This window comes from Drosophila bipectinata, chromosome 3L, assembly GCF_030179905.1.
Source record: "Drosophila bipectinata strain 14024-0381.07 chromosome 3L, DbipHiC1v2, whole genome shotgun sequence".
Lineage (NCBI taxonomy): Eukaryota > Metazoa > Arthropoda > Insecta > Diptera > Drosophilidae > Drosophila > Drosophila bipectinata.
Window position 1 is genome coordinate 25,807,826 of NC_091738.1, and position 68,762 is coordinate 25,876,587.

A 68,762-nucleotide genomic window follows, 5' to 3' on the forward strand; every position below is an offset into this window, starting at 1 on the left:
GGACACCAAGTCAATGGGGACAATACCTCCCCATATGAGGACACATATATTTGTATATTTAGATGACTGGCTTGTCGTTAAGGAAGATCATAATAATAATATTTAATTGCTTAACATGGCAGCTACTCATGATTTTCCAATTTCTAGTTGGTTTCCAACTTTCCGGTTGGTATCGATGTTTTGTAAATAATTACGCACTTCTTTTAATAGCACATATATACAAAAATGTTTGAAAAGTTATCGAAAAGTAAAACGATAAGTACAAAGGAACTATTTGGTTAGTGATCTTTAATGCTTATCTGTATTTCAAGAGAAAAATAAATTTTTATGTATACCGATCATCTTTAAAACTTGAACCATTAAAACGTTCGATACTTTACAATAAAGGAACTAAAAACGCGGATACTGATGCACCTTCCGGCAAAATGAAGAAGTCATCAAGGTAATTGGCTTTATTAATCCATTAATTTATTTAAAATTGTTGCATTTTACTTCATCAGAAGCTTGATCGATCACATAGAAGCTAACCAAGCGATACACCCAGATTTCAAAATATTCAAAGTTTTCGTGGAAAAAACTAATGGTTTCAATGATGATAACAATAAAGGCACCGAACGTTCGAACTTTTGGAATAGTTCCAAAAGTTTTAGAGCAAGCACAGGATGCTCTCAGTTCGTCTTATGGTAGAATGGTTAAATTTGTTTTTAAAACAAAATTATTTCGATCATAGAATAATGGTTATTTTGTGATTTTTGTTTTTCGATCATAGAATGATTATTTTCTGATTTTTATTTTTTCGCTCAGAGAATAATAAGTTTATGATTTTTATACCCTTGCGAGGGTATTGTAATTTTGGTCAAAATTGTGCAACGTAGTGAAGGAGACATCTCCGACCCTATAAAGTATATATATTCTTGATCAGGATCACCTCCTGAGTAGACAGGAGTAGCACCTCCTGTCCGTTTCTACGCGAACTAGTCTTTCAGTTTTAAAGCTATCGTCTTGAAACTTTGCACACACCCTTCTTTCCTTTGCATGCAGTATATAAGTCGGAACGGCCGGGATCGGCCGACTATATCCTATAGCTGCCATATAACTGTATGATCGGAAATGGTATAATTTCGGTGTTTTTAGAGTTAGAGAGTTCAAATTTTACATGAGAGCTACGTTTGGCAAAGTAATACGACATGCTAAGGATCGGCCGACTATATCCTATAGCCGCCAAATAACTGAATGATCGGAAATAACTTAACTGTCGTGTTTTTGAAGATAGAAAGCTAGAACTTAGTACAGATTTTATTTTTTTAACCCGACCTACTAAATTCCATAACGATCGGCCGACTATATCTTATAGCTGCCATATAACTGAACGATCGGAAATGGTTTTTGGTAGAAATACCAACTTTCGTATTTTTGAAGATAGAAGATTGGGACTTTTTTTTTAAATTTTTTATTGTAATTAATTGGATTTATTATGATGTAATCATAAGGATTGGCCAACTATATCCGATGTTTGCGATATATATCCGGTTTTAACTGCAAGGGTATATCAACTTGGGCTCCGCCCGAAGTTAGCTTTCCTATCTGGTTAATTGGTTAATTGGGTTACCATTCGCAATCATGTTTTTTATTTTATCATGTTAATTATTTTAATTCAACTTTCCAAAAACGTTTTTTTGGCCAGAAAAAGTGTGAAAATGTCGATGCAATACAGCGGGGAAAACATCGAAAAATTGTTTGAATTGAGTGAAAATAATAAGGAGTAACTCCATATAAAAATGTATATCCGACCAGTATTTAAAATTTCGTTTCCCAGTTTTAAGTTGGTTTTAAGCAGTCGTATGCTTCAAATTCTTTATTAAATATCAAATAAAATATGGTATATTGCCATTTAGGAAATCAACCATAGAAGGCACTAAATTTTTTTCTACTGTTCATTTTAATTTTCAGTCTTAAATGATTAAAAATGGTTGTATTTCATTGTATTTTGTTATTAACAATATATTAAAAAATAATAAACATTAAAATTCAAATTAAAGTTCCATCATGTTCACTTAATTTAGCAAGGCTGACATAAATTAAAACTAAAAAAATGGTAAAACAATTTGTTTTTATTCGATTATTTCAATAACAAAATAATGTTCAAATTTTTCAATTTTCCCGCTCAATATCTGTTGATTCAAATTTTAAAAATTTAACGGTTTTGTTCGACATGGACATTTTTGTTCCACTTGAAACATTTTCAAACTAGATTTTGTTCCACTTGGAACACTTTCAAATTAGATTTTGTTCGAAACGGAACTTGTTCAAAACTTTCAAGCTATTTTCAATTTTTTCTCGTTTTCAAACTTTGCGCTGCAAAAGCACTTTTTTTCCTTTAGAAAGTTGGAAACGGGAAAATTGGAGTTTAAAAAAGTGTTGAAAAAAAGACATTTTTGGTCACAATTCAAATTTGACCGCTTAAGTTCTGTTTAAAATGAACAGAAATTTAATTAAAATTACCTTTAACTTTCCTCTGTTGAAGTTTTAAAATCACAGCAACAAAGCTTTTTTTTCCCAGGGAACAACAATTCAAATTTGCCCGCCCCCACTGAAATTCTGTTTAATTTTTTTTAACATTAAGATCCCGGAAATTATTCAACACTTTAGGATCAAAAAGAAAAACTGCTATTTTTATGAGCAGCCAAAAACTTATTTGCCCAGAAAACGCAAATAAAAAGCAAATCTTACGAAATTGTTGTACTTTTTCCTATCTCTATATCCCATTTTACAGAAATAATGAATACTTAATAAATAATAATAATGAATAAAAATAAATACAATAAAATCAAAAACTCAAAAAATACTCCAAAACACTACACAACACAATAGAACAATTTAAAAATCTTAATATTATATTACAACTACCAAAGAAAACACAACAACCCAATCTACCAGCTAAAATTCAATGAATTAAAAAACAGACTACCGAATAGACAATTTAAAACAACTAAAACCAATACAATACTCAATAAAACTCCACCGCCACATAACTGAAATTACCTGATATAAAAATATACAAAATGCAATACAATTCATAAAAAACACCAATACACCGTATATTTAATTAAAATTATTATTTGAATTAAATATATTAATTATATTTAATCAAATTTAATCAAATTAACCCCATCATCATCCCCAAAATTTTCAACATTTTCCCAAGAACAATTTGGTGCCAATATGAAATATTAAAATAAAAAGTTATTAAGTTATTAAAGTTTTTTAATTTATATGGATGGAAGTTGATGGAACTTTCGCGGATTGAGCTGCATTTAGTTTGCCGAGTTTTTCATCCGTGCCACGGGGCTGGAATCCAAAATTAGCAAATTTTATTGAATCTTATTGGAATCTTATTTGGTTTTTTTTTCTTTGGAATAAGAATATTCCGAATTGTGGATAATATATCGAAATATCAATATATCGATATTTTTTATAATGAACAAAATAAACGATAATAATTTTTTTTTTCGATGATGTCGAAATATCGAGGTTTGTCGATCGAATATATTGATATTTCCCGTAATTTTCCCTGATTTGTAAAAATTTTGAAAAAAAAAATGGCGACGGTTTTAACAAAAAAATTTACTGTTTCAAGGAATAAAATTTTTTTTTTTTTTTTAATTATATAAAATAAACAAAACAAGATTCTGAGATAATCGCGGCTTAAAGTTTCAAATTTGTTCGGCTGATGTCATAAAATTTCTATTGTTTTTAAAGTAAATTTTTATATTTTACTTTAAAAAAATGTATATTTTCAAAAGAAATCTAAAAATAGATTTTACTTAAAAAAATTGAGAACCGGAAATGAAAAAAAAAAAATTTTTTAGAAAATAAATGTTATTTCGGGCACCGAAAAAAATTGAAACTGTTATTAAAAAACGCTGCAAAAAAACGCACCTCGTGATTTTTACAGCGTGATCGCTAGATGGCGCTTAAGTTAGTTACTTGAAAATTTAAACAAATTTACAGCGCCTTCTGTCTAAAAAATGTTGAAACTTCTTCCTGGGAACAAACTTTTGAGGCGCCATCTGCGGTGCAATATTTATTTACGTCAAATTCTACTTTTTGACGTTTTTCAACACACGAGGTTTTTCAAAAATGTAAAAAAATGGAAATTTCTCAGCACTGGACTCCAACAGGTTAACAAAAAAATACTGTATAAAAATACAGTATTTTACTGTAAAATAAAAACTGTATTTTTTACTGTATTTTATTTTTTATCGCGCGATTTTTCTCTCATTTTTTTCCTACTCTTATTTTTGCAGCGCAAAGTTGAAAAAATTGAAATGCTTCAAAGTGTTGAAAAATTTCTTTAAATATTAATATAAATATTTATTTAATCTATTAGCAAATAATATGCGGAGGCAAAAAATAAATAAGTCTACTTGTGTTTTTCTTTCTTTCTCCCGTTCTATTTAATTGGTGCAAATATTACCTTCAAAACCCAGTTAAGGGGAGGGTAAGGTATTAAATTTTTTTTTTTTCATTTTTTTTTTTTATTTTTTAAATTGAATGCATAATATCTGAAGAATATTGTGTCAAAATTTCAAGTCAATTAAAGCAAAATTGACGAAGTTATTAGTTATTGACGAAGTTGCTTGCAAACGTTTTACACTGGATTTTGTTTTGTTTAAAACTTTAAAGCGTTATTCCCACAACTCACGTTTTCAAAGTCGGTGCCCCTCATAACTTCAAAACTACTGCACCGATCCTTTTGAAATTTTAAACACTATTTCTGTACATATTTTACGAGGTAACGCTGTCGAGTTTTTTTTTTTTTTTTTTCATAGTTTTGATTTTGCAATGACAAATTAACCGATTTTTTCCAAAAAACTCAAAAAATTGAGTTTTTCACTTCAAAGTCTTCGAAAAAATTAAAAAATTGCAATTTTCAAAAAACCTTTACAGCGTTACCTGGGGCGAACTATTATCTAACGAATGAATTTTCATTTTTTGATTACAAACGATCCAGCACCGAGTTATGAGGGGCACCGCAATTCAAGTTTTTTTGGCGACACGTCCGGACAACTGCTACCATTGCCATATTTTTAAATATTTTTTTGTAAAAATTTTATTAAACATTCTTCTAATGTCATACTTTAATATACCGTTGGTTGAATACATAAATTTTAACTGTGTCGTCAGGAAAAAAATCACAAAAACATGGCTTTTTTCGCATGATTTGACCTTACCCTCCCCTTAAAGGAATGATTTCAGCTAAACGTGATAAATCATTTTTCTGGAAGAAATTTAAAATTTATCATTGAGAAAAAAAACAAAATAAATGTGAATACTTTTGATTATATGCAGCTGAAGAATTAAACATTGTTCTGTACGAAAATTGAAGGTTTTGATACAAATTCTTTTCTTTCGAAGAAACTTTGGGTGGTTCAGAATTATATTTTTGAATGTCCATTGACAATTTTATCCATCCCGTTCCAACAAAAAAAACTCTAAATTGAAAAACTTATAACTTTTGATCCAATGAAGCTAAATCTGCAATCTATTCGAGCTAAATCTATTCGTTGGAGAGGGTTTTCAACTTCAGATTTTCCATATTTTTTGATTTTACATTTATCTCGAGATACCGAAATTTTGTGTATACCGCTTATATCTGGGATAATCCGCTAACTCAAAATGTATGTACCTATGCTATTTTCCGGCTCTTTTACGGTCTCCGAGGAATGGAATCATGTATATGATTCCATGTTACATTGGCGAATTATCCCAGATATAAGCAATATACACTGCGCCTTGGTTTACACAAATTTACTTTAAATTGTAATTTTGTTTTAAAAAACATACTTGTTTTATAACGTTTTTTTGACAGACCAGTGCTTTAAGCTTATTCATTACAATTATTCAGTCTAGTCTATAAAACCTAAAAAAAACATAAAATTCCAATGTACTGACGTATCCTCAAAACTCCAAGTGCCTAACTGGTCATCCACTATTAAAATAAAACAAATATTTAGAGTCGATTATAAAAAAAAAAAAATTGATTGTTGAATAAAACAATCTCTTTAAGAGTTTTATATTTCCTTACTATTTAGATGTATGGTCTTAGAAAGTGGAATGAATGTTTAAAAATAAATGAAGTATAAATATTAATATAAAATAAAAATGTTTGAATAGCTTCATTGGTTTATTGGCTTTTTTTATTTAGAATGTTTTATTAAAATTGTAAAACAAAAATGTCTTACACTCTTGCTTCTTTGTTATAAAATGTTTCGTAATTTTTACAATTTTGATTTTATAGCTGCTAATTGTTTTTTTTACAAATATATATTATATATTTTTTTTAATTTGGCTCTAGGTTAGGTTATGTTTGTTTTTAAACCATTCTTATTCGACACGTGCAAGAAAAAAGTGTAAGAATTGTTTTTGATGTTAGTTTTATATTCTTATATTGCTTTTTTTCGTCACAAAAATGGATATCATATGTATATTTATTGCATTATCTATTATTTATTGTATTTATTGTATTATCTCGTCAAGAGGTTGCTTACCTAAACCCATATAAACTGTATTGGTTCGGACCCTTTCACTGTTAAATAAATTCGCAGGGATAAAATTTACTATATAATAATATAAAAATATAATAATATAATAATATAATAATATAATAATATAATAATATAATAATATAATAATATAATAATATAATAATATAATAATATAATAATATAATAATATAATAATAAAAATAAAATATGGTTCAAATCAATACAATAAAATTCCCACAGTCAAAATCAAAAATTTTAATTTGTGATCTCAGCTGGACTTACATTTTCAGTTGAACGATTGCATAAGTATCAGCATACTATTTTTATAAGTTAAATAATAAAAGACGGTTGCAAGTTTAAGTGGTTAGAATGAGCAATCCAAATTCATCCCTTTGAATTGCGGCAACAAAACTGCAAAATTTTTTATGATGGTTTTCAATAATAGGGGTATATTATTGAAACTCAAACTTGCTCAAATTAAATCATTATGAAGGCAATAAATTGTTTCACATACCTTGTAATTTTATAGTTATTTTAGCGAAAAGAGTTTTATAAAATAACTTTAGCATACAAGAAAGTTTTAAGTGAAGACTTTCTTTAAGGATAATTTTCTTGACATCGCCCCATATTGAAAATTTGTCTCTGAAGTAGTTTTTATATTGTATTATTCCGTTGAAATTATTTATTATTTATTTTTATTCCGTTGAAAATACCTCTCTATTTATCAATATTCTGCTTAGTCCGTAAAAAAATTTTCTGAACTATCAATGTGACTTAAAGTTTGTGTTTAAAGTTTCCACTGATAGATTTCCTGCAGATTGAGTCACCAGTAAGAATTGGAACTTGCTGGTTACTTGCCCGTTAGTAGGCACCTCGCCGTCGCTTGGTTCCTGACTCAATCGCTCAGGCGTCGTGAGTTCAGGACAGACTCGAATCCAACGATGACGGTCTGCAGTTCCTCCGTGGTCAGCTCTACATTGGCTACCGATAGTAGGAGTAGGTGCTTAACAACTGCTTCCCACAATCCGGCCATGTGCGGAGCCCGCGGCGGTATGAATGCAAATACGCATCCTCTTTTAATACGTATCGTGTTACCGCGTCGACCTTGTCCTCTATTCTCCGACGGAGCTTCGCGAAGTGGCGACTGAACGGTTTGCATCCTCGGGGCCCAACGAACCGCCAAAGCCAATAAAAAGAAATCAGTTGAAAGGTCGGAAACTACTTCTAAATGAACTGCCTTGGACGCAAAACAAACAAATAAGGGAATGTAGGACTTATAGGGTGCCCAACCACGAATTTTAAATTTCGTATCAATAGGGCCACAAAAATCCACCACCACATATGGAGAATGGGCGGAGAGCACGAATTCTATCTAGTATCGGACCATTAGCTAGTCGCCCCCAACCCGCAACAACTAAAAAGGTAAGCCCAGCCTCAGAGGATTCATGTAAAAACTTACTTAACTTTTTTAGACTTGGTCAAACAATTAAACTTTTTCGGATCTTTTTTATTTCACCTTGATACTCGTGCTCTTAGACTACCACGAAAATTTTCTTAAGGTCTTCATTATATTCGAGAGGTGAGGGAACAATAACAGAATTCACTATTAATCTCTTTGATTTTCTTATAAAGCGGAACATATAAACGAACAATCGCAGTTTTAGGTGAGAGCTATCCAATAAATATGAGGTAGAGACAATTTCGGCTAATCCAACCGCATTCTTTTTTGCTTCCATGTAATTGCCTTGTCGCATTTAGAAGATATCTCAATCTGTATTTTGTTCCAGTAGAATTGGAGAATCTACAAGTGCAGTAGAATTGACTCACCCCAATGTAGCTTATTTACCCGAAGCTCCTGCAATAGGATCTTTCTTTTTATAAGTTTGGGGCTCAATAAGCCGAAGGGGGTCAAGCAGTTTCGATGTCACCGAAAGAATGTTCCGCTTAGTCGCCGTTTGACCCATGACTCCTAATGCTTTAGTCAGTTGTAAGTCCGAAAGTGTTATTGGCTTAACCGTGCTCTCGGATGCAGTAACTCCAGGCGAGTTTGAAAACAACTTTCTCAATTCAAACCCAGCGTTTTGAATAACCTGAGTTACTTCAGACTCAATGCAACTAGTACCCGTTAACATGTCGTCGACGGAAAAGCCAGGCCCAATAAATTCGGCAGCACGAGGGAATGTATTTTTCACGGATTCACAAAACCTCTTCAAGCACTTTATGTCCAGGAATGGGGCTTGCATAGTTTCAAGAACTCTGTTGGGTCTAATATTCTTTCGAGCGACAAAAAGCGGAGTTTGGCTACCTTAAACAAGTTTCCCAAAAAGCTTGGATCCGATTTAAATGGAAATCTGACTTCAAAGGGACCTGAAGGCAGTACAACAGTATTCTTCTTATAATGTTCCTCACATAACTCTTGGTCAGGTGAAAAATGCTTTTAGAAGTTGGTGCTTCTTCCAGCGACCAGAAGAAAAATTTTTAAATTGTTATCTATCGAATCGAGTAATTGTTCTTGCCAATTCTGGCTAGAGACAGGCTGTCAAGAAGTTGAGGAATTAGCCATATATTTTTCCTCTACAAGCGATTATTTTGCAGATTTTTTTTGGCCAACGGGCAAAAGTTTGAAAGTTGAGTTCAACTAACATGTTGAGTATCCAGTGTGTTCACTGACTGGTCAGGGTGATAACCTGAAATTGTTCTAAAAATCGAAAGGAAACTCACCACAATTTATTTTTGACGATATCACAGTGTGTATCATTTTCTTATCTTGTGAATTAGCTTGACTAGAATGGTCATGTTGATACAAGATTCCTTCCTAAGCGTTGAGCAAGATCTTCAGAAATAAAATTAATTTGTACTCCAGAGTCAAGTAACGCTCGGGCTAATATGTGCTTGCCATTCTTAATTCGAACTTACGATCGACGTCGGTAACAAAACCCTTTCTAGGGATGACGCATGCAAAGCATTGCTAGCTGAACACAGTTTTTTCTTGTTTTGACTTGCCAGTCTCTCCAGCGGACCGGTGCTGGTACCTACAATTTAATATTTTTTCGAAATCAGAACTTAGCGGCAATTCCTCATAATACTTTTCTTTCCAGTTTTGTCTAGTCACTGGATCCACTCTAATCGAAATTAAATAAATAATCATAGAGTTTTGCAATTTTAGTGCTATCTTCTATGGATATTAAGGATCCGTAAATCAATGACACTGTGTTGATGAGATCTTTCAACAACGACGCAGAAGGCTGTGTCGCCGATGCAGTTTCCACTGAATTTAGGCAATGACAAACTGGGGTGTCGAGCGCGAGTTGGGGCTGCAGACGTTGCAGTAGCTGAAGAGGAATCTTCAGCTACAGTGCTGGCATTTAATAATGACATTAAACCTGCCTTGGTCGATATCTCTATAATTAGAGATTATCTTCTAACTCGGCTCCAAATTTAACTTCCCCATCTAATTTCTTAATCTGGTCTTGCAACTCATTTGCCTTAAAGATTGTCTTATTTAAAACCTGAAGCCTGAACTCTGACTCGGTTTTAGCTAGAGGAACTGACCCAGCTTCTAAGCTTTCCTCTAACCTGCGAATGATTGTTACTCTGACATTAAATCTTCTTCTTAAGTCATTAAGGGTCGTGGATTTAAGTTACAGTTTATTATCCATTTTTTTAATATTGTATTATATATGTTTTTAATAAACAAACAACCACCATAAAATATTTATACAATATTTTTTATTTTTATTAATATAAATATATTGTTTGGTATTGACATATATAAAAATATGTTTTTAATAAACAAATAACCACCATAAAATATTTATACAATATTTTTTATTTTTATTAATATAAATATATTGTTTGGTCATTGCGGGTTTTCAATGACGTTAATCCGCTCCAAAACAAAAAGGTCAAATTTAAGAATAGCACGTTGTAAGTTATTTATTCTGCGGCAGTTGAAACTGGATGATCAACAATTGCGATAGACCAGTTTATAGTGTTAAGTGATATGAACAGAGAGTGCGGCCCGACTAGACGTAGCGAAGCTAAAGCTCCCTAAAGAGGAGAGGGTGGCCCGACATTGACATTGCGGGGCGGAAACTCTCTTAAAGCATCTCTCACACCAGAGCGAATAATAATTCGCAGCGGAAGCGTTGCGAATAAATCGTGATGCTTACCGCGTCAAAATTCCAAGTGCGTTCACACCGCGGCGAATTTATTCTCGGTTTTTTATTCGCAAAAAAAGTTAATTATAAATTTAAAACGACTTATCGTATTATATTATTATAATTATATTTTATCAAAAGCCAAAATATAGTAATTTAACATGTAAACATTGAACACATGGGACGTCATCAGCGCAGAACATGAGCAAATTTCAGATTGGGTTTAGGACTGAATTGTAGAGTAGTAACTTGTAGTCCAGGCACAGTGGCGACCGTGAGTTTATGATCCAGTGGAGGCCGCTGGCTTTCAATTTAGGTGCATCTTCTTGCATTCGATGTGCTTACGGCAGGTTAGTTGTCTATCAAGGTGGACGCCAAAGTACGTTACTTAGTTAGCTTGAGGGATCTGCAGATGACTATTAGATGATTAGCCAGTTGGGTTGTTGCTTGCGTTGGGCATCTGGAGCGACTAAGGATAGCGGTATCGTCGGCGAACGTTGACGTTGTAAGTTGTGCGTTCGTAGGAATATCCGCAGTATACAAAACATATAGACACGGGCCGAGTGCGCTTCCTTCTCGAACTCCAGCTTTGATGATGTTGTCGCCCGAATTAGCTGCGTTGCATCTCATTTAAAACATCCTATTGTAGAGGTATGATTCCAGTAGCTTGTGAGTGTATGTTGACAAATATGGAATATACTTCGGCATATAGCGCAATTTGGAAGTTTGATCAGCATCTTTGGCCGGGAGCCTTTTTGGTTTTAGTCCTCTTATGACTTTTTCGATTTCGTTCGGCCGGAATGAAGGTGCAGTTTGCTGAGGGGTAGGCTCTGGCTGAATTACTGGTAGGAGGAATGAATTTGAGGCAGGGTTTTCTTTTTTAGATTTGTAGGGAATGTTTCAGCTCGGTCGCGGTGCATTTTCTTCCTGTTGGTGAAGGCGTTGCTTCGAAGCTGGTGATCTGCTGTTTTGCCAATCACGACGCGTGCGCCATTTTTCTCTCAAGAGCTGTTGGATTTGCTAATTGGATTTGTAGTATTTGTTTCAGTCTACTTCCTTTAAGGAGTAGAGATTTTATCTGCCGCAACGAGTACTTCTTCAAGGGCGGTCGTGTGTAGTCGATGTGCAATTGCAATACTTCAGCACAAGATTTGGATTTAATTTGTCTTATCTCGAATTTTTTGCACAAATACCTGTGGTTCTGCCTTAGGATCCTTCAATCCAGTGTTTGATTTGGGCTTGCGATGGAGGTGATGGGATGATCATGGATCTTGGCTTTTCTTGAATTTCACGACGCGGTGAATTTATTAAAATGTGTTTTTTATTTTTAGTAAAAAGTCCACCCGGGGGCGCCACAATGTGTATCGAGATTATTCTATCTCTCAAAAATAAATTAACAAATAAGGAAAGCTAACTTCGGGCGGAGCCGAAGTTGATATACCCTTGCAGTTAAAACCGGATATAAATCGCAAGCATCGGATATAGTTATAATATTTATATATATATAGAATATTATAATAAAACTAATTGATTACAATGCAAAATCTGTAAAATGTCCCAAGCTTCTATCTTCAATAATACCAAAGTTGGTATTTTTACCAAATATCATTTCCAATCGTTCAGTTATATAGCAGCTATAAGATATAGTCGGCCAATCGTTATGAAATTTGGATCAACTGACCAAAAATATAATCTGTACGACTTTGTACAACTTCGTGCATAGTGCAATAACAAATAGCTTAATAAATATTAATAAATCTGAGCTTCTAAGCTTGATGATAATTGCAGGAATGCTAGCTAAATTTCCAAAATTCTGAAAGACCGCAACAAAAAAAAAAAAAAAAAAAGTTGAATAAGATAATAGTCGGTCTATCCCGTTCCGACTTATATACTGCGTGCAAAAGAAAGAAGGGTGTGTGCTAAGAATCATGTGCAAAGTCGATAGCATTAAAATTGAGAGACTAGTTCGCGTAGAAACAGACAGACGGACAGAAGGATATGCCCATATCAACTAAGGAGGCGATCCTGATCAAGAATATATATACTTTATAGGGTCGGAGATATCCTGTTGACTGCTCGCTTTTGGACAAAATTATAATACCCTCTGCAAGGGTATAAAAACTAGTTGGTGGCTGCTAAATGTGCTAAACACAAAAATTTACGACAGACGCTACGATAATTGGCTATATTTTTTCATCTTTTGCCTACCTTATCTATTGCGGACAAGTGGGGCGAATTCGCACAAGAGGGAATATAAGCTTTCGCGCCCGCACCGCCTTAAGCTATCATATACTAGATGAGAGATAACTATCTAGATATAACTAACCAATTCAAAATTCAACTTCAATATAACATCCAATACAATTAAAATTAAAATTCAATTGTTAAAAATGAATCAGTGTTTGAATGTGTGGGAATATCTGCTGTATAAAGTAGGTGAAGGGTTAGTCAAGCATGAGTCCCTTATACAGACATAAAGTCATGGGATCCTGCTTGATAAAATCTTTTAATTTTATATGACTTAAGTAACTTGATCGTGGTTTCTGGCACTTTCTGCATGATTTTGAGATGAAGTTCCAGACAAATTCGACTAGAAATATGGACAAATAGTATTCTCGGATTTTGAATGATGTGCCGATGTTATTCCATTTACTTGGTCTATGGTACATTGTTTATCGTAAAAGCCAAATCGGTGGAATCGGATAATGTAAATGCTTGTGAGATGGGAAGCATAAGAGAACGCTAATTGGCCTATGTCTTTTCTAGGCTTCGGTAATATAATTATTGCAGATTTTTTACGCCGTTTTGCTTAGCGCTTGATTATATTTAAATTTCCCTTATCATGTCGGGTCAGTCTTAAGTATGGGCTTAAGTAAGTATAAAGTATTTATTAAGCTAAAGGATGGACATATCGCCTTAGTTGGTCGCAAGACGACTCTTTCTCGGCCGCTTCACTTCAACGGGCCTGTTTTAAGCTAAAATACCGATAAAAGCATTAGGTTCGCAATGTCTATGTCGGGCCGCCCTCTCCGCTATCGAGAGCTTTAGCTTCCCAGTTTCATCTGCCTGCAGAATAAATAAATTATAACGTCAAATACTTAAATTCGGCCTTTTACTTTGGAGCAGATTTACGGCATTGAAAAGCCTAAATGACCAAACAATTTTGGTTTCATTTGTAATAAAGCAAAAAAAACACCGCATCAGTGTTTGAAAGAAGTGTCAAGTTTTTACTCGAGTATAAAAATTAGTTTGTGCGTGTGAGGTGGACTAGATGTTGCGGTGTATAGCTGCAGATCTCTGATGCATACACCCATACAGTCGCCTTAGATGAATTACTAATATCCAACCCCCCTACAACTGAGGATCCATTTTCGTGTTAAAATATTTTATATCTGAGCTTTGCACCCATAGCCTCCGTGGTGCCAAGCCTTTTTTGGTTATATACACAGACATTACCCAAAAATGTAAACGACTAAGGTGAGATTAAAATGAGCGTAAGTCGCTCTTTATTTTCAGCGTGTGCACTTCAAAAATCGCGATGACACAAAATGATTGAAATGAACGACATTTTTCCGACAATATTTCTTTCGCTTCCGCCACCTATAAAGCTTATTAAGGTTCTAAGTAGTTCCATACACAGCGCAGTTTGATTCTCTCACTCTGGATTTTCTTGCTCACTCCTGTTTTAGATTAGGCTTTCTAAATTGGGATTTGAAAGCCCTTCTCAGCCCTTCGCTCTCATAGCCATGGTCTACGCCGATTCTTAGAGCTCGAAGCTTGTTAATCTGTTAATTTACTAACAGCAAGAATTGCTGAGTTTCAAACTTATGAAATCGCCAAAATATTGTAAAACCAAACCAAATTTTTAAATTATTTATTTTCCATTTTTAATTTGTCAATTTTCTCCATTAATTTACCACCTAACCGATATCCATGTATTAACTCAGCTATAAATCATGCAAATTTATATCAATAAGATCCATCTTAGACAAATGGAGAGGAGCTCAGAAGCGATCTGCGCGTTAACTTCAACAATACGGCGTGAGAGCTACGCTTTATTCTGAAGAGTGTTATTCGGCGCTCCAGTTTGTAGCCTGAGTCAGTCAGCCTTGGAGACTGTGCGTTTGTTGGAGCTGACAGAAACAAATTATGATACCTCTTTGAAGGTGCTTAACAAAAGGTTTGGTAGTCCCCGGTAGTCAACTTACTCAAACTCACGGCATTATTATACAAGTGCTGTTGCAGAAGGTTGATCGAAATGCTGACTCTAAGTCTTTAGATTCCATCTCATCGTGGGAGTCCAACCCAGCCTTCCTGAGGCAGAGATGCAGACCTTGAAAAGGATTTGCCAACCAGTTCATACTCTTCAAACTCTATGATAGGACGATGTAGACCTATTAATCGAGGTAGCTCTGCATTTTCAATGCCTTTCCTCGACTGCTGCATATATGGTCTGTGATGGCCATTCGCACGTTAGACGGTAGCGCTTGGATTATTCCCTCCAACTAAAAGACTGCGAATACTCAATTTCCCCATTTTTAGCGATTTAATTTGCTTATTGTATCTGGAATAATTTAAGACCAGCTTTCCGCAGGACAAATTCATGTATCTACTAAGCTGCCATCAAACTCAAAAAATGTACATTCCCGCTTGGTCCGTGCTACATCTGGGGTCCCTCAAGTAAGTCATCTTGGCCCGTTACTGTTTACTCTGTTAAACTCTCTAGTACTCATGTATGCAGACTATGTTAAGCTTTGTCTTCAATACTAATCTGCTTCTGCCCAATGCAAACATCAGTCCGATCTTGAAAATTTTCAAAAATGTTTAGTGAATGATTTCATACTTAATGATATACTCTCCATGCTTCGTATTTTCTCTTCTAACGTATTCGTATAATTACTCAGGGAAATGATCTTGGTGTTCTATTAGACATAAAACTCAAATTAGATGACTATATTTCCACCATGGTTAAAAAGGCTAAATATGTCCTTGGTTTTATTAAAAGGAGAATAGCACAAGAATATTCTCTTGGTCAAGAGAATATTTTTGTGCTATATATTACCTCTTTTGAGCCTTTGTTTCCCTATATTAATAAAAGTTTATTTATTTATTTGGTGCGTCCGATACAGGAATACGTGTTATTAGTCGGGAATCCTCAATATGGAATCCCCAAAGTACATCAAGACCTTTAAAAATCCGTACAAAATAATTTCTTAACATTTGAACTTAAAGGTCTTAGATGGGATGTAAATCTTCATCTTTCCTCTTACAGTAGCACACTCTCACGTATAAACTTACCAACCTTAAGTATTCGTAGGACCATGCTGGTTGTAGTTTTTCTACATAACCTCAAAAATGGTGATGAAAGAATTTTCTAACCCGCTTATATTTCAATATTTGTAATAAAGGGACTAGAAACTTTAGTCCTCTAATCCTTAGCCATCAAGACCTACAAGGCGGGCACTTAACAAATTGCCCCTTCAAAAAGCGGTTAGAAGATTATCTCTTTTGCTATCGGGCTTCGCTTGACCGATACCGAACATTCTTATGTCTCGATCGTTCACCTGCATCTTCCGTCATGCGGTAGCATCGTCTTGCTTTCTCGCATTTTTTCTCGGTCGCTTCGCATCTTCAAGCGTTGAGCTACGCCGTCGTTTTAATTCACCGTTTGATCGTAAACTCTAACTCATCATAATTTCTGCTTACAATTTTACAACCTCAATCTTTAATGAGAACAGAACTTGTCTTTTTATTGAAAGGGAATTCTGAACATTAATTCTGAGCAGTTACCGTGTTTTTTTGCCACGCTCTTTTCCGCTTCCACAATTGCGTATTTTTACAGCGCCAGTATAGTTTGCAAATTATTTCTATGATTAATTTCAATCTGGAACAAAATTCGGCCAACAAAATTGGCATCTCGGTTGTATTATACCAATTTCATATGCGTGCAAAATAAAGAGTATTATACGTTTTAATTATTATATCTAATTCAGTTTTTATACCCTTGCAGAGGGTATTATAATTTTTTCCAAAAGTGTGCAACGCAGTGAAGGAGACATCTCCGACCCTATAAAGTATATATATTCTTGATCAGGATCACCTCCTGAGTTGATATGAGCATGTCCGTCTGTCCGTCTGTCCCGATGCATGCCCCCGATTTCTGTTAATGCCCCCTGAGAGCCGCGTTGGTGATGTTAGGTGACTCGGTCTTTACCGTGTCCTCAAACTGGACATCACCTGCGTAAGTGCCTTGATCTTAATTGTCGCAGCAGGGAAAAAAGGCGTCACAGCTTTCTTAACTTTTTAGAATTGCAGTCTTCTAGAGGCCTGCATTAGGTTTTTTCGCCCACGTTAGCAACAGCCGAGCGCACCGAGCCAATAACCTCTTCGCTGTCCATGGCTTATGCAGTCAATTCATGGTCGCAGCGGTGCCTTGCTTGCTGCAGCAAACATGCCGAGTTTTTTTTGGATTTGGGGGCGCTTCATCTGTGGAAAGAGGGTCATTCGTTGCTAGTGTCCAAAAGGATGTTGCGAAGAGCCCAAGCCAGTTAGATGACACCGCCAGTTTTGGGAAATCAAAGTCTGCTCTGAGCTTATTATTAAATGCACAAAAGTGAAGTTGGATTGCGAGGCGCATTTCGTGACTCGCTTCTCGGCTCGAGTCCATCGCTTACTCTGTGAGGCTTCCGTTAAAATGCAGTTGAAATTTGCTGGAAGAATCTTAATCTTACGAAGAATTCCAAGCCGTGCGACAATTTCTTTTTGGAGGAAGGAATTCCTTTCTTTTCTCGAATAGAATCTCTGCCGGCATTCTCAATTAAAGGAAAAATATGCTGCGTTTATAAAGGAGTATTGGGCCAGGAGGAGAGTATGGGGCCTATGTCACTAGTCCCGGCTGATGCGAGCGTAACTAGCCCGTACTTCGTACAAAATGTACTGATGCGTCAGGATTGAAGAGGTTTTTAAACTGAAAGTAACAGTATCACTTTCATCTAAACAAAGCAGGTTTAATTTTTATATGCTCGGGGAATGCTGCCTTCGCTTACGTGTTCAAGTTTTCGAAGTGAATTCGCCATAAAGGTGTCACCGCTAGCGACATTAAATGTGGAACCCAGCTATTAATTGTAATTATTAATTAAAGCGACATTAAATGTGGAACCCAGCTATTAATTGTAATTATTAATTAAAATCTATTTTTAATATTCTTTAAATTTAACAGATACTTTGGGTAACAAGGCTAAAATCGGAAACTGATCAAAAAGCGGATCAGTGATGTCGGTATGTGGGCGATTCGGACGAAGGTGGTGTATATGAATATGTGGTTATATGATGTTGGAATATACGGATTATTCTGCAAAGTAGCAACTGGTAACTCTAAGGAACGTATAACGGAAAATCCCTTGCTATTGCTTTGTTTCTTCCTTCTTGATCGGGCTCTCAAGAAGCCCTCTCGTTTGGGGCGGATTTCACAAAAGTCCATATTATTCCCATATAATTTACAAATGACCGGACAAAATGATTTTATTGCAAATCAATTTTAGATCACCAAATTCTTGTGATTTTACCTCTTGAGAATTATGAGACAGGTTTAGCTAAATCTTACCTTAACCTTCCCGCCCTTTGCATAGGAAGATCACGTCTAAATGTACTTGCTTGGAAAAACTTCGAAGCTAAATATCATTGGCTTTAACCAGAATTCTGTAAAGGCTACAATGTGGGTTGCAAAGAGTGTACTTTCAGAATATAGTTGAGGGAGTTTGCGAAAGTTAAAAGAGGGAGTTTTACTCCCACTGACTTCTGAACTTTTTTCTTTACTGTACTAGGTTGAAGTTCTTGGAAAAAATAGTTCTGTGGCTAAAAACTGGGTGAAAAAACGTTACCTAACATTACCACGAGAACACGTATCATAAAAGAAGACGTATATTTACATTAATGTTTGCTAATGTCTGTTAGGTTTTTTCTTTGATGTAAACCGATATATCAAATTACGATGTGTCAGGGGGAAGGAAATATGGGCGTTTTCCAAATTTTTTCATGACCGAAATATTTTGATTTTGCCAAATTATCTCAGCTGTTTTTATAAAAAATGTAAACTCGTTTTCTTTGGTGACTTATTTAGCATCTGAGCAGAAGCAGAGCAGAAATCAGGTAGACTTTCGTAGTTTCACTCTTGCATGCTTTGTATTTCCTGTAAAGATACGCTGGGAATAAACCGATACCAAAATGGTTAATAAGGCAACATTTCTAAAGCCCCAGATTCGTGAAAATGGAAAAAATAATCGCATTGATGAAGGTTTTGACTCTTTTTACCTCTTTCGTTTTAATATATATTCTATTGACATTATTAAATTTATTGGCCTATTTATATACAATTAAAAAATAAACGGACTTATGCATGTATTTAGAATAAACGAGTTTTTTTTTTTTTTTTTAAATTAGTTGATGTAATTTGTGATACATATATTTCATTTAATGAAACTACAATATTATGCTTAAAACCCTAAGTCCTTCAGTTTCAATTACTTACATACTCTCATATTCAATGAACTTTTTATTATACTGAATTTTCTTAATTGGAAATATTTTTGATCTAATTATATTCACGAACACTACTCTGATATACATTTTTGTATCTTTATTAAGTCAAACCGAAGAGAGTACATAATTTTTACTTTAAACAATTTACTCTAAAAATTTTTTTTACCATGCTCTGCCTTGCAAAGGCAAGTAGCCACCACATTGTTGCTGATGTCCATTGGAAATAAAATTATTTTGGTTTCGGTATGCCATTGCTAAGCTATTAGTCATAATAGTATTATTGCAGGGTTGCTGTAACATAGCAACATTGGAACCTCCAACAGTCCCATAACTAGCTATTAAGGAAGAAGATGTATCTGGTGAGTGTGAGTTGGGAGCTTCTCCTGTTATTAGATTAAGTCCACTGCTGACATTTGCAGTTACCGATACCCCTCCACTGTTTGGATTTCCACTACTGGTACCACTGTTATTACCTGACGCTGTCGTGTTGTTTCCATGTGGTTGTGTTTGATTGGTATTGTTATTTCCGGCGCATGGTTTTCCATCCTTAACCAGGACTGGTACAGCAACACGTCTTGGAGAACTTGCCGACTTCAATTAAAATACAAATTTAATAAAAAACATATTATTTGTTACATTAAAATATTTTGATATGCATAGTAAAACAAAACTTAAATTTCCCTAAAAATTTTTTCAAATTTAACTTAACCTATTTAATTCCGGGGTATGTATTAAGGAGTACGTTAATTTTATTCAGATGTTCAAATGAAACTTTGTGTACGTTTTTTGGCGAACTAGTTTCCCAGTTTTAAAAATAACGACCTGAAACTTTTCGCACGTCCTTCTTTCTTTACACGCAGTATGTAAGGTGGATTCAAGGATGGTCGGCCTACTATACCCGATATTCTTTATCTGCCATAAAGGTGATTAATCGAAAATGAAATAACTTTGGTATTTATAAAGTTAGAAGATTTAGACTTTATATGGATGCCATTTGGTCATCTCTTTCATGATGCAGATAAAAACATTAGAAAAATTTGTCTGATATAAAAATTTTTTGTAAGGATCGGTCAACTATATCCGCTATTTGCGAAATATGAATTTGTATCATATCCTGTATACATATATCGTACACATATGGTATATCGTATCAACTTCGGCTTCGCCTTTCTCTCGAGTTCTTTTCTTTTACTCTAGGATTCAAAAGATAAATAATCCTGTAGGAAGAATAAGATAGACAGGATATAAATGTCTAGAAATATAACTACCATAAATTGGTGTATTTGGCTTTATTTTCGTTAGTCATCGGAATTTACTTGCAAAATCGTATAGTTCTATCTCGAATAGCATTTAAGATATCGACGGACGGAAAAACCTCGATTTAAATTTCGGCTGTTAATTATTTTGTGAAGTGATTCTCTCTGCCGCACGAATACCACATAACCTTTTAATCTACAATTACTTGGTATTAATATAAAATACATAGCTTCTATTGCAAAGACCAATTGCTTGCTACACCATACAACAACGCCACACAACACCATACAATATATTAAAAGCAACAATATCAGTTTGGCTGATATTTTCATGGCTCGTTTTTATGTCTTAGGTTTTTTCTATAGACAAGAAAAACCATTAACTTGGGTCGTCTATCTACAACCTTGTCGGGCGAGCACGCGTTAACCCTCCTACAATTTGGGTAATACATATATTATATTTAAAATTACCTGATTATGTTGATTTTGCTCTGCCATTGCCTTTTCTTTAGCTTGCCTTTTGCATTTATATCTGTGATTCTGAAACCATATTTTTACCTACAAAAAAATTAAAATGTGTGTATAAAAATTAACTAAAAAATACATTTTATTATCTATAAGGTGAGCTGAAACCTAAACTTTATCCAAAATTACAATATAAGATATGTATGTATACACTTCGGCTCTAGTCGAGTTTATATGATTTACTCATATGACCCGTTATTCATTTGAGTTTGAATATTTTTTGATTTAGTTTTTGATTAAATCAAAAACTATTTTAAAAACTTTAAAAGATTATTCATATCTACAAACTCAATAAAATAGTGTTATTTTTATAATTTATAATTTAATCTTTTTTAAAGAGTTATAAACCTTTTTTTTGTCTTCTGCCTTCAGAAAAGCCTTAGGGGCTTGTTCATAAAGAGATCGTGGAGTAGAAGAAAAAAGTATCGGGTATCGTATAGTCGGGAAATTTTACTTGGTTGTAAGTCGTCCTTACTTGTTTTTAATTTCAGAAAACAATTTCTAAACATAATTTAAGTACATTTGATATCATATATGAACAAGAAAGGCGTTCTCTGGGGGTGCAGCTTACACAAATTTAAAAAAATGTCACGTCTCTAGATTAAAAACACCAAAATTATGGCATTTTCGATCAGCTACAGGATATAGTCATTAAAAGCCGATCTTGGACGTTTCGACTTACTGTGTGCAAAGGAAAGACTAGTTTGGGTAGAATCAGACAGAAGCACATGTGTATGTCGACTCAGGAGGGAATTCTGATCAAGAATATATACTAATATATACATATATATTATAAATATCCAAACATATATATATATATATATATATGTATATATTCGAAAATGTCTCCACTTTGTTGCACACTTTTCACCATTTTTGGATATATAGGATATATTGGATATATTTTGGATATATAGATAAAAGCGTTGCAGTTTCGCTAAAATTAAGAATTTAACTCTATTTTTACCAAATGTATAAACTTATATCCAGAAACACTTCTACGTTAAGGTTTGATTTTTTGACAGTCAATACTTTTGCGGCAAATATTTTTAAACATAAATCATAATTCTTTATAAAAATAGACATGTATTTTGGATATTTATATTCACGTGGTTTCTATTGGTACTTGAATATAAACCAAAACTCTAAAAATCAACTTAATCTCTATATCTTGAATTATTTCCAAGCAAAAAAATACATAGGTAAACCAAATTAATTTGGACCGCCCATTCCATTAAATACATGTGAATAAACTTCTATAGTTTTATAATTTCTGGTGTTCACCTTTATATTTACACAATGCTCATGCCTATTATTTATAAAGAGCATGATCAAACAATGACCACTTTTCTATCTACTTTAGGGGTGAGTTTAAAATGTATTATTTTTTCATTGTCCCCTAATGCACTTCTATCTTTCAAAAACAGGCACTGAGCTGAATACTTTTTTATTTGCTTTATTAAGGGAGAAGTAGCATCCACGTTTATGTGGGTAGGAAAAGAATTTTGACATAATACAATTTCAGGGTGACAATACAGTTCAAATGTTTTTATTGTTGTAACACGTCGCTTCTTGAACAATTTGTGCGCACCGCAAAAGTAATTTCTTAACCTAATGACAATTATGTGTTAAGTGGTATTTATTGTTTTTGTGTGCTCTTATATTTGATTACTGAAGTGAATTCTATAAAAACTGATATTGAAGGAACAATCTCATATTGTAAATAAACTAAAAATGGATAATTTTAATTAAAATTTAAACAGATTTAAATACAGACTGATACTATTTATGTTTTGAAATATTTATAAAGTGCATAGGATTCAATGTAACGTAGAGAAGAATACATATCCGACCACATAAAGCATGTATGTCTGTACATATTTTCTGACCGCCTGTCTGTTTCTACGCAAGCTTGTCTCTCAGTTTTACTAAAATCCAATAGCTGCAATTTGACTTATTGATGGGAAATGCCATAACTTCGGCGTTTTAAGAGATTTACTTTAAATCTGCTGATTTTGTCGACAAAGAAAATTTCATAAGGGTTGGCCGACTTTATACTATAGCTGACATATAAATGGATTTTTATTCCATTCCCATATTTACGAGATATATCCGATGTTTACTTCGGATGGGAGTTAGCTTTCATTTCTTGCTCTACACTTTTTTTTTTAATTTATTTAAAATGCATATATATTTTTATATATCTTCAAAACTATAACATAAACATACCTGTGTTGGCGTTAGATGAATAAGACTGGCCAAATGTTCTCGTTCAGGCGCAGAGAGATATCTCTGCTGTTTAAATCTTCTTTCCAGTTCATAGACCTGAAAACAGTTTAAATAAAAACAAACATATTATTATACATACTTATAATTGAGGGTCCTCATATTGGCTATTATTTTCTTATGCATTCACATTTAAACACATTTTAAGAAAAATACCATTTTATCTTGCATTTAAGCGAAACCATAAATTTTTTTATACTTTTGCAAGGGATATTAACTTTTTTATCAAAATTCTGCTATGCCAATATTTTTATTGTCTACAGATTTATACAAAATGTTATAAAGATCGGCCGACTGTATCCCTTCCCTTTAAATTAATGATCGAAAAACGCATTAATTTTTTAATTGTGCTATACAAAATAGAATAAATATTTATTCAAGAAATGATTGCTTTGAAAATAACAACTGAAGAAATCTATAAAAGAAGAAGAATTAAAATTCTATAATTGTTCTAAAAATTTTCCGATTTTAATAATGTTGTTTTGATTTGCAGGAATGTGGCTAAATTCTTTACTAATATTCTGTACTAATAATTTTCTGGCGCTTTCTGGGTATTAAAGCAGGCTTTATGTCAAATCCTGTAGCTCTATCTCCTGTAGTTTCTCCTGTAGAATTCCATATACAGGGCTACTTTACGAGTACCGGGTATACAAATTTTAAAAATTATTTAATATTAAGGCATATTTAATATGATTTTTGCCAGTTAAAAAAACTTAAATTTATTTTTAATTGCAAAGATTATTTTAGCTTATTCTAGCCAATCTTGAATAGCATTCAAACAGAATATTGCATTTTTATACCCTATCAGAGGGTATTATAATTTTGTCCAAAAGTGTGCAACGCAGTGAAGGGAGATATCTCCGACCCTATAAAGTATATAGGGTCTGTCTTTTTCTACGCAAACTAGTCTCTCAGTAAACTATCGACTTGAAACTTTGCACACACCCTTCTTTCCTTTGCACGCAGTATAAAAGTCGAAACGGTCGGGATCTGCCCACTATATCTTATAGCTGCAATATAACTAAACTATCGGAAATGGTATTTGTTAATAGGAACTTTGGTATTTTTTAAGATAGAAGCTTGGGACTTTTTTTTAGACATTTTATTGTAATTAATAGGGTTTATTATGATATTTTCATAAGGATCGGCCAACTATATCCGATGTTTGCGATATATATCCGGTTTTAACTGCAAGGGTACATCAACTTCGGCTCCGCCCGAAGTTAGCTTTCCTTCCTTGTAATATACATATTTTAGGGTATCATTTATACATACATATATACACTTTTATTTATTCGTCGCTAAAATACAGTAAAGGACGAAGAAATTTCAATTTATGAAAAATTTAATATTGACTCTGCACTTGAAGGCAGAAACAAATATAATGCTTTGAGCTCATGCTTACTTTGGGCGCAAATGCCCAATGCCCATACCGTAACTTTCCCACTACCATTCGGGCATTTATGTATGTACGCAAAATAAACATGCATGTATTCGTAAAATATATACATATAGTTATACATACTAAATAAAGATATTCATTTGTTTGAGAAAAATTTCTTAAAAAATACTACAACTTATATATTATTATTGATAAAACTAAAAATAAAAAATTGATTGATGATAAAAAAATTAGAAAAGAATGAAAACTTTACGCGGAGCAGAAGCTTATGTATATACATACATATATACCATATAGCATGCCGGTTTTTGCTATGAAGTCGGGTCGGGCCCATGTCGGGCAAAATATACTAATAACGTACAAAATGAAAATAAAGAAACTAAAGTCGGCCGCAGCCAACACAAATTTTTCTTTTGCACTTTTTCTTAAATTTCTGTTAAAGGTATTAAGCATAAATTGTAAAACTTCAACTCCTAGCGAAAACAAAAACAAACTTATGAGGTTCAAATCCTATGTTCACAAAAACATTTTTGTATGAAATAAATATTTTTCACGCATATATGTAAGTTGGAAACGCCGGGATCGGCAGTCTATATTCTATAGCTGCCATTGGACGGCCTAACAAGAAAGTGTTTTTTTATAAAAATAAAGTAATTTGAATTTAATTTAATTTAATTTAATGCAAAACGTTGGTGTTTTTAGAGTTGATACTTTCTATAGATTCTATAATTTGGTAAAACAATAAGACCCACAAAATTTCATAAGGATCGGACGACTATATCCTATAGCTTTCATATAACTGAAAGATCGAAAATGACGCAAATGCAAATTATATTTATGACGGCGGCTGGGCCTTAGAACTTATTTTAGCAGTTTCGAATCCGAAGAAGATGTAAAATACACATAAAAAACTATTTAGACGGCACGTGTTTGTATTTTTTTTAGAATTTTTGAATGTGAATATGAATAGTTTTAGGTTTTTAGAGTGGTGTTTTATTTAATAATTTAGGTGTTTTTTGGGGAAAACATAGATTGTTGATCTTCAAATTCCATTTAATTGATTATGATACAAATTCTGTTTGGTAAAAGATTAATGTAAAAGCAAGGCTTACGGTTTTATTTTTTGGTTGATTTAGTAATTTTATTTAAAACAAGAAAGAAAAGCTAACTTGGGGCGGAGAAGAAGTTGATATAGTACCCTTGCAGTTAAAAACCAATTAATTACAATAAAATATCTAAAAAACGTCCAAAACTTCTATCTTCAAGAACACCAAAGTTATACCATTTCCGATCAATCAGTTATATGGCACCTATAGGATATCCTATCTATATAGCCGATCCCGGCCGTTCCGACTTATATAATGCGTGTAAAGGAAAGAAGGGTGTGTGCCAGGTTTCAAGTCGATAGCTTTAAAACTGATAGACTAGTTCGCGTAGAAACAGACACACAGCCGGAAGGACATGCTCATATAAACTCAGGAGGTGATCCTGGTATGTATATATGTATACCTATGGTATGTATGTATATGTATACTTTATAGGGTCGGAGATGTTTCCTTCACTGCGTTGCACACTTTTGACCAAAATTATAACACCCTCAGCAAGGGTATAACAAGAAAGGAAAATGTTACTTCGTTCGGATCCGAAGTTAATATACCCTTGCAGATAAGATCGTGTATAGCAAATGTGGACATGTGTAGCAAATGTTGAATATGCTTGTGTATTTCCAAATGTCGCAAGCTTACATATTTCTGCAAAAATACAAAAGTTGGGTAATTTTGGATTGTTATCTGACAGCTATAAGACATAGACAGACCAGTTGTGAAAACAGTAGAAACTGTTCGAGAAGAATAAATTAATTGGCCAACAATAAAATCCATAGAAAATCCCAACTCCTTAACTCCTTAACAAGGAACGACGATAGTCAGGTTTCCCAACTATATTATACCCCTCTAACTAGAGTTTAAAGGTGTGGACTCTTAGCAAAAAATGTTTTATCCTATGCTGTATATCTTATAGTCTCTTAGATTCACGCGTTTTATACGGACATGGCTATTTCGCCTCGGCTGTTGATTCAAGAATATATGGGGTCGGAGATTATTCCTTCTCTATGTTACAATATACAATATTCCGTAGAACTTTCCGAGTACCGGGTATAAGAACACTTCAAGTATAAGCCCAAACTCGAAAATACAATATTTTGAATCGTACGTGTACATACAGGTTATACGCATGTATGTGTTCACAGCAGTACACAGGCGGCTGCACAAAATGGTAGCTCCACTTATAGGACTATATCTGGCGTTCTATTCCCCAGATATAAGATGTCATATCAACGATGTATCAAAAGTTACGGAATCTCAAGGGGTATCGCTAAACGAAACGTAATTTTAATCGTTAGACAAATGAAAATTTTGTTTTCTAAAATAAAAAAATTATTGTTTTTTTTAAGTTTTTATTTTACTATTAGACGTAAGGTCTTCAAGAAAGTGTTATAGATATTAAAAACCCGTTTACAACGAAAACATGTTTTATTATCTTTCTGGTCATAAAGTACTGCATCTTTTAATTGAACAATTTTTAAAATTTTTTGTACACCATGTACACTGCCGTGAGTTAGAGTTATCCCACAGTGATAAAGAAAATAGTTTTTAGGGCGACCTCTTCTGATGGGTTATATGAACTCTTTTGACAAAACTATAAGACAATTAAAATATTATATAAAAATTAAAAATATTTAAAAAAAACAAGAAAGGAAAGCTAACTTCGGGCGGAGCCGAAGTTTATATACCCTTGCAGTTAAAACCGGATATATATCGCAAACATCGGATATAGTTGGCCGATCCATATGGGAATAGGAATATATAATCCAATTTATTACAATACAAAATCTAAAAAAAGTCCCAAACTTCTATCTTCAAAAATACGAAAGTTGATATTTCTACCAAATACCATTTCCGATCGCTCAGTTATATGGCAGCTATGGGATATAGTCGGCCGATCCTAATGAAATTTGGTAGGTTGGATTTAAATCTGTACTAAGTACTAAGTACAAGAATTAAATCTGTACTAAGTTCCAGCTTTCTATCTTCAAAAACACGAAAGTTGGGTCATTTCCGATCGTTCAGTTATATGGCAGCTATAGGATATAGTCGGCCGATCCTTATGAAATTTGGCATGTCGTATTATTTTGCCAAAAATAGCTCTCATGTCAAATTTGAACTCTCTAACTCTAAAAACACCAAAGTTATACCATTTCCGATCAATCAGTTATATGGCAGCTATAGGATATAGTCGGCCGATCCGGGCCGTTCCGACTTATATACTGCGTGCAAAGGAAAGAAGGGTGTGTGCAAAGTTTCAAGTCGATAGCTTTAAAACTGAGAGACTAGTTCGCGTAGAAACAGACAGACAGACGGACAGACGGACATGCTCATATCAACTCAGGAGGTGATCCTGATCAAGAATATATATACTTTATAGGGTCGGAGATGTCTCCTTCACTGCGTTGCACACTTTTGACCAAAATTATAATACCCTCTGCAAGGGTATAAAAAGTGAAACAAAACGGGTTGTCTCGAGCCCGATTTGAGCACTTCTTACTTCTTTCTTACTTACTTCGTTATCGGCCGAATAAATAGTTTCAAAACAAAGACTTTGTCAGGTAGAAGCGGATAGGCGGACATGCGTATATCCAATCAGGATATGATCTTAATAAAGAATAATGACGGAGATGTCTCCTACACTGCATTGATAATACTCTCTGCAAGGCTATAAAAAGCGTTAAAAATAATTGGATCGAAAACAGAAAATACGGACCAACGTTCACACCGCCCACCTAATTAAATTCAGAGTTTATTCAGAAAACTAAAGTTAAGACTATGGAACCTAACCCAAAAATTAAAGCACATCATCGTGCAACATGTTATTTTTATTTCAGTAAGCTTTTCTCCTAAAAGACTGTAATCCAACACCAATCATTAAAATTGGCGATGGCAAGATCGCAGTTCATTTTGGCACCATACATAAAATTTACGTCAATACTAGGTGGTTTTTTACAGAACCCAATAATGTAGATACATAATTGTTTTTTTTAAGTTGATAACTTTTTTTTTTACTAACCTGGGCTTGGGTAAATAAGACCCTTCGTTTTCGTCTTTGGGCCAAGGGAAACTGTAGCGGTTTTGTGTCGCTCACGCTGCAAGCTGCTAGTCCACTCATATTTCCCATATGGCTCATTGTTCCACTGGCTGATGAACTCATAAGACGCGATACTGAAAGTATTTTCCCAATTTTTGTCTTTAAAATATATTTTATACTCTTAAAACGATACAATATTCAAAATAAAAAATCTGTATGTACACAGGAGATATTGTACATTTGTGGAAAAATTATACGTATGTCTTTTTATTTTCTGCGATTTAAAGCTTTCGATATATGCGGGCTTTATTCGATGCAAAATCAATGCTAGTATTTTGTAACAAATATCAATGGCATATTAATATTTAATTTCTATTGAACACATTTTTTAAGAATCATAATATAAATAACCATTTGCACTACATGACTAGAATTTTTTTTTATAATAATAATAAAGATTAAAATGAAACATTTTCTCTGCGACTAAAAGCTACGAAGCACATCAAGTTTGAATTTTTTTCCTTTGCTGCCATAGAAACGACGTCTGGAAAAAAACTATGTATATAGGTATACAAAATTAAATATTTATATTAAAAGTTACAAGTTATATTGCAGCTCTAGGATAAACATATGTATATATTCGGCCTATGCCGGTAATGACCAAAATATGAATATATATTGTCAAAAATAAATTTGTTTTCAGTATTTTTTTTTGAATTAGTAAATAATTTAAGTAAAATTTTTGGAAAATAAAAATAAACATGCTTCATTTATTTCAAAATTTGTTTTTTCAATTTTTCCATTTTGCCTCATTTGACAGCCCAAGCTTACAAAAAAAATTTTCCACTGAGAATAATTTTCTCAGAAACTAAGTTGGAACAAGTTTTCTCCAGAAGAAAATATAGATAGGAAAGCTTTTCATTTCATTTTTTTTTTCATTTGTTTGAGAACTGTTGCTATAAAAGCTTTCTTTAAAATAAAATACACCCGATAGTACAGATCCAATTCGGACCTCTAATCCTGCACGCGGCTTTGGGATTTTCACACCTTTTATTTCCGCTGCTACTGTTCTCTACAGTGCTCCACCCACAGTTTTCTTCTTATCTGAGGGGGAATATACTTTCAAAGTACATATAACTATTTCCTCAAAAAAATGTTGGTGCATAATGTATGTGTTTAGGAAAAAACAACTGAAACAATCCTAGGAAAAAAAAAACCATTCTAAAAATGACCTGATACATTTTTTTTACAGATACAAATTAGCCATCGGAAAAGCTTGACATTAAAACTATGTCAAAATAGCTCTTTGTACTGGCGCCACAGAACTATTCATTTGTGGGTGCGGGAGGAGCATGGTAAAAATTTGAAACGAACTTAAACTGCGTTTGGTTTCTAGGAATCTTGATGCTAAAATATCTTAATGCTAAATATCTGGACTATAAGATTTCACGAGATCCGTGAGCGTAAGATCCACGCGTTCATATGGACGTATGCACTCGGCTCTATCGATCACTGATGATGCAGATAAAGATGATTCCACATCCATGTATGTAACATACATTCGCACGAATACAAAGTACCCTTGTAATTTACGAGTTCCACGTATAAAAATAATATCAATAAAAAATGTTTAAATTATGTAACGCTCAGCGCATTCACTCATATTATTCTTAAATATCTTGAATCGACTTGACATTTTTAATTATTGTTTGATTTCATATATTCATGATTGCTTAGTCATGCAATCAATGTTTTTATTATTATTTCAATGTTGGTTTAATATTAGGAAAGATTCAATGCTGTTTCTCGATATTACACTATCACTTAATTTTATAAAATATTTTAAATAAATGATTTAATTTAATTTAAATTTAAAATTAAACTAAATATTAAATAATAAAATTAAAAAATAAAATAAAATCCAAAAAACTTGTATTTGTATTTTTCTTTTGACAAGAAAGAACATACCCTTATGCTTCCCTATAATTTCCCTATAATAAAATTAAAACTATGTCAAAATAGCTCTTTGTACTGGCGCCACAGAACTATTCATTTGTGGGTGCGGGAGGAGCATGGTAAAAATTTGAAACGAACTTAAACTGCGTTTGGTTTCTAGGAATCTTGATGCTAAAATATCTTAATGCTAAATATCTGGACTATAAGATTTCACGAGATCCGTGAGCGTAAGATCCACGCGTTCATATGGACGTATGCACTCGGCTCTATCGATCACTGATGATGCAGATAAAGATGATTCCACATCCATGTAACATACATTCGCACGAATACAAAGTACCCTTGTAATTTACGAGTTCCACGTATAAAAATAATATCAATAAAAAATGTTTAAATTATGTAACGCTCAGCGCATTCACTCATATTATTCTTAAATATCTTGAATCGACTTGACATTTTTAATTATTGTTTGATTTCATATATTCATGATTGCTTAGTCATGCAATCAATGTTTTTATTATTATTTCAATGTTGGTTTAATATTAGGAAAGATTCAATGCTGTTTCTCGATATTACACTATCACTTAATTTTATAAAATATTTTAAATAAATGATTTAATTTAATTTAAATTTAAAATTAAACTAAATATTAAATAATAAAATTAAAAAATAAAATAAAATCCAAAAAACTTGTATTTGTATTTTTCTTTTGACAAGAAAGAACATACCCTTATGCTTCCCTATAATTTCAGGTAAAAACGGCTTACAAAAATAATTGATTTTGAATTTATCTGACTGTCATTGTTTATTTTAGAAATGGAAAGATGATTGTTCGGTGCTTTGTTTATATTCCTTTCTATTCCCATAACTCTGAGTCTACACTACAGCACGCTGGCACACATACATACATACATATGTGTATACTGAGTGTTGGTAAGAGAAACCCAAACTTGGAATGGGCAAAGGAAAATAGTTTAAAATACTTTTTAAGTGGAATATTTTGTGAACTATTTGATGAAATACATTTTTATAATAATACCGTTGTATTTTACATTAAATTATTTGTATAAGATAACAATATATATTTTTAAGAAGCAAAGTTTGATTTTTGAGCACAAATTTATTAAATATGTACATACAATCAAACTAAACAAGATTTAAACTATGCGGCATCTTGAACAGGCTATAAACATAGAGGTTTTATTTAATAATTTATAAAGTTAAAATTATATTTCTTTTTAATTAGTTAATTTATATTTCTTTGTATACCCTTACAACGGTTATTATACAATAATTTTGGTCAACAGTGTGCAACGCATTGAACGAGACAGCTTTGACCCTATAAAGTAAACATTACATATATGTACATACATATATTCCTGAGGGGTTATATACAGTTGTGATAGATGAAAAAATTGATTTTTTTATTGCATATTCTTTAAGTATATACTGTGGATAATACTCTCAAAAAAATTCATAACGATCGGAGCATCAGAACCGAAGTTGTAGCTATTTATAGCGCACTACCTGCATATAAAACTTGAACAAACATGAAACTTTAAACGCGACTATTTCAAAATTTTGTTTTTTCAAAATTACCTTTGCTGTGGACACGATTACTAAAAAACTATTAATCTGATCAACACCAAATTTTGACCACTCATTTATTATGATAACAGCTAGTCCGTGAACGAAGGATTCAATTTTTTTGAGCATTAAAATCGAAAATCTTTTACCTTGAAAAAGTACATTTTTTGTGAAAACCGTCGCCATTTTTTTTTAAATCAAAATTTTTACAAATCCATCGTTCACGGACTAGGCAATACTAACGAAATTTTTTTGAATTTTTTATTTCGGATGAGCCGTTCTCGGGATATCATGTCCACCGCAAGTCACCATCGAAAAAAGACGATCTCGGAATTCGGCCATAACATTTTTAATATTTAATATTTTTTTATGAAAAATTTTTAATAAGTACCCAGAAACATGTATTAAACAGCGTCGGCAAAACATTTTTAAAAAATACTTTTATGGCATCAAAAAAAAATCGATAAAATTTCATTTTTTTGCGCGGTACAACTGTATATTTATAACCCCTTAATCAAGATCCCCTCCTTAGTTGATATAAGCATGTCCGTACGTCTGTCTAGTGCGAACTATCTTTCCTTTGCACCTAGTTTCCAATAAGTCGGAACGGCCGACTATATTCTATAGCTGCCATATTACTGATTGATCGGAAATGCCTTATCTTTGGTGTTTTTTAAAGTAAGAGATTTGGGTGCGTTCCACCAAATTTCATAAAGATCGTTTGAATATAAATTTCGTATTTTTCAAGATAAAAGGTTTCAACTTTCTACAGATTTTATTTTTGGCCAATTGATTCGACTTACCCCATTTCATAAGGATCAGCCTTATATATCACATAGCTGTCTTATAGCTGAACGATTAGCAATGGTATTTGGTGAAAATACCAACTTTGATGTTTTTAATATGGAAACTTGGGATTTTTTTAAATTATGCATTTTAATAAATTGGTTTTATAATAAAATTGTGATAAATTGTACAGTATAGCTTTGTATAGCTTTCTATTCTTGATTGTACATTATAATGAACTAATTTTTTTAAACTTTTTAAAACGGTTTCCGTAATGACCTTGCTCTTAGCCCTTCGTATTATATACGGGCCTGTATATTTTTTCAAAGTGGACTGAACATGAATTTGTAAACTCAAACTTGTTTAATTTTATTTGACAGAGACCATATTTGTAGCCAACGAGTGTACAGTCTGCTTCAGCATCGTTATGTGCCTCTGAAAGGCGAGTCATGTCTAAGACCACTCCAAAGATCACTGGGCACATGTGGTAGGGTTTTGGCATTTCTGCTCCAAAAAATCAACGGTTAAAAGGTATATCTTAAAAAAATGTCATGTGTTTCGAAAAAAAGCCAAAGTAGAATTGAAAGTTATAGTAGACCTATCATTTCAGTTTTCAATCTTTCAATCCAATTCTAAGCGAATTTCGGTATCAGACCAATTTTTTACTCTTATAAAGTCCGAAACTTTGAATTAGTACAAAGGTAAGCCCATATTCAAAGTTGGCACATCTCGTGCAAAGGTAAGAAGGATATGTGCAAGATTAAACTGAGTGACTACCAGACAGGAGACGGGAACTGGTATATTCTTGATGCTTAGCACACCCACATATACTCATTTATTTATTTTCTCTAAGCGATGTTTTTGGCTTGCCTGCTTTTCACTGAGCTTCACCCGCGGGCGCGGGACTCGTTCAGAGCGGGTCGAAGATGATTCCTTCCTTATAAATCTCGTGTTAATTCTTTTCGTGTTATCGCGTTAATTTTTATATAGATTAACACTATAGATTATATAGATTAAATCTTTAAGAGATTAACACAAGAACACGATTGAATACTTGTGTTCTACGAGTACCGGGTAAAATTAAGAAAACAAATTTAAAATAAATTAAAAAAATTAAGCATATATTAAACATAAAAGGAAGCTAACTTCCTGTATTGGAAGCCGATGTTTATATACCCTTGCAGTAAAGATAATATATATAGGGGAAAATTTTAATATACGTGAACAACGGCTTTGGGAATTTCATAAAAAAAAAATGTCTTATATAAATTTTTGAAAAATTCCTAACCTTTAAACTTTAAAATCTCCAAAGTTAGCTCATTTTTGATCGTTCAATCGTTCGACCGTAAATATATATATATAGTATATAGATTTTTTCATTTGGGTCAACATAGAATTCATAGAATTCAAACAGTGGTGCCCCGTACAAAATACATTCAAATGATGGACTTGCTCTTGTGTTCATATACGTAGAATTCTCCCGTAAGCACACTAACATTTACAGTCGTTTTGCAGTGTTAACAGTGCCGGTGTGCACTAAATTCATTACAATGTATTGCGTGCCGACCACTGCTTTAAAACCATGAGTTTGGTAGTTTGCATAGAAACATGCTTGTAGCGACTCAGGAGGTGACCTTGATCAAAAGTATACACATACATATACTTTAGAGGGCGGAGATGTCAATGCAATAAAGTCCTTTAATATTGGATCATCATAGATAGACATACCATGTCCACAAAAGAAAGAAACTTGTCCAAGACCTTGGGACTTCTTCGGGACGAAATAGACATACTCACATATTTATATATATCCGGATCAAGAACATACATACATTCAATTTATTTGAATGTATTGACATGCAGACATTTGATGAAAATTGAGTATAATAATATTTGAAAGGGCATACATACATATTTTATTTATATTATTAAAATAATTATAGGGTCTTGGCATGTCTTAATGGAAAAATAAAGAATTTTTAAAAAGTTTGGCATCATTTTTTTAAAAGTTTGGCATCAATTTTTTTTTTAATTTATCTACTACTACTTTATCTCTATGACTACTTTAGCGGTCTTGAAAAGCACGTGGGAAAATATTAAAAAAAATGTTATTTTCTTCGACGTTAAAGTAGCCTAATAAACATCCTAGCTCCTACGGAAAGAATTTTCACATTTCTCGTTAGAGTGGGGTGTAAGTACTATAAGTGGATGGAAAATACTCCATATCCTATTATTTATGGAAATAAATATGCACGTAAAAGATATACCCGTAATAAACAAATTTTATAAATATTACCACTCACTTGCAAATCTTGGATCATTAGCGGTTGATCCATACCATGATGCTGAGCTCCTCATATCAGTGTAGTGTCCGGCAAGAGATAAATTATCCGTCGGTCCGCAATAACTTTGTACTCCAGGGCTATGGTACAAAGAGCCCATAGCGTAAGGATTTGCCATGGCGGATGCACTCAGAGTTCCTGGCGAGTTGATACTGCTTCCACTAGAATTAGATCTGTAAATGAGTTGAAGTAGATATATACATTTAAAATATATTTATTCTTTAAGTGGTAACTTTATTGGTGCCAGAAAGTCATCCAAATAAGAAAGCTAATATAGCTTTGCTACCTCATGTCATAAATTCACATTTATATTAAATCTTGAAATCTAAATCTTAATTCTCTTGCGGCACGAAAAAATTGAGAGCACCATTTTAAAAAAGCTATTTATTATGCAGGCGCTATGCTCCAATAAGCTCGACTTCGAAAGCAAAGATATTTCAATTGTAAGTGAAAAATATTTGATAGAGAGCATAGATCTGCAGCGTTATACCGCAAATACTAGTCCACCGAATATGCACAAACTACTTTTTAAACTCGAGTAACTCGAAATTGACACTTTAAACACTGATGCGGTGTTTTTATGCGGTAATAGAAACTCACAACCCATACTCTTCTTTTAATTTTTTAGTACTATTCGTAGGTACCGTATAGAAAGAGAGCAGGTTAAAACAAAACCCAAATTGATGCGGTGGTGTTATGCCTAGCGATCTTCTATTCGACTCAAACCTAATTAGGGTTTATCTAAACTTCAATCAATAATAAGAATATAAAAATATTTTATTTTGCATGTTGCCACAGCACCAAGCTCAACTATAATTTTCAGTAAATTTGATGCAAGTATGTCTATTCAAATTAGGTAGAATTTTAACATATTCATTTTGTGTGCTTCGCTGAAAAATCAAGGTACATATACAAACCCAATGCGACAGGTTACTAGAGGCACCGCATTTTGGACGATCTCTGAGGTATAGTTAAAATTATACGGCTAACATGCCCTTTATGGTGAAATTTCGGGCAGCCCGAAGATTTTAGGGTAGGTGGGAATTATGCGTGTAGATTTGTTGCTGTCAGATTTTGTTGCTACAAGATACTATAAAACTACTATTTCTGGCGATTTCAGCCGTTTAAACTGTTTATAAGAGGAGAGTTTGTGCATTAAAATGAAGGCTTAATAATAAAAAAATAATTTTTAAGTCTGTTTAGTACGACACCAAAAAAAAAATAATAAAGCTTAAAAAATATTTGCCCAACTCCTTTTTGTAGCAATTTTATGTAAAGTGAAACTTTTTCGAGGAACATGGTATATACACCATACTGAAGGTACTTACTCAGACTGAGAAGTCTAAGTGAGCTTATACTTGGTGCGTTAAAAATGCGTTGAAAATGCACCAAGTCTCCCATAAGATAATTAAATCCAATATTACTTCATTGTTTTTAAGTGATAAAAAAAAAAACCGTTGTAAGGAATGAAAAAGAACGGGTTAAATCAATTTCTTCTATTAAAGATTTTATAATTTTTATAATTTTTGTAATCGTTCCGATCTTGTAACCGATCCCGGCTGTTCTTTGTGCTTTGTGCTTTGTTTTGTGTTGGAAAAGCGTTACTTTGACAGAGTTGTTGAAGTTTGTGTGGAAGATAGGTGCAACAACACGCATCCGGACACGCATGTACTTGCACTAAGTGTAAACTTTGCATTAGTTTGGTATCTGCCTGGGTAATTATTTCGCGAAAGTAATTATTTTATTCTGAAAGTTTGTTTTTATTTAATAAAGCTTCTTAAGCTTTAAAATTTTGTTTGTGAAATATGTCAAAAATGACTGAAGCTGACAATGGTGCCATATTAACCTTACGATCGGAAAACTTTAGATTACGTGAAATAAGTGCTAAAGTTGGGTTTAGTAAGTCTTCTGTCGGGGATTTCCTTAAAAATGTTGAGAAAATATATTTGTCTTTGTCTATTTTAGGACAAAAATTAGTCTTCACTATGGGGCCGGAAATGTCGTTTCCCTAATAATGTATACCCTAATAATAACTTGTATGTTTATATAAATATTTATATTTACCGAAACGGCGATGGCGGGTTTCCGTTCAGTTCCAATTTGCGGTAAGACTCCTCAATTGGACTTAATATATCAGTGACACTGAAAGGTGTTGAATGATTATTATTAAATATAGTACTTTGCTGCTGACTATGAAGATTCTGAAGCTGGTGAATGTTGGAAAAATTATGATGATGATGTGCAACCGCTACAGCGGTTGCCGAAGACACCGTATTATGGGTCGTGTCTGTAATATTAAATTTTATCGCTGTATCCTGTGGGGAATGTTGGGAAATAGCTGAAGGTATAAGTATGTCCTTTGAAGGTAAACTCATAACCAATTCTGCTTCATTTATTGCAGATATGAAATTGGTGTCTTCATTAATTATTTCTTTGCAGATTGATTTTTTTTCTATTGTTCGATCATTATCAAATCCTTGAGCTGACATGCGAAATACTTGTGTCCACATCCGAATTTAAAGGTCTAAAATTATATAAATTATATAAATTAATATGCATTAAGTAATAAAAATGTATTTAGCAATTGGGAAAATGGAAAATATATTGATAAATAGATACATAATATATGTACGTCTGATGCCAGTGGCGTAGATAGGGGGGGGGGGGGGGGGGGCGGGGGGGGGGAGAGGAGGTCTTGGGCGATATATCCCCCCATGAGTCCAGGAAACATACAATCATATGAATATCTCCGTATCTAAGTATATTTATTACCTCATATCCCCCCATTCAAATTTTTTTTTTAGGAAATTTAACCTTTAATATATTTTGCTATTTAAGATCTACGATAAGTCCGCGTTTTCCAAATTAAAACGGTTGCATTATTTGCATTATTTTTTTTTTTGCGCTCTTGCAGAATTATGGAAATGGCTCGTGCACCAATTAGTGCACTAACTAGCATTCCTGCATTCATCATAAAGCTTAGAGGCCAGGCAGCCAAGTGGCGCTCGAGGAACGATTTATTAAACTAAATAGAAATAACGGAAAGATAACTAAAAGCAATTCGTTAGAAAAATAGTTTGAAATTCTGAAACAATTTGTGATGTGAATGTAATAACTGAAATTTGAGCAATTTGAACAGCTTTTTAGGATTTTTTCGTCCCTTGCACAGTGGTCCCGAAAAGGAAAAACCCAAGGTCAAAAGTTTGTACTTTAAATGTAAAAATTCTTAATTGTAATTGGTCTAGCTATTTGAATTTATACAACTTTGTATTTTGCTCTATCTGTTCCATTAAAAAATAGCATAGGAAGAAATAGCACGATATTCATTGTGTATTGCAGCGTAAGCAACGTGGAAGGGAAGCTCTCTGCAAAAAAGTTGTTAAGCTTATTTAAACCAAGAGGTTCTGCAATTGAATCGATTAATATTTTAAATAAATGTATTAACATTATTTTTACAACAAAAAGTATATGTAGTATGTGTTGTGTTTTGTGTAAATCTTTATTGTATTGTATTTTAATTACATAATTTAACCTCACCTCAATTTAAAAAAACAGCACATGCTTCTGCTGTGTAAACATGTAAATTAAAAAAATTGATTCATTTCATGGTCGTTTTTGCTAAAAACATTTATAATTTATGTCATTATCTGTCATTATTTTAAGGCGAAAAAGTTTCCCGGCAAAAACTCGTTTTACACTGATTGTTTCTATGGCAGCTTTTCCCTATAGTATCCAGATTTTTACTGAAGTTTCTCAGGTTTAAAAATCCCAGGCAGTAAAATTTCTGTTGGATCAAAGAGAAAATGAAAAATGTTGCATCAAAATGAAAAACAATAGTTTTTCAAATAAAAGCTGAATATCAGACCGATTGTTCATATGACAGTTTCATGATATATTTGTCCGATCTGGTTAATTTTAACATATCGGCTATTCCGGCGGATGGTCAACCAGGACCGAAAAAATAAATGTTCATATTCCTCGATTCTTTTTTTGTATTTTCATAAATAAATACCAAAATTTTCATTATCTATTGGATTTATAGCATATCTCAGCTTTTTTTTTTTTTTAAATCTCGAAAAGTCAAAAAATGTAATTTTCAACTTTTTTTTTACTTTTAAAGACATTTTTATGTTTATTTATTTCTCAACGAAAACATATGATGTGTTTGCTCTTTTTGTACTAAATCTCTTAAAAACAATCTAATAAGACTAGAAAAATTCAAAAAAATCTAATCGTACGTTCGCGACCCAAAACATTATTTTATTGTAATTTCTTCGCATCAAGTGAAAGCAGGTGGATGAAACTTCATGTGTTGTCATTTTAGTGTAAACTATTGAAATTAAAAAAAAAATCCCGACTTTTTAAAGAAAATTTTTTATATATTGAATTTTAAAGTGGCGTACGTTCGCGACTCGTACTTAATTTAATTTACAAAAAACTAATGGAGATATTTAATTGGAAATAGACTCGATAGAAAGCTACATGCCTCTATTTTAAAAGAAAGTTATTGCATTAAAATAATCCTTTCCAATTCGCAGATTTATTGATTTTGCTAGAGCAAGCCAAAACCGACTTCCATTTCCCGTACGTTCGCGACCTCATGTTTTTTGCCAATATTATGAAAATGAAAAATCCATTAGAACCATAATTTACACTAAGAAAAGAACTCACCAAATGCTATCGGAAACAAAAAAAAAAGTATCAGAAAATGTTTTTTTCTTTAATTTTTTGGCAATAATTGCGTACGAATGTACGTTCGAGACCCCAGGAAATGCCCATATTATTTTAGGATAAATATAAAAAATGTTTTGCCAAGTTTCCCTACCTCAACTAGAAGTATTTTTGCCTGCTCTCCCCATACAAGTCGGACCACTGTGCTTTGCAGAGGGTATTATAATTTTGGTCAAAAGGGTGAAACGCACTGAAGGAGACATCTCTGACCCTATAAAAACAATATATATTCTATGTATATACATAAATATACATTAATCTATTCTACAAGTACATATATATAAATATAATATATTGAATAATATATTACCCTGTACCTGTAATATATATAAATATATGTACCTGAACGAAGGGAAATGACCTCGTGGATCCAACCTAGGAAATTTCATAAGGATCGACCTATAGCTTACATATAAAGGAAGGATCGGAAATCACCCATCTTTGGTATTTTTTAAGATGAAGGCTTAGGACTTTTTTTTTTTTTAATTTTGTATTCTACGAAATTCGTTTTATAATGAAGTACTATTGAATTTAATAATAATAAATATTATAATGAAAAGAAAGCACTTGAACCTTATCGGAACTTATGTTATATCGCTCATATCTGAGATGGCATGGTACTAGTACACTCTTTACTAAGTAGAGTAAACTATAGCCATTACCGCCAGTCCCGAAAGGTATTTAAAAAAAGTGTTGATGCCAAAAGATTTACAAGAGCTAATTTATATCTTGAAAAAAATTTTAAGCTTAAACCGTCGGTTTTTAGAGGACATTTCCATTCAGCTTCCCTAATGGATTAATTCGGTTGTTCGTTCCAAAACGTATACAACACCCCTTTTTTTTGGAATCTTAACTTTGGGTTAAAGTGTGTTTTAACCAGAATAGATGTGTTTCGGGTATCATATAATCAGAAACTCTACTATAGCCGTCCTTCCTTGTTTAAAGATTGTATAATTGGAACCAATCTTAACCGATACTTGACATACATATATTCGTACTGTCTCTTAACTCAAATAACGACTTAAATTACTAAATCAATCCGAAAGTATAATGTAAGTCTGCTAATAATTTTGGTTTTGTATCATTATAAAATAAATAAAATTTTAAGGTTAAAGATATGAAACTAATCTTATTCCGCAACTGGAAAAAAAAACAAGAAAGGAAAGCTAACTTCGGAAAGCTAAAATCCGGATATATATCGCAAACATCGGATATAGTTGGCCGATCCTTATGAGAATATCATAATAAACAAATTAATTACATTAAAATATCTAAAAAAAAAGTTTCAAGCTTCTATCTTCAAAAATACCATTTCGACCAAATACCATTTCCGATCGTTCAGCTATATGGCAGCTATAGGATAAAGTCGGCCGATCCTTATGAAATTTGGCATGTCGTATTATTTTGCCAAAATATTTTACTCTCGTGTAAATTTTGAACTCTAACTCTAAAAACACCAAAGTTATACCATTTCCGATCAATCAGATATATCGCAGCTATAGGATATAGGATATAGACGGATATATTCAAATTTGACATGAAAGCTATCTTTGGCAAAACATTACGACGTGCCAAATTTCATAAGGATCAGCCGACTATATCCTATAGCTGCCATATAACTGAACGATCGGAAATGACCCAACTTTCGTGTTTTAGAAGATAGAAAGCTGGAATTTAGTACAGATTCTATTTTTGGTCAGTTGATCCAAACTTCCAAATTTCATTAGGATCGGCCGACTATATCCTATAGCTGCCATATAACTGAAAGATCGGAAATAGTATTTGGTAGGAATACCAACTTTCGCATATTTGAAGATAGAAGCTTGGGACTTTTTTTAGATTTTTTATTTTAGTTAATTGGTTTTATTATGATATTCTCATAAGGATCTGCCAACTGTATTCGATGTTTGCGATATATGTTCGGTTTTAACTGCAAGGGTATATCAACTTCGGCTCCGCCCGAAGTGAGCTTTCCTTCCTTGTTTTTTTGTGTTTTTAACGGATTTGAAAATTTCCTAAAAACAAGAAAACAAAAACAATTGAAAATTCTATTTTAGGCAGATTCTTACAATAAAAATCAAAACAGGGGCTGAAATTTAAAGTCATTAAAAAATCCAGTGCTCCTAACAACAAAATTTATCAAATCCTTCGATTTTTAGAGGTGGTATAACTTTTGTATTATTTTTTCGGAATAACATTATTCTTTATTCTGTATTCTGTATTATTCTGTATATAAAAAAAAAAAAAAAAAAATATGCTAATAAAATTCGAAAAAAGTATCCAGCTTCTTTCTTAAAAAATTCTAAAGTTGTTCTATCTTAAAATTCTAAATTCTAAAAGTTGTGACTTTTCTACTTGTTCAGTTATAAAGCAGCTAAAGAATAAAGTCGACCGATCTTTATGGAATTTTGTAAAAAAAAAATTAATACAATTTAGATTTCATAGAAGTCAAAACCTTCTTACATAAATAAAAAAGGTCGGCTACAGTCGTGTTTCCAAACTATTGGATACCTGGTACTAATAATTTTTAGGTTTTGGAAATAACAAATACATAACAATAATTCACTTATCTACTATAAAGTAGTTATAAAATAATTTACCTCCGATTTCGAGAATTTGGTTTTTAGGAACTGGAGTAGCACCAAAATAGGCTTCAAAACATAATGATTGGTAATGACATACCGGTTCCTTTATTAATTTTCATTTTCCGATTTAATTGCTAAATGAACCGTTGGTTTCAATGATTTTTTGCCATTTTGATGGTAACTTGTATAAGCGTCTCCTAAAGATGTCCTTGTCCCTACTGGCAAAAAGCTCGGCGATTCGATTTTCACAATCCTCCCTCGAACTCAATTTTTGTCCATCGAAAGAATGTGGCATTGCCTAAAACAGATGGTAATCGCTTGGGCAATGTCCGTAGCATATGGCGCGTCACCAAAGATGTATGGGGCTTGGCGTCATGATGCGCCCTGTGCGAAATAAAATTTCAAAATTGCCCGAATTTCTGCGTTTGTGAACTCCTTTTCAATCAATTGTAATTTTTCAACGTGGAAGCTCATGTAAACAAACTATAAGTCATAAAATGATGCCAATACCTTTCAAACGATATACAAGCGCTATATACAAATGCTATATTTCAAACGGCAATATAGCATTGCCAGATACGATTATATTTGACTTCACAAGCGAAGCGCGAAATTTGAATGTAAAAACCGGTATGTCATTACCAAACAACCTAATATTATTACACATTTCTCGTAGTCTCTGAAATCCAAGCTTTCATGCAGACAGAGGGAAACGGCTATATCGACTCAAATGTTAATGCTGATCGAGAATATATATACGTTATGGGTTCGGAGATGATTCCTTATCTATGTTACATTCGTTCTAACAAGTACAATATAGTACAATCACCCTCGTACTCCGGGGTGACCAGATTCATGGTAGCTACGACTAGGAGTGTCTCTTAGGTGCACGAACCTTATCAGAGGATTGTTTTGGTGACAAGGTGATGAGGATCTATTAAGATGGTGCTTCAACTCCGCCTCGTCACAAGTCCTTAGGGAATGTGGAAACATAGCTGGCCGTCTTTGAGCGGTGTGGTCACTGAACAGCAGCGATTGCCGCCATTTGCGGAAGAAAGAGGAATAGTCCCCGCCTCCAGTATGAAAGCCATGTCAATCAACATGGTGACTAAAACTGCCACGACCTGGCTTTTGACGCAAAGTTTCATATCCCAAGCCTACGGGAGCCGTGAGAGTAGGCAGGTGCTTACGTTAAACTATTTCATACCATGGTTTTCTGCGAGTACCGTGTAAAAAATGCAAAGTTGGGTCATTTACGATCGTTTGGTTATATTTCAGCTAGAGGATATAGTTGTCTGATCCCTATTTTGAATTTGGTAGGTCAGATTATTAGTATTTATTTAATATGGTGTGAAATGTTTTCTTTACTGGGCTGCACAGTTTTGACCAAAAATTACAATACCCTCTCTAAGGGGTATAAAAATTAAGGAAACGGACTTAAAAAACGGAATCAAATAGTGATTTACCTGCAGAATGTCAAACCAAACTACCCCTTTTTTGGCTTGGCTTGGAGTAAATGAATTTATACTTTCTGTCTCTTTTATTTCAAATTAAAGCGATGATGATTGGTTACCTAGTTTTTTTTACAGTTACCTGAAATTCTCGCAATCTACAATAACAAAATCATTTAATCGTGCAAAACCAAAAAAGTAAATTTGAAAGATTCTAAAAAAACCTACATTTATTTTGGTTACAGAGTCGGATTCCCTGGTAAATTTCCATGTGGATAGGTATAGTTGTGAGACAAGGAACATACAAAATAAAATGACTATTTTGATTTTTGCCAGCGTAATCGTTCTAGAGCTGCTATGTTGTGTCGTCAAAAAATTTAGAAAAACATTAAACTCGTTTTTCTTTTTTTCCTAAACCTCTCAATTGATACCATTGCATCTTACCTCTTGAAAATTTGAAAAGCTTGATATGAAATTTTGGCATCGTTTGACATTTTCTTGGCGTATAGGGAAAACATATATACACATATAGGAATTTGGTATAATGTGAGTTCTGAAAAAAAGTCGCAAAGCTTGTGTGCGCATTATAATGAATTGTATAAAATTTGCGATTGTGCAGCTATGTGGCAACTATAAAATATAATGTGCCAGGAATAGTAGGAAAAAAAAAATAATATGTGCCAAGTTTTGACTTGTTTACGTAGGAAGAGACAGAAAGCCGGATTGGCGCAAATATTAATATTGACTTAGGAGTGATGTCTCCTTCAATAAGTTGCACCCATTTGACAAAAACTCCGTTTTAACATAACTTTATCAACATACACCTCCATTGAAGGATATATCGTAGAATACGGTAGGATAGAATCGTAGTATATATCGTCGGACTTCCGTGTGAAGTAGAAAGATAAAAATTACATGTTGCAATAAGCTGCTCACATTAAAAAGAGTTCTAGAGCTGATTTATTTAAAATCGGAATAACAGGGTCTTTGGACGTACAATAGAAAAACTAAAATTGTTCTTAAAAAAAAAATAAAATAAATAATACCTGCATATATATTGGGTAGTTATATTTTGTTACTTTTCTTCATAAATATATTTATAAGTTAACTGATAAATGTATTTCGTATTTATAATCTAAAAATTTATAAAAAGTTTGATTTTGTTTTTTTATTAAATATTCTTTCTAATTTATAAGAAACGGAAGGGATAAACAGAGAACAAAAATTAAAATGTAAGGGAAATTTATTTTATTTAGTGAATTTTATGTATATTAAAATTGACGTTTGAAATTCGATTTATAAAATAAATAAAATATTTATAAATAGAATTTATAGAATAAATTTGTATTAAAAAGTCAGCAAATCCATATTGTTTACCTGAATACATAAATATATAGAAGCTGTACTACATATTTGTATACCTTTGCGGAGGGAGACATCTTCGACCCTACAAAGAATATCCATTCTTGATGAGGATCCCCTCCTAAATTGATAAAAAGAAACGTTGATTAACGTTAGCGTTAAGAAACGCTAAGAAACGTTAGCGTTGAAGCTAATGACTTCAAGCTTTTCAAACGTCCATTCCATTCAAAGAAAACGTTGCACTCAGTAAATAGGCTGGACCGGCCGGGATCGTCCGACTATATCCAATAGCTGCCCTATAACTGAACGATTGGCAATGACCCAACTTTGGTATTTTTGACGATAGAAGCTTGGAACTTTTTTTTAAGTTTTTTATTCAAATAAATTGGTTTTATTATGAAATTCTATTTGGATCGGCTAACTATATATTTGATATTTGCCATATATATCCAAGCATAACTGAAAGGCTGTATCAACTTGAGCTGCGCTTTCTTTTTCTATGTTTTACAATTTCAAAATGTATTTCGTGTTATTTCTTTTTGTAATATTCAAGTTTCTTTCATCAGAAAGATACTTTATGATTTTGAATTAAATATATTCTTATGACATTAAATGAGTTATTTAAATAACACTATTTCAATTAAGATCAGTTTGTGATGTATTGGTTTTAATTGGCGTTTCATATTTGAAATATTTATTAGATAAATGGGACGTTTAAGGTTATGCTTAAATATGGCACTTTATGGCATTTTATATTATTTTTATAATATTATAAATAAATCTCACTCACAAGGTTTTTTTTTGTACATAATGTGTATATTCATCAATAAAATTGAGCAGTTTAGGATAAAAACTTATTTTTGAGCTGAAATATTTATTGAAAAATCACTTAGAATATGTTACATCTGGTTCTTGTTTCTTAGGCACAATATAAGTGTATGTGTATATATTCACACATATAAGCCCACGTCAGTGAATTTATTATGAATATCCACTCGACACGATTCCGTCAAATGAAATAAGAGGTCTGAACAGTACTGACGAGTACTCCTGAGATGGCTTCTGGATAGCCCTCGAATAAGTTTTTCCTATTAACGATGACTTTGTGCAGTATTTGGTACTGGCTACACACTTAGTTGAATAAAACAAACACAAAATATTGCTTATTCATTTTACTTCAGCTGGCCAATGAGAGTTTAAGAATTACAGGGGGCGGGACTCTGTGTTAATTTCCCTATAAGGCTATTGCGTCTCCCTTGAAAGCTACTACCTTCGTTTCATTCCATTCGTATCGCAGCTGCAAGTGATTTCAACTGAACCAAAAAGGGATGGCTATTTCTCTTGTTGGTGGTGAAATATAAATGGATATGCTGTTCTGAATTTCCAAACCTAAGCCAATAGCAACAATGCTACGAAGCCAGCCCCTGTTTAGCAGTTGGTTGAAGATGTTTTTCAGATTTCTATAGTTAAGGAATGCTGTGATTACCTCCTTTGACTTTATTAAATTACTCATGACAAGCTCTATCTTTTCGAAATATTACAAAGCTAACTGTTTTTCTACAATTCTTAAAATAAAAATCGAAACTTTAATTATTTATTAGTTAGGGTAGACCTACACAGGCTGTGCTCCACACACAAGAAAAAAGTATACAACGGGGTTGAAAATTTTTGATCCGCCCATTATACGCTCAACATTGTTTTGGCCAAATTATTTTATCATATAAATTTATAAGCAAATATATAAAATATAAATACATGTACATATGTAAAATAAAACATACGCAACAATTATTTATTTTGACTACAATAACCCAACAAGCTCTAAAGAAAATTCGATTAGTAATTTATGACGATTATCCGGGTTACTATCCAAGAAAAGGTAAAAAGATAAATAAATTCAAAATAAACACACCTAAATCACTTCTGAGGGTGCGGTTGAATACATCTTGTAATATACATAAATGATTAAACTTTGCAGAAAATTTGTCACAATCATAAATTTTTGAATTAAATTATATGTACCATATGTTTATTTGCCTGTAACAAACACATACATATAAATAAATATAAATAAATAAATTTGTTATATATACATACGTATTTATTCATAAGTTTAAATTAATTAATTAGGTAAATTATACAATTTATTTTTTGATTTGGTTTAAGTTTTGTAAATATAATAAATAACACTTTTAGTAAAAAGCATAATTTTAAAATTTTTATGACAATTTAAACGTAACATTACATTTAAAAAACGGAAACTTATTATTATTTTTCACTAAATAAGAAAATTCTTTCAATAAGAACATACATTTTAAATATGCATATATGTATATATAATTCAAGCTTCGACATAAACACTAGGGTTGTGTCGGTTTCGTTATAGAGCAGCTATAAGATATATACGGTTGATGCCTATAGAATTTTATCAGACAAATTAGGTAACCAAAAATTTTATCTGTAAATATTCTGAACTTCAAACTTGAACAAGAAATAAAAGCTAGCTTCGGACGGAGCCTATAGAAGTTTGTATGCTCTTGCAGTTAGGATCGGATATACTAGGAATATATCTAGGAATTTTCGATCAATAGTCAATTTCGATCATTGAAGAACCGAAAGAAAAGGAGAAGAAAGGAGGAGGTACTTTGAATTCACTAGCTTTAAAAAAGACTAGTTCGGGTAGAAATAGACAGACAGAGGAACATGATTATATCGACTTAGTAGGTGATCCTGATCATGACTATATACAGATATATTTTATAGGGTCTCAGATGTCCCCTTCAGTGCATTATACACATGAGTCGAACACCCTCTGCAAAGGTATCAAAAGCACAAAAACTGAAGCTAAAAAAAAAAAAAAAAAAAAAAAAAAAAAAAACTTTTGTTTTGGTTGTTGTTTTGCCCAAATCCCAATTATAAATCTTAATTTTATTGGGATTTGAATGCAGTAGATATGCATTTTACAGCACTGCTTAGAATGTATTTGAGTGAATTTTATTACACAGGTCGGCAGCAAAAAATGTACACGCATAATTTGCGTGAAAATGCTTCCACTGAAAATAAAAAACAACATTTTTTTCGCTCAGTGAATGCTCTGCCCTCATTGTTTTTTTGCTGCTTACGCACACATTAAATGTAAAATGTGTGCGTTTTGTCCACCAGTGATTTAAAGTTTGATTCAGTCCGGTTTAAACAAGTTGCAACTGTTTGTTTGGCGTACTCGTACGTTCCATAAGATTTTTTTTATCCACTCGTAAAAAATTTACGGTTTTTACGGGTAAATTTTGTTTGAATACTAATGCATTCAAATCATATTATTGTATTGAGTGCCGACCACTGGTTTCAATCCTTTTTATACCCTTGCAGAGGGTATTATTTTGGTCAAAAGTGTGCAACGCAGTGAAGGAGACATCTCCGACCCTATAAAGTATACATATTCTTGATCAGGATCACCTCCTGAGTTGATATGAGCATGTCCGTCTGTCCGTCTTTCTGCTTCTACGCAAACTAGTCTATCAACTTGAAACTTTGCACACACCCTTCTTTCCTTTGCACGCCGAATGAAAGTCGGAACGACCGGGATCGGCCGACTATATCCTATAGCTGCCACATATCTGATTGATCGGAAATGGTATAACTTTGGTGTTCTTAGAGTTAGAGTTCAAAATTTACACAAGAGAAAAATATATTGGCAAAATAATACGACATGCCAAATTTCATAAGGATCGGCCGATTATATCCTATAGCTGCCATATAACTGAACTATCTGAAATGACCCAACATTTTTTCATTTTTTTGAAGATAAAACGCTGGAACATAGTACAGATTTTATTTTTTGTCAGTTAATCCGACCTACCAAATTTCATAACGATCGGTCGACTATTTCTTATAGCTGCCATATAACTGAACGATCGGAAATGGTATTTAATAGAAATACCAACTTTGGTGCTTTTAAAGACAGAAGCTTCGGACTTTTTTTTTGATATTTTATTGTAAGTAATTGATTTTATTATGATATTCCTATAAGGATCGGCCAACTTTATCCTATGTTTGCGATGTATACCCGGTTTCAACTATATCCTTTCTTGTTTTTTTTTTAACTTTGGGCTGTCAAGTGGGGCAAAATGGGAGCAAATAAAAGAGCTTCTAAAAAAATTTCAGAGTGCTCACACTGTCAATGGGCCGGCAGCGCTGCGGTATTATTTCCGTGCTATGGAAAATAAAACTTTGCCCCCCACTGATTTAGACTTACAACGAAATAATGCGAAACTTTATTAAAAAAACGTTTTAAAGTTTAAATTTATTTTTAACAAGAAAGGAAAGCTAACTTCGGGCGTAGCTGATGTTGGTATACCCTTGCAGCTAAAACAGGATATATATCGCAAAAATCGGATATAGTTGGCCGATCCTTTTGAGAACATCAAAATAAAACCAACTAATTACAATAAAATATCTTAAATCAAGTCACAAGCTTGTATCTTCATCGTTCGTATCCGATTGTTCAGTTATATGGCAGCTATAAGATATAGTCGGCCGATCGTTTTGAAATTTATTAACTGGATAACTGGTTGGATTAACTGACCAAAAATAAAATCTGTACTTACTTTAGGCTTTCTATCTTCAAAAACACAACAGTTGGGTCATTTCCGATCGTTCAGTTATATGGGAGCTATAGGATATATACGGCCGATCTTTATGAAATTTGGCAAGTCGTATTACTTTGCCAAAAATAGCTCTTATTTAAAATCTGTCTCACTTTAAAAAAACCAAAGTTATACCATTTCCGATAAATCAGTTATATGGCAGCTATAGGGTATAGTCGGCCGATCCCTGTCGTTCCGACTTATATACTGCGTGCATAAGAAAGAAGGGTGTGTGCAAAGTTTCAAGTCGATAGATTTTAAACTGAGAGACTAGTTTTCTTAGAAACAGACAGACGGGCAGATGTACGGACAGACAGACGAACAGACGGACATGCTTATATAAATTCAAGAGGTGATCTTGGTCAAGATTATATTTACTTTATAGGGTCGGAGATGTCCCCTTCACTACGTTGCACACTTTTAATCAAAATTATAATACCCTCTGCAAGGGTATAAAAATCCAGTTAAAAAGTCTTTCATAAAATGAATTTGAACAAATAATGAAATCTAACACGCAGTTAAAACAAGCTGGAGACTTTTCATTCATTTATTTACACTAATAACTGTCATTACAAAATACACATATGTATTAATAAGTAAAGGGACTTCAAAACTATTGCAACCCAAGCTCTCAATTGGAATAGCTGACTTAAGACCTTATTTCTCTCTTAACAGAGTGTCAAATATAACATTTTAGGGTTAAGGCATCACATACTATGTATTTGTATGTATGTATGAATTTGTGTACGACACATCCACTGGATTTACTAAATTAACTTTTTAGATTCATAATTTGTATTTATCAAAATCTTATTGTCAAGGCTCATTAAAAAAATATAATTATGCCCCTAACTAAGGACAGATTGTAAATAAAAATTTCAAATGTTAAAAAAAAAAAAATATTTCGTGCTTTGATTTTAGTAGAGATACCAGCCGTGTAAAATTATGTATTTTAGTCTGGTCAGAGTTTCATAAAAAGTAAACAAACCAAGCAACGCGAGGGATGAAAAAAAATTTTTTATGTCCAATCGGCAAATAAGTACCGGAAAATTTATTTCCAAAGTCGTTTCCAAAAATTATTTAATATTAACTTTTATGCACGACGCTGCCACCTGATTTGTACCTCCAATTCATGCTTTGAGGCAGAAATCATCGTCAACTTTCGTATGTTGCCAAGTTCACGAAATGGCGTTTATGCACACACGAATCGGCTGAATCGTGAATTCGGCATCGCCTATAGCTTTCACAATAGCTTTGAACTTCGAACGGTGGTCGGCAGGGCCCAATTCCAGGGGCATTAGATATTTCTCTTCCCAAGCTTGGCCGCTCACACACAGTATAAAACGTATGAAACGTCATGCTTTCAACCTACTTTCTGCTATGTCAATGTATTGGTTGCCAATCACTGAACTAAATTAAACTAAAAAAAAAAATGTAATGACACATAATACCCCAATGGTCGAATACCCCATAAAAGTTTTGATGCATAATCTAGCGCTTGGAAAAAAAACAACCGATGCCCATCTACTACTTTTTACGCCACTACAAAAAGTATATAACTCCTATACAAAATTGCCCAACAACATTAATGAACTGGAGCGCCATGGCGCTACGAGATTACTTTTTTGAAGACGGCTGTGGGCGTGTCAAAATTAAGACACTAACATGATGTGTTCCAAATCGGATAGTTTTATCTCTTATAGTCTTTGCAATCCACACATTCAAAATTTTAGTCCGCTTGTTTGGGAAATGATATATATATTATAGATGCGCATATCTCCTCCAAAAATCGGCTAATTCGGATGAAATTTGTTGTTCAGATATTTGTTAACTAATAATTCTAAAATAGTTTTGCATAGAAAGTTTTTATAAAAATTCCAATACTGGCGCTACAGAATTTCGCAGTTTGTGGGGGCGTAAGGGGGCGTGGCAAATATTTTGAACAAACAAACATTAACTGCGTGGGCATTGTAGGAGTCGTCATGCCAAATCCTATAGCTTTATCTCTTATAGTCTCTGAGATCCAAACCTTTATAAGGGCAGACGGACATGGCCATATCGACTCGGTTGTTGATGCTGATCAAGATTACTATATAGAAGAACTTTATGGGGTCGGAGATCCTTTGGTATTTTTGAGGAGATCCTTTGGTATTTTTGAGATAAAACAAGAAAGGAAAGCTAACTTCGGGCAGAGCCGAATATCATAAGAAAACCAATTAATTACAATAAAAAATCTAAAAAATAATATATTACCCTCTTCAAGGGTATAAAAGCACTATTTTGAGAAAATCGCGTTCAAAACTATCCGGCTTCCTTATGATACATACATATATGGTATTAGCCCGAAGTTAGCTTTCCTTTCTTGTTTTTATTTCATTTCTTTTATATATTTTATATTTACTTTATTATTTTTATTAACGGGACATAATTTTTAATTTTTTTGTTTCATACTACAATTAAAGATAAATAAAAACAAGAAAGGAAAGCTAACTTCGGGCGGAGGCGAGGTTCATATACCCTTGCAGTTAATACCGGATATATATCGCAAACATCGGATATAGTTGGCCGATCCTTATGATTACATCATAATAAAACCAATTAATTACAATAAAAAATCTAAAAAAAGTCCCAAGCTCCTATCTTTAAAAATACGAAAGGTGATATTTCTACCAAATACCATTTCCGATCGTTCAGTTATATGACAGCTATAGGATATAGTACACCGATCCCAATTAAATTTGGTAGGTTGGATCAACTGACCAAAGTCGGCCGATCCGGGCCGTTCCGACTTATATACTGCGTGCAAAGGAAAAAAGGGTGTGTGTAAAGTTTCAAGACGATAGCTTTAAAACTAAGAGACTAGTTGGCGTAGAAACAGACAGACAGACGGACATGCTCATATCAACTCAGGAGGTGATCCTGATCAAGAATATATATACTTTATACCCTCTGCAAGGGTATAAAAAGAAAAACTTCGAAGTCCTTAGGAGGATTAGTCGAGTAGTCGTTGATTTTCATCAAGATGCCGGCAGATGATAATTCGATCCAATCGATACTTGCTCAACAGCAAGCATTTACAAAGGACATTGTGAAACAGCAACAAAAATCGATGCAAGCAATGATGGATAAAAACACTTCTCCAGGACAGGGTACTTAAAGCCACACGGGTGAATTATCTGCGTATCCTCCACTCCAGTCTTAGCATGAACAGTTAACCCAGCATTAAAATGCGGTTAGTGCAGAAATAAAAAAAAGGCTTATTTTCTTTTGTGGTGTGGCATAAACATATTCAAACTATTGAAAAATCTGTTCGGGAGCAACAATTTGAACACGTATACATACAAGCAACTCACAGACAAGTTAACGGAACATTTCACAACAAAACGGCACGTTGTTGCTGCTCGCTATCAGTTTTTTAAAAGGAAGATAAAACATTCACAAACGCACAGAGAGTTCGTAGCCGACTTGCGCGGGATCGCTCGGGAATGCCAATTCGTCTGTAATGCCAACGGTTGTTCTTCTAACTATGTAAATGAAATGATTCGAGATCAGATCCATACATACACCATACGATGCTGTCCGTGCATCCGCTCTTAAGAAGTCCCAGCCAACTCTTGAAGATGTGCTTATAGTTGCAGAAACCTATGAGACAACTACAAAAACCGTGGCAGCCCTCTAAGAAAGAGTATCAAAGCAAAACCCAATAAACCCATTCCTTGGTGGTGGTGAAAGTGATGCCAAATCAAACAAAAGTTCGCTAAAATCATGCTCTGGTTGTGGACACAATCATGCAAGAGAGAAGTGCAAGTTTCGCGATGCAAGACAAAAGTAAATGGCAAATGCAAAAAAATCGCAAATCCGAAGCAAACGAAATCAAAACGATTGAAGCTGTAAACAGTGTTACAGGTCAAGTCAAGTGTCAGCAGAACAATATTCTTATAGATCTTGAAATCCACAGCAAGTGTGATATCATTCGAAATGGATTCCGGAACCACAGCGTCAGTGATCAACGCCACTACATACGCGGTGTTGAATAAGCCTTAATTACTCAAATGTTCCCGAGTATTACATGTTTCACACAATTGCAAAGTGCGGTGAAAAAGAGAAGCAAGTGGTCATTATCGTTGCGAACATTGAGACATCAAACAATATATTGGGAATGGATTTATTCAACATTTTCGGCTTTGATATCATGCAAGTATCAAACGTTCAAGAGGTGCACGAAGACGAATTATGTGACCTTTGCAGCACGTACAACGAAGTGTTCGAACCAGCCATGGGTGTCATAAAAGACTTTAAGGCAGTCAGCAACACCAAAGTTTTTCAAGAGCCGTCCAATTCTATTCGCACAGATGGACAAATTCAGAGCTGAGGCAGACAGAATTACACAAGCCGGAATTTGGAAGCCGCTCAAATTCAGTAATTGGGCAATTCCAATTGTGCTTGCACCGAAACCAGGTGGCGCTATTCGCATATGTGGCGATTTTAAGCATGCAGTCAACGCACAGATCGATATTGAACAGTACCCGTTACCGACAAAAGAGTCTCTGTTTCACATAATACGTCACGGAAAGCAGTTCAGCAAAATCGATTTAAAGGATGCTTATCTTCAAATGGAACTGGATGAGGATTCCAAAACTATCATGGTCGTCAACACATCCCTTGGCCCATTTCAATACCAGCGTCTTCCCTACGGGATTGCCAGTGCTCCAGCGATCTTCCAAAGGTATTTGGAGCAGCTTCTAAAAGAAGTAGAAGGATAGAAACTACTTAGATGACATCATTATCTCAGCACCTAGCAGCGAGCAACATCTAAAGCGAATCAGGAGAGGAGAAAATTAAAAACAGGAGAGGAGATAGACAACGCTGTGGAGCTTTTCACAAATTCAATTCACAAAGCGAGCTACAGAAACACGAATCATGCTCCCAATCTTCAACAACCAAAGCAATTGTACCTTTCTAATGAGCTTGACTATTAAAAGTATCAAGTATGAATAAGTTGTGACAGAAATCAAATGCTTGAACAACAAAACAGCATCAGGCCCTGACAAAATAGACGGCATCACCCTCAAAACTTTACCACCAAAATGCATTCGATTTCTCACTCTCATTATTATTATTATATGGCCATGACAACCCTTTTATCGGGTCTCGGCCTGAAGCGCAATGTGCCTCCACGCGTCTTTGTCCTGAGCGCGCCTTCGCCAGTTGTTAACACCAAGTGTGGACAGGGTTTCCATCACCTGGTCTTGCCAACGCGTTCGGGGTCGTCCTCTCCTTCGTGTCCCAACAATCACCGCATCAAACACCTTACGAGCCGGAGCGTCTTCATCCATACGGGCAACGTGGCCCAGCCAGCGAAGTCTTTGAGATTTCACTCGACTGGCTACGTCAACTCGTGGTTGTATCTGATGCGATAAACATCGTCTACGCAGATTGGATCAAAGATTTTGCGAAGAATTTTTATCTCGAACACTCCAAGAGCAGCTGCATCTGACTGCGTCACTGTCCAGCACTCCGCACCATATAGGAGTACTGGAAGAATTAGCGTCTTGTAGAGTGTGGTTTTTGTGCGTCGAGAGAGAGCTCTACTATTGAACTGCCTACTGACCAAAGTAACACCTGTTGGCAAGTGTTATTCTCCGCTTAATCTCCAGACTGACATCATTTGTGCTTGTTATAGCAGTGCCTAGGTAGATAAACTCCTTGACGGACCCAAAGCTATAGTTTTCTGCAGTCCGCTGAGAATCAAGACGCCGCGATTCTCTGCTAGAGCACATTATAAACTTTGTTATCTCCATATTCACTGCTAGTCCTACTTTTGCTGATTCCTTTTCAATAGCCCCGAAGGCTCCTGTGACATCAGCGTAACCAAGGAGCTCCACACATCTGTTGGTTAATATTGTTCCCGTCCGATGTACACCGAATACTCGTCCGAATACTCTCCATTAAAATATTGAAGAGTATACAAGACAGCGAGTCACCTTGTCTGAGGCCACACTTGGTAGTAAAGGTTTCGGATTGGCCACTTCCTACCTTGACAGAGCTGATGGTGTTGCTCAATGTCATTCTGCAAAGTCTAGTCAGCTTTACTGGTATACCAAGCTCAGACATGACGGCATATAGGCGATCTCGCCGGGGGCTATCAAATGCGGCTTTGTAGTCGACGAAGAGATGGTACGTGTCGATCTGGTTTTCGTAAGACTTCTCCAGGATTTGGCGCAAGGTGAAAATCTAGTCAACAGTGGACTTGCCAGGCCTGAACCCGCACTGATAAGGTCCAATCAGTGCTTCAGCATGGGGTTTCAGTCTTTCACACAATACGCTCGTTAGGACCTTGTATGCAACTGGAAGAAGACTAATTCCGCGGTAGTTGGTGCGCACCGTGGCATCACCCTTCTTCAGGATGGGATAAATCATGCTGAGGTTCCAATCTTAGGGCATGCTCTCCGTGAGCCATATCTTACTGATTAGTTGGTGCATGCTCCCTACCAAAATATCACCAGCTGCCTTGAACAATTCTGCCGGAAGGCCGTAAGCACCTGCAGACTTGTTGTTTTTAAGCCGTTAGATTGCATCCTTCACTTTGATATGACTTGGGATTGGCACTTCAATATCAGTGCCATAGATTGGGGTTCGTGGATCATAGTCTTCAGAGTCTGTGCTTAAGCCAGATAACAGACTCGAGAAGTGATCCCTCCATAACCTCAGCACGACCTCTGCTTCTGTGACAGGATTTCCATCATCGTCCCTGCACGCCACTGCACCAGTCTTAAATCCTTGGGTCAGACGCTTGACCCTCTGGTAAAAGTTACGTGCTTCATTTCTGCATCTGCTGCTCTTTGTCGGAGTCTATGTTGGGACCCCGACAGGATCGCACGTCGAGTATATTAGATGCGTGTCTTGCATCGATCACAACATGATCGATCTGATTTCTGCTCAGTCGATCGGGAGAGAGCCAAGATGCTTTATGGATGTCCAAATGACGAAATCCAGTACTACGAACTACCATATTATGCGCAGCTGAAAAGCCTATTAATCTGAGACCATTGCTCGAGGTGGTCTCATTTAGACTAAATCGACAGCGGCACCAAAGATGTCTTCTCGTCCTACCTTGGCATTAAAATTTCCGAGGAGAATTTTAATGTCATGGGAAGGACAGCCGCCATAAGCTCGATCGAGCTCCGCATAGAAAGCGTCCTTGGTGGCATCATCCTTTTCCCCCGTTGGGGCATGTGCGCATATCAGGCTCATATGTGCGCATATCATCAGCACAAAATCGCATTAACGCAGGCGTCCCACAAGGAAGCGTTCTGGGGCCAATTCTGTACACCCAATACGCGGCTGACATGCCAGGTACAAACACATGCACTGTTGCAACATATGCAAAAATGAAGCATCCGAACTCCTGCAGCGTGAGCTAAGCCTAAATGAAGACTGGTTTCTTCGATGGAAAATAAGAATAAACTCCCTAAAATCAGTCCAAATCACTTTTTCATTAAGACCAGGCAGCTGCCCAAATGTTCCACTTAACGGCTCACCAATTCCCCAAACTACATGTGTAAAGTATTTCGGGTTGCATCTCGACCGCAGATTAACAAGGAAAAATTATATCAAATCAAAATGTCAACAGCTCAGACTTAAAACACTAAAAATGTCCTGGTTGTTAAGACGAAAATCACAAACCACTCTGGAAAACAAAATCCGCCTCTACAAAGCCATACTAAAGCCCGTCTGGACCTATGCGATACAGCTCTGGGGAGCAGCTAGCAACTCGAATATTGAAATTCTTCAGCGTTACCAATCCAAAACGTTGAGACAAATTGTCAATGCTCCATTCTACGTTGCTAATGCAAACATTCATAAAGATCTCAACATCCCAACCATAAAAGAATAAATAAAAAAAATTTGTTAGAAATACATCGACAGACTCCGCAATCACGAAAATAATTTAGCATTAAATTTAGTGGACAATAGCTTAACAGTTAGAAGACTGAAAAGATACCATATTCTCGATCTTCCCGATAGATAAATTAAAAATACTGTAAATATGTAAAGTAACAGTAAATATGTTGGAAAACTGCTATTTCTGTTAACTTAACATTCTTTATAAAATTTACTTATTGTTTTTAATAGACAGATTGTAAATAAATAAATACCCATAAAAAAAAAAAAAAAAATTGTCTGCGAAAAGGTCACACGGTTGCGAAGTGTAAATCGACTAGGTGTCAAATTTGTGCAAGATCGCACCATAAACTTCTTCTGCAGTTTCCTGTGTCCGAAAATAACTTAGCGTTACCACCACCAAATGTTTTCATTCCGTCTCCAGCGCTTCATCTTGATGGGCCTTTAACTTCACATGCTTTGCATGCGTCATCCCTAGAAAGGGTTTTGTTAGCGACGTCGATCTTAAGCGTTAGAATTGAAAATTGCGAGCACATATTGGCTCGATCATTACTTGACACTCTGGGACACAAATGATCTTCATTACTGAAGATCTTGCTTAACGCTTACAGATTTGTAGGGAGGAATCGTGCATCAACTTCCCAAGCTAATTCCCAGGTTAAGAAAAAGATACACACTGTGGTGAAGTCAACATAAGGCTAATACATCAACTCCTAAACAGCCTGTCTCTAGCCTTAATGCCAAGAAGAATTACTCGAGTCGATAGATGACAATTTGAAAAAATTCTGATCGTTGGAAGAAGTACCAACTTCTAAAAAGCTTTTGTCACCTGAACAGGAGTTATTTGAGGAAAACTAGGAGAAAAATACTGTTTTACCGCCTTCAGTTCGATTTGAAGTCAGGCTTCCATTTAAATCGGATCCATGCGTTTTGGGAAATTCCCTCGAGGTAGCCAAACGCCGTTTTTTGTCGCTCGAGGAAAGATTATCTCGAGATCCGAATTAAAAGAAAATGTATTTGGAATATACGTCATATGTCCCCTGCAAGCAATGATGTTCTTGCTACTCCACACTACGTCATACCCCATCACTGTGTTTTACGGCCTCAAAGCACATCGACCAAATTACGAGTCGTGTTTGATGCGTCTTGAAGACATCAACACAGAAGTAAATCTTCATTGGATTCGTTCTTATCCATAGTCGTTGTCAACGTTCGTATCGAATAGAGTTGAGAGGATATTTCTCTCACCTAAAACTGCTGCGAGTGTTCGTTTAAATGGTCCGCTTTATAAGCAAATCGAAGAGATTAGTAGTGAATTCGGATATTGTTCCTTCACTTGTCGAATATAATGAAGCCTTTAAGAAAATATTCGATTAATTGTCCAAGAGCACGAGTATCAAGGTGAAATAAAAAAGATAAAAAAAAATTTAATTGTTAGCCCTAGTATACAAAAGCTAAATCCTTTTTTACACGAATAATCAGAGGCTGCGCTTACCTTTTTGTTGTTGTGGGTTGGGGCGGCTAGTTAATGCTCCTATATCGTACGATGCCAAGTTTCCAGTATTGTTGACAAAACGCTCTCAATTTGTTCAGAGCTACGTCCCATACTTAATGTGGGACCATGTAATGTGAGTCTTTTGCGACAGCACATATGGATGGTAAATGCGCAGGAAGTTTGCAGTCTGCTGCTTTAAATGCAAGCCTCGTCTGATGACTCAAATCATGGTAGATTTACCCTTGGATTGAATTCGTGCTTGTTGTGTTCTCGTTGAGTTCTATTTCAGACTGTTTTCTTAAATGCGAAGCTTACAGAGTTGCCAGATTCTTAAAGTACTACATAGGTGTATAGGTGTATAGAATGGAGGAATACAAAACAGATGTGAGATTGACAATATATAACACATCTCCTCCTTTAATTAAGAACGAATAGGATTTTTAGTTTTTCGGAAATCCTTGGTCTTAAAACGATCTACTTCTTGGCGAATACGGCTACTTTGGCGAACTGGTATGCCGGATGAAAGTCGTGCTGGTTGTTTTTGCCTAGGTTATTGGTTTGATGATGTGGAGCTCTCGGGTGGCTCAGGTTCAGAATGACGTTGCTGAACGGTTGACGGAGTTACTGGTTCATCTTCTTGTTGTTGTAGTGGTTGATCTTGTTGTTGTAACTTTGGAGGTTTTTCAATTGGCGCAGGCCAACTTTTGTACTCTTTTGGAGGAGCAGGATTGTTGCACTTGCAGATGCTGCATGACTGAGTAAGGCTTTTAATGTCTGCGTCGATTGTAGGCCACCAAACATGTTGTCTAGCTAGCTGCTTCATTCGAACAATGCCCCAATGTCCTTCGTGTAACAGATTCAGGATACGCGCCGTAAGAGTTACTGGGATTACTACACGACTGGCATCTGTGTGTAGGCAAAGCAAGTTTTTGTTGATTGTGAGGGCAAATTTTCGATTTCGAAGTATGGTGATAATGCTTCCTCGCCTTGCTGAAGTTTTTCTGGCCATCCTACAGTAACATACCGTAAGACTTGTTTGAAAAATTTGTCCTTTTCGATGTGGTTGCGAATGATCTCAGAGTTGATCGGTGGTGACAGTTCCATTTCGATGTGGCAGGCTTCTTCTTCTCCGTCGAAATCCGGATCCATGCCCACGGGAAGGCGCAATAGGGCATCTGCGTTGCCATGAGCAGATGTAGAACGATACTGAATCTCAAAAATATAGGCCATGAGAATGATGGCCCATCGCTGTAGTCTGTTTGACGTCATTAAAGGAAGATGATCGCCTGAATTGAAAATCGTTACGGCGTTATCGGCTTGTGATCCGTTATAAAGGTAAACATTCGGCCGTATGTGAAAACGTGTTACTCCGAATATTATAGAAAGTCCCCTTTTTCGATTTAGCTGTGATTAACCTGATGCTTGTCAATCGTTTTGGATGCGAAAACAATAGGCCTCTCCTTGCCATCTTGTTGGATATGCGAAAGGACTACACCAATACCAAAAGTAAGGCATCCGTCGCTAGGACTAGTGGTAGGTTTTCATCGAAATGAGCTAGCTGAGTCGCGTTGATAATATGGGACTTCAGGGCTGTAAAAGCTTGTTGTTGTTGCGGCCCGAAACGGTATGCTACATTTTTTCTACGAAGTTGGTTTAAAGGAGCGGCCAACTGAGAAAAGTTCGGTATAAAGTTGCAATAGTAATTAGCTTTACCCATGAATGCTTCTATTTGCTGCAGATTAGAAGGTGGACGCAACAGTTTAACAGCCTCCAAGCCTGAGCTGACTGGAAGAATCCCTAGAGCGCTGATTCTTCGTCCTAAGTACTCAATTTCGTCCTTGTAAAAGAAGCATTTCTCCTTTTTATACCCTTGCAGAGGGTATTATAATTTTGTCCAAAAGTGTGCAACTTCACTGCGTTGAGACATCTCCGACCCTATAAAGTATATATATTCTTGATCAGGATCACCTCCTGAGTTGATATGAGCATGTCCGTCTGTCCGTCTATCTGTCCGTTTCTACGCGAACTAATCTCTCAGTTTTAAAGCTATCGACTTGAAACTTTGCACACACCCTTCTTTCCTTTGCACGCAGTATATAAGTCGGAACGGCCCGGATCGGCCGACTATATCCTAAAGCTGTCATATAACTGATTGATCGGAAATGGTATAACTTTGACGTTTTTAAAGTTAGAGAGTTCAAATTTGACATGAGAGCATCTTTTGAGATGAGACATGAGAGCAAAACATTACGACATGCCAAATTTCATAAGGATCGGCAGACTATATCCTATAGCTGCCATATAACTGAACGATCGGAAATGACCCAACTTTTGTGTTTTTGAAGATAGAAAGCTGTAACTTGGTACAGATTTTTTTTTGGTCAGTTAATCCGACCTACCAAATTTTATAAAGACCGGCTGACTATATCTTATAGCTGCCATATAAATGAACGATCGGAAATGGTTTTTGGTAGAAATACCAACTTTGGTATTTTTGAAGATAGAAGTTTGGGACTTTTTTTAGATTTTATATTATAATAAATTGGGATATATTATCATATTCTTATAAGGATCGGCCAACTTTATCCGATGTTTGCGATATATATCCGGTTTAAACTGCAAGGGTATATCAACTTCGGCTCCTCCCGAAGTTAGCTTTCCTTTCTTGTTGTATCTAATACCGTTCTCACGAAGAATACTGAGAACTTGGTCGATTCGCTTTAGATGTTGCTCGCTTCTAAAGCGAATCGACCAATGCTTGGAGGCTGTTTTGGAGGCAGTCATAATTTTTATTCAGTATAAAATTTTCCGTACAGGGTTGTGATTCTATTTTTTTCTTTAATAGTTCAGCAGTTCAGTTCAGTTCAGTTCTTTTTTTTCCAAAACTTTAAACAATATATAGCCTGCAAAATATCGCAAGGCATTGCTATCAAACTCGTCACAAGTTGCAATATCCAAAACTTGCTCAATTTCCGTCTCGACATCTGAGAACATCTCGAAATCGGTATTGTCTTCGTCGGTTTTTAACTCTTTGCAAGTTTTATTCAAGCTGCAGTCCTGGATAACATTAATTAACATTGTATCTTCATCTGGGCCGCAATACCAGATAATGATTTCGAAGTTAATATTTTCATTGATAGCATTTTTGACATTATTGTATTAAATTCCGACATCGATGGATTGTTATTTGTCACTCCGCGAGCCCTTATTAAATAAAACAAGTTTTCTAAGGGGTCTTGATTCAATTTCGCGGTTGATAAATAAAAGATTTCGGAGCTCCACACACTTTCAGATAGTGCAAGTACTGATGAAATTCTTAACATCATGCCGTCAATGCAATGTACTACTTGTGGATATTTAAATTCTGAAAAATAATTCCTCATTTCTAAGAGGTAATTGTGAACGTTATTATTATTTTGCAGTGCACACCTGTACGGAATTTTTTCATACAAAACATGGCTATTGAGGCAATCAAAGAGCTTATTAACCTTTTCAATAAAATTTGCCGTAGCTTCTGCGCTATTCCGGCATTCCAAAAATCCGCCAGAATCAATCACTGTTCGGATTGCGGCCGAAACAGTGTGGCTAAATATTTGTGTTGCATATTAAACTCATTTTTTCAAATGAGTTTGGATTTATATGCTCCGCCGTTACTTTGGGACAAGTTGAGTTTCTAGACTCAATTTGGTATAATTTCCTTATTATATCCCAAGATACATCTTCATCCGGCGTATTTAAATTATTTTTTATAAAAAGGTTTTTCAATGATTTTATAAGATGTGGGGCATCAAATATTGTAAATATTTCTTTACCGTTAACATTAAAACTCGGCATGTTTATGTTAACGCCCCATTTTTTAAATGCAGCTCTATTATTTGAGCCCTGATCGCATATTGTTTGGCTCGAACAATGTTTGTAGGGGGGCGTGGTTTCCGCAAAAGATTCCAGGATGAGGGATGAAATGATAAGTCGGGGGCGTCTTCAGTTAAATCCAAAAGAAACACGTTCAGCTTTATTGGGCTGCTTACATCGAATCCTGACTTAAAAACTAGTACAAAAAGAGACGATCGACGACAACCAACGAGCGAGAGAGAGGGCACAGAGGGGCGAGTGTGGATGCGCTCTTCAGCGCGGGTGCGCTCTTTAGCTCGGGTGCGCTCTTTAGCGCGGGTGCGCTCTTCAGCTGAGCGGCACAACGGCCCCTCACCTAAACATTCTCCCCCCCTTGCAATCGCTCGGGTTGCAACAGATCCCTCGTCGCTAGCTATGCGTCACTGCAGCTAGAGGGCGTACACGGGTCGATGAAGGCCCCGTGTCGAAAATCCGGGTCCCGATGTTGACGCTGTTCCGTCTCAGCAGCGACGATAGGGTGGGCGCAGCGAGCGCGTCCTGCGGGGGCCCTCGAGGAGAGGCGGAAAGTTGCCTAAGCGCGGATGACGCGGGCGGAAGAGCGGTGGACGGCACCCGATGAGTGGCGGACGAAAGCAGTGGAGCGCTTGACGACTGCCAGCCAGTGGCGGAAGAATGCCGAGGAGCGCCGGGAAGTCGATGGCCGTGGATCGGCTTGTGAGTGCCGGAAAATGGCGGACGCAGGGCGAGAAGCACCCGAAACGCGCCGGGAGTTGGCGGATGACGGCCGACGAGAGAGCGAGTCACCCCGTGTACTGTCTTCCGTGGGCGGTGACCAGTGCTTCTTGGTCCCGGGGTGCAGCAGCGTGTGGTGATCCTGACCACACGTCTTACAGCCGTCCCCACGCCGACAGGATCCGTCGGAGTGCTCGTGGGCCAGGCAGCTCGAGCAATAGCGGTTCACGAGAACCGCTCGGAGCCGCTCCTCGGCACTAAGGCGTAGGAAGCGCCGACACTTCTTCAACGGATGGATCCCATTGCAGACTCGGCATCGGTAGGATAGTGTACCTCGAGTACATCTGCTTTCCAGTGACGGGGCGTTGCGTGGGCGTGGCGACATCGTGCTGAATATGACCTTGGAATCTAGAATTAGGCCCGGATCAGTCGGATCATCAGCTGATTGCCACCGTGCAGCGTGATGCGATGTGTAAATCGAAGAAGGAGTCGTAACAGAATTATGCTCGCATCCTGAATCGAAACCCTGAACCAGTGAGTCACCGAGGCTGCGGGCAACTCGTGCGGAAAAAACAGACACGCTGTGGGGGTTGGCTGGAGAAAATGGGCCTGTCAGCACCCATCCGAAAATGGTCTCCTGACCGAGAAGCGACCCGCAGATGTTAGCCTTGGAATTACCGGGGAGAATGGACGGAAGAATGTCAGCTCCTAATAACACATCGACTTGGGAGCTCTCAAAGAAGTTGGGGTCCGCCAGGGTAATATTGGGCAGCCCCTTGAGACGATCTCGCGAAATCGGATATGATGGCAGATTTCCTGCCAACTGCGGAAGAACGTAAGCCGCAGTCTCTAATTGTAGCCCGGGTCTTGACGGCGCGGAAATGGTTTGATTAAGGCCGGAAACTTGGGCTTGAATCGTCTTGAAGGGAGGCTTGACGAGGTTGAACAGTCGTTCCGTTATGAACGTCGCTTCGGAGCCTGAGTCTATCAGTGCTCGTGCTTGGACGGTGCACCCCAAATGTCACACGTTGATAAGGGCCGTGCCCAGTAGGACGGCTCCTGACCCGGAAGCGAAACACACCTGCACATTCGACTGATCCTCGGAGCCGTTTGTTGACGTAGGCGGACGTGGAGCGGTAAGCTGCGTAGGCGGACTTGGAGCGGTTACGATTCGATTGCCGCAGTGCAAGTGGGTGTGGTGTCTGCTGTGGCATGTAGAGCAGGTATGGGCGCTCGTGCAGTCTCGCTGCTGGTGCCCTCGGGCAAAACAGTTTAAACATAACTGCTTCCTCCTTATGTAGTCAGAGCGCCCATTTACATCCATTTCTAGGAAACGCGGACATAAGCGAATGGGGTGGTCCTCCCTCGAACAGAGATCGCAGCCCTTTTGGCCCGGAACCACTCGAGTCTCGTATGAAGTGAGCCTCCGAGCAGGGGTAGTAGGAAGTCCCGACCTTGGCGGAAATTGCACGGAGCCACTAGGCCTGACGTCGTCGATGGCCTCCAGAGTGCGATGGCGCTCTGTCAGGAAGTTATCAAATTCCTTCCATGTTGGAATCTCGGCCTTATTATGTACGGATTGCTCCCAAATAGAAAGTGTGACTTTGGGGAGCTTTGACGAAATCATAAATACAAGGAGACCGTCCCAAGCCTCAAAATTAACGGAGGACATTTCTAGGGCTGTCAAACAACTCTCAATGGTAGCTTGCAGCTCCTTCAGCGCAACCCCGGACTCTTGAGAAATAGCCTGGATGTTGAAAAGGATCTTCAACTGGCTGTTGACCAATAGCCGCCGATTCTCAAAGCGGTCTGTGAGGCTTTGCCATGCGGCGACAAACCCCTCATGGGTAAGCGGAGCCTTAGAAACAATGGCGTGGGCGTCACCACTTGTTTTGGACAATAAGTGGAACAACTTCTCTACCGGGGTGAGCCGCGAGTTTTGGATGTAAATGGCCGTAAACAAGTCTCTGAAGGTGGGCCACCGAAGATAATCACCCGCGAAGACCTCGGTATCCACCGGAGGTAACCGGCAGCCTGTAGGCGCGGGCGTGTGGACATTGACGGGAGCCTGAGTGGATTGGGAAGCAATTTTCTCCCGAAGCTGGGCAATACATCTCGAATAGACGGTGTAACAGTAGCTGTACTTCGCTTCCAGCACTGTCGAGGCGGCCGCATTATCGTCGGACACGGCTAGCAAATCGGAGCAGCTCTCATAGCTCTTCTCCACCTTCTCCCATAGTGCCTGAATTTGGTCCCGATGAACTTCGCACATGTATTGGGAGCCTATTTCCGTTTCTGGGGCGCCCGGAGTACTTATGTTAGCCTCAAATTGGATAATTCGATCTGTTGTGGCGATGAACTTTTTCGACGCCACTTCGACCGCACTTAGAGCCATTTTTGCAACGGAGTGAGTCTGCCTCTGTGAAGGACCGGGGGTTGTATTGACGGATTCGTCACTCCTTGCCCTAGCCTTAGGCTTCAAAATAGGCGTCCGCGGAGATGCGGATTGAGATCTGTCCAAACGGACGGCTTTTTGTCGTCTCCCGTGGGCATTCTCAGAGTCCAATTCGCTGGTCAGCGCTTGTCGACTGACTCGCGCAACAGGTGCCCCGTACGAAGTGGCGGCCGGTCGCACTAATGTGATGAGAACGGTGAGATCGCGGATGAAAAGCAATTACAAGGAGCAAGTGCGAACTAGTGGCGCCGATGTCGAAAGGAAAGTCGTGTGCGGCATTATTCGAATGTGGAAAGAAAAACTTCAGGCACCAGAAAAAACCCAAAAGGAGACGAGGTTTGTTCGGATTGTAGGCGGATGTTGCCTGATGCGGAGTAGAAGCAGAGTTGGAGGCACGAAAAAATGGAAAAAGTACCGGAAATTTCGTGCTTGTTCGGAAAAAAATGATGACGGTCTATATATGTATGTATATTTCGACTTGTGTGGTTCGTACTGAATTTAATATATACTAAGATATTAAATTCTTAACTATTTTCGAATTTGCGGAGCCGGAAGGTGGACTTAACTTTGGCTTGAATTTAACACACAAAAATATAAATAATTAATTGAGTTGGAGTTGAGGGTGGAGTTGAAAATCTTAATTTTTAATCAATTGAGGTTAATTATCACGAAGCTGGAACGGTGGAATTGAAACCTAATTGAATTTAATTAACACGAAGACGGGAAGATGGAATTAAAAAACCGCGGCTCTATTCGGACAGAAGGTGGATAATTAAATTAATTAATTATAATTTTCCGATAATTAAATCTTCGACTTTAATTATTGAGTGGCCGGAAAGGTGAATTAAAAACCTGGCCCTTTGCTCGAACGGAAAATAAGAATTAAATAAATTTTCGTAGTTATAATTATAAATTCATAAATTTATAATTAATTGATTTTTTAATCTATTTTGTTATGCAGCCGGTTATGCCGTCGGCACCCTGTACGTACCTCAAAGAAAAATAAACAGAACCGAAAAACACAACACGGCTAGGTCGAGAATTTAAGCGACACAATCACGGATTTGTAGTGAAATGGCGGTTTATAATTGTTGGTTTTAGAAAATGTAAATTTTTTTTAAATTTTATCGGCTGTATATTTCCTGAAATTGGAGGCAGAAAATATTTGGAAATTATATGGACATGCATGCAAGTAGGGCAAGGGCATGTGGGGCATATGATGGTACAGTAGAGTTTCGATAAGTGGATTGTATATGTTAAATTTTATCGGTTATATATTTCCTGGAATTGAAGGCAGAAAATATATGGACATACATGCAGGTACGGATATATGTAAGGGCATGTGGGCATATGTTGGCACAGTGGAGCTTTGATAAGTGGACTGTATAATTGGGGGAACAGAAAAGTTATGTGGTGTAAAAAATGACACTGATTGAGGAAGATAAAAACAAATATTACGACAGCGGCGGACTGTTCGGTGAATTTGGAAATTCCGGAACTAATTCACACCGGTGGCCAATATTAATTATGTCTTCGTTTTGTCACCACACAATTTCACTGTTCACTTGCGAATTTTTCGCGGATTAATTGCACCAAAAAAATATGTATGTGCGTATGTATGTATGCGGATGCACATATGCCTCGACCGTTGGCAAGCGAATGAATATCGGAGAGGCCGAAAACGGCGAGGAATATGGGCAGCACACAAAACGGAGACGGATAGAAAAAATTTGCCGAATTTTAAGATTATTATAGATTATTAGAAAATCTCAACCTGCCGTTGTGTCGGAAAACTCGGACTTGGAGTTGACACGGAGGGAAAAACAATCTTGCAGCAGTGTGAACGAAATTTAATGTTCGGATCACTGCTGAAGACCGGCAGAGAGATGGGGACGGCAAAAATGTACTTATCTTTTGGCGGAACAATGCCGAGAACTGCTGGCAGAAGAAAATCCAGTAATTATCCGGCTCGAAGGACCAATGTTTGTAGGGGGGCGTGGTTTCCGCAAAAGATTCCAGGATGAG

At 35.5% G+C, this 68,762-nt stretch overlaps 2 protein-coding genes across 4 annotated transcripts; both read right to left on the reverse strand.

Annotated features, from left to right (window-relative positions):
• Positions 1 to 18,996: 18,996 nt before the first annotated feature.
• Positions 18,997 to 46,687, reverse strand: scro (scarecrow). 3 transcript variants are annotated; one of them, XM_043214144.2, is made up of 7 exons: positions 46,446 to 46,687; positions 37,591 to 38,050; positions 35,488 to 35,699; positions 28,838 to 28,989; positions 23,257 to 23,352; positions 20,974 to 21,060; positions 18,997 to 19,837 (listed from the first exon to the last, which is right to left on the reverse strand). In XM_043214144.2, exons 2-7 carry the CDS (start codon positions 38,034 to 38,036, stop codon positions 19,409 to 19,411), a joined length of 1,422 nt encoding a protein of 473 aa, XP_043070079.1. In that variant the 5' UTR covers positions 38,037 to 38,050; positions 46,446 to 46,687; the 3' UTR covers positions 18,997 to 19,408. The 3 variants fall into 3 exon arrangements, with proteins under 3 accessions (XP_043070079.1, XP_070136371.1, XP_070136372.1); XM_070280270.1 differs by lacking the exon at positions 46,446 to 46,687 and adding an exon at positions 39,064 to 39,254; XM_070280271.1 differs by lacking the exons at positions 35,488 to 35,699; positions 37,591 to 38,050; positions 46,446 to 46,687 and adding an exon at positions 31,540 to 31,657.
• Positions 46,688 to 55,901: 9,214 nt separating this feature from the next.
• LOC138926318 (uncharacterized) lies at positions 55,902 to 56,718 on the reverse strand. The gene is made up of 3 exons (XM_070280000.1): positions 56,623 to 56,718; positions 56,300 to 56,532; positions 55,902 to 56,187 (listed from the first exon to the last, which is right to left on the reverse strand). Exons 1-3 carry the CDS (start codon positions 56,716 to 56,718, stop codon positions 55,902 to 55,904), a joined length of 615 nt encoding a protein of 204 aa, XP_070136101.1.
• Between the last annotated feature and the right edge of the window lie 12,044 nt (positions 56,719 to 68,762).

Bases quoted from the DNA above. Each gene is read 5' to 3' on its own strand.
- scro (XM_043214144.2), bottom strand. From the start codon at position 38,036: ATGTGGACACAAGTATTTCGCATGTCAGCTCAAGGATTTGATAATGAT. The intron at 35,700-37,590 runs GTAAATATAAAT...ACTCATTTACAG, and splicing joins AACCCGCCATCGCCGTTTCG to ATCTAATTCTAGTGGAAGCA. The intron at 23,353-28,837 runs GTTAGTAAAAAA...AACTGTTTTCAG, and splicing joins TCTTATTTACCCAAGCCCAG to GTCTATGAACTGGAAAGAAG.
- LOC138926318 (XM_070280000.1), bottom strand. From the start codon at position 56,718: ATGATTTATCCCATCCTGAAGAAGGGTGATGCCACGGTGCGCACCAAC. The intron at 56,533-56,622 runs GTATTGTGTGAA...ACTGTTGACTAG, and splicing joins CATACAAGGTCCTAACGAGC to ATTTTCACCTTGCGCCAAAT. The intron at 56,188-56,299 runs GTGTGGCCTCAG...ATTAACCAACAG, and splicing joins TCCGAAACCTTTACTACCAA to ATGTGTGGAGCTCCTTGGTT.